At 44.4% G+C, this 71766-nt stretch overlaps 1 protein-coding gene and 2 long non-coding RNA genes across 5 annotated transcripts; 1 reads left to right on the top strand and 2 right to left on the bottom strand.

Annotated features, from left to right (window-relative positions):
* Positions 1-28232: 28232 nt before the first annotated feature.
* NABP1 (nucleic acid binding protein 1) lies at positions 28233-37304 on the bottom strand. 3 transcript variants are annotated; one of them, XM_045086526.1, is made up of 6 exons: positions 36757-37301; positions 36346-36484; positions 33866-33937; positions 32147-32222; positions 31629-31695; positions 28233-30466 (listed from the first exon to the last, which is right to left on the bottom strand). In XM_045086526.1, exons 1-6 carry the CDS (start codon positions 36845-36847, stop codon positions 30297-30299), a joined length of 615 nt encoding a protein of 204 aa, XP_044942461.1. In that variant the 5' UTR covers positions 36848-37301; the 3' UTR covers positions 28233-30296. The 3 variants fall into 3 exon arrangements, with proteins under 3 accessions (XP_044942461.1, XP_044942462.1, XP_044942463.1); XM_045086527.1 differs by lacking the exon at positions 31629-31695 and having other exon boundaries at positions 36757-37304; XM_045086528.1 differs by lacking the exons at positions 36346-36484; positions 36757-37301 and adding an exon at positions 35803-36323.
* A 3766-nt stretch (positions 37305-41070) lies between these two features.
* Positions 41071-47771, bottom strand: LOC123393703. Its single transcript, XR_006608516.1, has 4 exons — positions 47684-47771; positions 46940-47469; positions 46328-46453; positions 41071-42271 (listed from the first exon to the last, which is right to left on the bottom strand). It is a non-coding gene; the product is annotated as an uncharacterized LOC123393703 (long non-coding RNA).
* Positions 44825-49355, top strand: LOC106006916. Its single transcript, XR_006608515.1, has 4 exons — positions 44825-45124; positions 47607-48071; positions 48269-48467; positions 49298-49355. It is a non-coding gene; the product is annotated as an uncharacterized LOC106006916 (long non-coding RNA).
* The last annotated feature ends 22411 nt before the right edge of the window (positions 49356-71766 follow it).

Raw genomic sequence — 71766 nt, 5'->3', positions numbered from 1 at the left:
AAGAGTTTAGGAGTTCACTTAAGGAAGTTCAGCGACACAGTTGAACAAAAGTCTTCTGAGAATAACAGGGCTGAAAAGGAAGGAGGAATAACTTCATTTTCCCTGCATCATCCTGTCCTGCAGGCTGATATTACACAGCAGGAGGGAACATCCCAGCTCAAAAGAGTCCCCTTACCAGGAAAGGAAGAACAGGGTGAGCAAACAACTTCTCCAGCCTTTCAGGCCAGTGAGTTCACCTGCAGCCAGCCCTTCCAGCTGTGCACCTGCATGCCCCTGACCCAGTTCCTCTCACTGGTCTTCACTACCATGTGCAAACCCACGGGGAGACCCTGGGTTTCCCTGTATGGTACACCATACAGGTGCACACCAGCAGCCAGGGCCCTGAGAGCTGTAATATGGCCATAGTTGGTGCCAATGCTTGCTGCGGCTCTGGCCCCCACCACTACATGTGTCTGCATTCAGCCCCTGCCACTATACAAGCACCTAGAGCCAGCCACCATAGCCAAGCATATGCACACCAGCACTAGCCACAACTGCTGCCTTGCTTGGTACCTAGAGGTGCTGCTGAGGACCCCAAAAACCCTTGTATCCACTGCAGTACCCTCACAGTGTTCACTAACGGCCATACAGCTGTCAATGTCACGGACCACAGCAGCTTGAACCAGCAAGACATCATGCTCAATCCCCAGACCTGGAGATAAGCCCAAAATTTGGTGCCCTAGATCACCGGCAGCATTCAACAACATGTGCCCATGATTAGGTTTTTTCCATACAAAAGTCAGTCCATAAAATCTGAAAGAGGTTACTGCTTCTTCAGATGTGCAGATACCTACACAAGTCCATAGGAACCATGAATAATTGGGTAAACAGGACACCACCAAAGGATGGTGGTAAATGATCCCAAAGAAATGGGGATATATTAATTTTCTGAAAAAGAATTCAAAATAATTGTTCTAAAGCTGCTCAGAGTTACAGGAGAACAACAACAACAAAGAAAAACAATTTAATGATATCAGGAAACACAATATAAGATGAAAATGGAAAGTTTAACAATTAGATAGAAAACATAAAAAAGAACCAACAGAAATTTTGGAGCTGAGGAATATAACGACTAAACTGAAGAATTCAATAAAGAGCTTCAACAACTAACTAGATGAAAAGAATCAGTAAGTTCAGGGACAGATCATTTGAAAATATCCCATCAGAGGGGCAAAAAGGAACAATAATGAAAAGGAATGAATAAATCCTAGAGGACCAATGAGACACAAGAAAAGAAACAACCTATGGAATACTGGAGTTCCAGAAGGAGAAAAGTGAGGGTTGTGGTGCCTAGGTGGCTCAGTTGGTTAAGCATCTGCCTTGACTCAGGTCATGATTTGGGGGTCCTGGGATTGATCCCTATGTCAGGCTCCTTCCTGGGAGTCTGCTTCTCCCTCTCCCTCTGTGCTCTCTTGTGCTCTCTCTCAAGTGAATAAATAAAATCTCAGAAAAACAAGGGGGAGAAGGGAAAGGGGGAAATGAGCAGAACACTTGTTTAAAGAAATAATGTCTGATAACTTCCCAAAACTAGGGAGAGATTTAGACAATCAAGTTCATAAAGCTCATAGATTCTCCCTAAATTTAAACCAAAAACGAATTTCTCCAAGACACATTATAATAAAAACTGTCTAAAATCAAAGACAAAGAGAAAACCCTGAAAGCAGCAAAAGAATCTTGTCACTTACCAAAGAACTGCCAGACACTATGAGCAGATTTCTTTGGACAACGTATTCAGAGTGCTGATGGTGGGGAGGAATGTCATTCAAGAATACTTTCCTCAGCAAATATGTCTTTCAGAATGTGAGATAAATACTCCCAAACAAAAGCTGAGGGAGTTCATCATCACTAGACCTACCTTACAAAACATGCTAAGAGTTCTTCAAGCTGTAATAGAAGGATGTTAATTAGTGCTGTGAAAACCTATGAACAAATAAAACACACTGGTAAAGGTAAGTATATAGTTAAATTCAGAATTCTCCAATACTGTAATATAGTAGTATGTTACTCACTGAAATCTAATATAAAGTGCTAAAAATAGCTGTAGCATAAAAAGACCACAATAAAGGAACAAATGAACTAAAACCAGCCAGAAAACAACTAACAAGATGACAACAGTAAGCCCTAACCTATCAATAATTACTTTAAATGTAAATGGATTATATTTTCTAGTCAAGAGGCATAGAGTGGCTAACTGTTTAAAAAGCAAGACTAACTATATGCTGCCTAAAAGAGACTTACTCAGCTTTAAGGATATACATAAACTGAAAGAGAAAGGATGGAAAAAATATTTTATGCAAATAAAAATCAAAAGAGAAAGATTTGCTTTACTTATATCACATAAAAGAGACTTTCAATTAAAAACTTTAATAAGAGAAAAACAGATATTATGTAATGATAGAAAGTAATTTATAATGACTGGGAGATAATTTATCAAAAATGTATAATAGTAAATTGTATAAATATATATGCAACTGACATTAGAAAACCTAAATATATTAAGGAATACCAAAAGACCTTAAGGGAGTAATAGAAAACAATACAATAAGAAGGGAGAATTCACTATCTCACTTTCAACAACAGATACATTACCTAGACAGAAAATCAATAAAAAAAAAATTAGACCTGAGCTATACTTTAAACCAAATGGGCCTAACAGACATATATAGAACACTCTATCCAACAGCAACAGAATACACATTCTTCTCAAATTTGTACCAAACATTCTCCAGCATAGATCAAATGTTAGGTCACAAAATAAGTCTTCACAAACTTTAAAAAAAACTGAAATCCTATCTGTACATTTTTTGACCAGATAGTGTGAAACTAGAAATCAAGAACAAGAGGAAAACTGGAAATTTCCCAAACATGTGGAAACTAAATAACAGATTCCTGAAGCATTAATGAGCCAGAGAAGTACTAGAAAGGGAGATAAAAATATATCTTAAGCAAAAATGGAAACATGATATACAAAAATTTATGGGAATAGCAAAAACAGTTCTGGGTGGGAAGTTAATAGCAGTAAGTGCTTATATTTTAAAAGAAAGAAAGAAATCTGAAATAAATGACCTAATTTTAAATTTCAAGGAACTAGAAAAAGAAGAGGAAGCTAAGCCCAAAATTATCAGAAGGAAGGAGATAATAAAGATCAGAGTAGAAATAAGCAAAAAAGGAGAATAAAAATTATAGAAAAAAATCAACAAAACTAAGAGTTGGTTTTTTGAAAAGATAAATAAAATTAACAAACCTTTAGCTAGACTAACCAAGAAAAAAAGAGAGAGCACTCAAAGTTATAAATGAAAGAAGAGACATTAAAATTGATAGCACAGAAATAAAAATGATTATGAGGGTACTATGAACAATTATATACCAAAAATTAGACAAAGAGAAACAGATAAATTCCTAGAAATGCACAACCTACTATGACTGAATTATGAAGAAACAGAAAATCTGAACAAATCAATAATGATTGAATAAGAAATCAAAAATCTTCCAAAAAAGAAAATCCCTGGACCAGACAGCTTTGCAGGTGAATTCTACCAAATGCAGAACCTACTAAGACTGAATTATGAAGAAACAGAAAATCTGAACAAACCAATAATGATTGAATCAGAAATCAAAAATCTTCCAACAAAAAAAAAAGCCCGGGACCAGACAGCTTTGCAGGTGAATTCTACCAAATATTTAAAAAAGAATTAATACAAATTCTTCTCAAAATTCTTCCCAAAAATTGAAGATAAGGAAACACTCTCAAAATCATTTAATAAGGCCAGCATTTCTCTGATACTAGAGCCAGATAAGGATACTACAGAAAAATATAAGCCAATCTTCTTGATGAAAATAAGTGCCAAAATTTTCAACAAAATACTAGCAAACCAAATTCAACAGCATACTAAAAGGCTCATACAACATAATCAAGTGGGCTTTGTCCCTGGGAGACAAGGATGGTTAAACATATCCAAATTAATAAATGTGATGATGTACCACATTAATAGAATTTAAAATAAAAATCATAATCATCTGAATAGATGCAAAAAAGTGTTTGATAAAATATCAACATCCTTTCATGATAAAAACTCTCAACAAAGTGGTTATAAAAGGAACATACTTCAGCATATAAAAGCCATATATTACAAGTTCATAGCTGCAATCATATTCAACAGTGAAAGTTTGAAAATTTTTATCCTCTAAGATCAAGAATAAGACTAGTATTCCCACTATCACCCCTCCTAGTCAACAGAGTACTAGAAATCCTAGCCAATGCAATTAGGAAAGGAAAAAAATAAAAGGATCCAAAACTGAAAGGAAAAGGTAAAATTGTCTCTGTCTGTTGATGATATAACCCCACCCTCCTCCCCGCCCCTTCTCCTAACCCCCCTCCCCCCAGCAACCCTCAGTTTGTTTTGTGAGATTAAGAGTCACTTATGGTTTGTCTCCTTCCCAATCCCATCTTGTTTCATTGATTCTTCTCCTACCCACTTAAGCCCCCATGTTGCATCACCACTTCCTCATATCAGGGAGATCATATGATAGTTGTCTTTCTCTGACTGACTTATTTCGCTAAGCATGATACCCTCTAGTTCCATCCACGTTAGACCCTTATCTTAATACCTCTCCAAAAATTAACTAGAAAGGATGTAAGGACTTCACTGTAAAACCTGAAACCATAAAACTCCTAGAAGAAAACATAGGGGAAAATCTCCAAGACCTTAATCTTGGCAAATATTGTTTGGACATGACACCAAAAGCACAAGCAACAAAACCAAGTATCAACAGCTACATCAAACTAAAAAGCTCTGCACAGCAAAATAAGCTATCAGTATAATGAAAAGGCAACCAATGGAATGGGAAAATATTTACAAAATATGTATCTAATAAAGGGTTAATATCCAAAATATATATGGAATTCATACAATTCAGTAGGAAAAAAATTAAATAACCCAAATATTTGGAAATAGACAAACGAATGAATAGACATTTAAAAAAAAAAATGCCAACAGAGACATGAAAAGATGCTTATCACTAATCACCAGAGAAAAGAAGATCAAAACCACAGTGAGATATCACCCCACACCTGTTAGAAAGGTTATTATCAAAAACAAAATAAACAAACAAAGAAAAAAAAAAGAGTTGATAAGGTGTTGGTGAGGTCATAGTAAAAAGAAAACACTTGTGCACTATTGGTAGAAATGTAAATTCTATAGCCACTATGGAAAACAGTACGGAAGTCCCTCAGAAAATAAAAATAGATCTGTCGTATGAGCCAGCAATCCCATTTCCAGACATATATCCAGAGGAAATGCAATCGCCATCTCAGAGTCCACTTCACTCCCATGTCCGCTACAGCATTATTTGCCATCGCTAAGGCATGGAAACAAAAAAAATGTCCGCCAATGGAAGAATGGATAAAAAACGTGATATATACACAATAGAGTATTATTCAACCATAAAAAAGAAGGAAATCCTAACATTTACAACAACATGGATGACTCTTAAGAAAATTGTGCTCAAGTAAAATATGTCCGACAAAGACAAATACTGTGTGAGCTCATTCTATGTGTAATCTTAAAAAGCGGGCATAGAGTGTAGAACAGTAATTGCCTGGGGTGGGTGGGGGTGAGCGAAATGAAGAGACGTCGGTCAAAGGGTGCAACTTCCATGGTAAGAAGGATTCATGGTGGAGCTCTAATGGACAATGCGGTGAGTTTAGTTAACAATATAGTTTGAGTATTACATACTTGAAAATGGCTACAAGAGTAGATTTTAAATGTTCTCACAATTACAGCAACAACAAAATGGTAATTATACGAGATGAAGGATGTGTTAACTATGGTAAATAGTCCACAATATGTATGTCTATCAAATCATCACATTAGACAGCTTAAGCCTACACAACGTTATACGTCCGTTATGTCGCAATAAATGTTTCTGTTATGTTTATGACCCGTTATGTCTCCCCTGGGTGAGGGAAAGGATGAGAAGTGCTAGACCAGACAGAGGCTTAGAAGAGCGCCGTGGTTGGCCTTGAAACCATCAGCCTTGGCAGGATCAGAGAGGGCACTCTGGGTCCACATTAGGCAAGCTCTCACAACCCCAGCGGCCCCGAGCAGATTCAGGGATAGACTCTCAGCCGCCTCACTACCACGTCTGCGCCCTCTAGGACCAGGCAGTACTGGGTAGTAAGCCAGTGAGGACAGCAGCAGGAAAGTAGGAAGGCAGTGAAGTCATCAGCTGGTAAAACTGACCCTCGTTGGTGGAGATCAGTGAACACGGCCAGAGGCATTGGTGTTTCGTGCTCCAGCAACAACAGGGAACATCCTCACGCCCACGGCTGGAGGGAACTACCTCTCGGGTCTCATTCTCAGAAGCTGAGATGGGGAACACTGCGCCTGTGTTACTAATCGTTATTATGTCCGCGCCTGACACAGAGTAGGTGTACATTGACTCTCTGTGGTCTGAATAAGTGAGTAATGGATGAATGACTGAATGCATGAAGGAAGAAACTAGAAAACATCCACATCGCGGGATACATGTTCTCATATACAGGAAAAAATTCCAAAGGTTGTCTTTAAAAATGCACGAAGGGAATGTTTGTGAACACTTAAAATTCCAATCAAGGCGACTGAGAATAGTCTGAAGGAGGCAGAACTGGCTTTTGACTGTAAGTGGAATCCTAGTCAAGTGCACTGGACTCCCGTTCTGAAAGAAAAGCCGCATGAGAAGATGGTCAGCCTCGTAAGCAGGCGAAGGAGGATCCCAGAGGAAGAAAATGTTTACAAATAACTATGCGAGCGTTAGCTACAGAAAAAGAAATTCTGCCTGAACACTAGCATTTTGAATTTCTTGGCAACATGATCTCTAGAGTACCTCAATCTGTCTCAGCTGGGGGACGCCTCTTGAATCAAATCACTCCTAATATTTGGATTCCTTGCTTACCAATCTTCTGCCAATCCAGGCATTTTCATCCCTTGACCGTTACAAGGCTCTCTAAAATTCGACAAATTTGTCTGCAGGAGACAAGCCTTTGAGAGCCTGGTTAACGCTGGGCCTAAAGAGAGGGAGCAATCACACTATGCTGGCAACATAAGATTTCTGAGCCCCAGGGTGGAGGACTAGCTTGCCTTGATGGTGGTGGAACTCCCAGGGTGAATGCTAAGAGGGACCGGCCAGTCTCTTAGTCTTCTCTCCATTGCCCTGTGCCTTTGCCAGCATAACCCATCTCCCAGCAAGCTGGAAGAGATGCGGATACCACCCATCAACTAGTGGTTTCTAATCAACACCAGAAACATCCCTGAGTCCTCCAGAAGTGTGTAAGGAATTTTCTATAGAGAAAATAGAAGCAGAACCAGAGAAAATCCATCAGTGTCTGTCACTATGACTCTATACTTTGTTGGCCCAGTGTCCCCAGTAAACTTCATTTACCCTAGATTTATCCCAAATCTAATAAAATTCAAAGTCACTCTTTGTTTTTGGGCATCTCATCAAATCACCCAATCACCAAGTTCATAGCTTACTGATTATCGTGGTGCCTCTGAAACATTGGGCATTGTAGATCGCCAGCTCCTCCTGTAGATTCCTTTCTCATTAGGCACAGTGATGTGAGCGCCTGCTGCCTCTCTCCCTTTCCCTTCAGTGGCTCCTTCACTGTTCCTAATTTCTCTTCCTCATGCTAACTGGAGTTTTGGACTCCAGAGCTCTACTCTCTGTCCTGTCTCCTAGTGAGTCCTGACCCATTTCGACGACTCCAACAACACAAACCAATACGTATTTCCTGAGGAGCTCCCATGCGATCCACTGTCATCTCCTTGCTTGTGGCTCAAGGAATGGTGTCTTGAACTTATGACCCATACCCATAACAAAACTTCTGGATATTTATATATCGATGGCCTAATTTTGCCTCCAACAAAGCATAAGAGAAACATCATTTATATATTCTATCACAAGTAACAGGATACATAAATCCAAGTAGCCTAAATATACATGAAAATTATTGACTTAAGCCCAGGTATAAAATAAATTTCAGGATTCTGGCTTCTCTCTCTCTCTCTCTCTCTGTCTCTTTTTCTCTCTTCCTCTCTTGGGCTCTTGGCCTTAGCATCACCTTGGAAACCTCCCACCATGAGAGCCAAGTGGAGGAAGAAGCAAACACACAGGCAGGGACACAAAGAAGAAAGATGAGGCCGAGAGCTAGGAAACCACTAGCTTCTGTACTGTAAAGGTCATGGAAGCAAAAAATGGAAAGTTGGAGGCCTTGGGTACGGTACAAGTTGTTGACTGCACACTACCTTCTAGAACTTGTTTCAGTGGATCTACAACATCCATCATTCTCCAGTCACCATGTTTACTACTGAGAAACCCATCTTGCTTATACCAAACAAGTCCCTTTCGACATTTTGCTCTGGATCTGTAACATTCTAGACTAGTTGGGCTCTCGGTTGCTACCAAGCATAACACATATACAATAAATCATCTCTTCTGTTTTTAAAAAAAAGAGAAATCCTCAGAGGAGCTTCCTCATGGTAACAAAATGGTTGCAGCAGTTCCAGGACTCAAATGCACATCTCAGATTACAGAAAAAAAGAAAAGCCTGCCTCCCATAGCCATTGAACAGAAGTTAAGGGCTATATTCTGACTAATGAATTGGGGTAAGCACCTACCTCTGTATGGTCCCTGTGGCCAGAAAAATGCTTTGAGCCACTAATTTAGGCCACAGCTCCAGGCTTATTCTTGAATCAGTTACTGGGGCAAGGGGATGTGATCATCACGATCAGCTTGGGTCATGCAGAGCCCTTCTCTGAAGCAAGAGGTAAGGCCAGTCCCACCAAGAGCACGGCTGCTACGTAATGGGACAGGATGGAATGGGTGTCAGAAAGGCAACTGATAGTTTTAGCTACACCTTTTCTATGTATTTGGAACCCAGGGTAAAGGAAGAATTCTGTATAGTTAAATTTGTATGTAGTAAAGGGTTCACTTCACTCCTTAACGTATATTAACCAGTTTAAATGATATAGTTCAGAAGTACATTCTATAGATCTCCAACTTTTAACAGGAGTATACCAAATATAACTGAAGCATTTAGTGATGGTTTGAGATCATCATGATGCAAATTTATTATGGTGCCAATGACAATACAGTGACTGACCCCAGTAGTTACCAAGCTGTGCACGGCTGTGGCCCATAAAATGGCAGCAGAGTGCTATGCACTTTAACACATTTTATCTACTTTTTATGACTTCTTTCTCAGCCCTATCTCTAAATTGCTATTTCTAGTCCACAGTGGAATTAGGAACCACATAATGAAGCGTTCAAAACTGTGTATAAATTAAAAGTAGAAATGAAAGCACTGAGGAAGAAATATGCCGAAATGCAAACTGGTTGTCCCTGAGGGGGTGCATTATCTTGATTTTACTTATGTCTGTTTTCTCATTATTTTTTTTTTTCTATAATGATTAAGAGTAACTTTTATGGTCTCTCTCACACACACACCAACACACATGGAAAACTAACAAAGTAAATCAGATTTGGATGGTGACTTTGCATTCCCCAAGGGGAAAACCGCCCCGTTGTTTCTTCTTACAGTCTCTGACAGTTCCTCTGGCAGACGCCTCTAGTCTTGTTGATCTCCTGTTGCCTGGTGTGTTCTGAGTCAGGAACTACACACACTGGAGGAGAAGAGATCATGGAAAGTCAGAACCTATGCGAGGGGAGGTCTTCTGTCTACCTACTATGAGGTCTTGGCTTGGTAGGTCACCACCAGGCAGAGACTGCCCTCAGCCTTACAGACGAGAAACCCAGTTTTGCCTGTGCCTTGGGGCTGGATGGACAATGAGGATGATGACTCAACACTGGGAAGCTCGTAAGTGACATGTGTGCTTCTTACCCAGAGTACCGATTTAATGACGGATAATGGAAAGAGATCTGCTACTCACAAGGAGTTTTTCTTCTGGCATAGGAGCCATATGGGCAGTCAAATTATAATTAGAAGATTGATTTGGTAAGCATAAAATTAGAACAAACTACAAAGTGGCAAAAAGTTAAAATAGCCTCTTACCTCCATTCATCATCACACTGGGTCGTACCTGCCAACCACACCAGCTGCCTAGGAAGGCCCTAGGCCACTCCAAACACTGTGTTTGGGGCACTTTCCAACTTTGTCTCCATGACTCACCATTTTGTTTAGTTCATTACCACACAACTCCCTTACTAACGAGCCATCCTTTCTTTAGATAACTTCATACATTCATGGGTTATGGATAAAGATCATTGCTCTTAAAATTACTTTACACACTTCTCTTAACAAGTATAGCTCTAGGAAAGCCATTTTCAAGAACTAGGGCCACCTTGTAGGTAGCTCCGTTTTACACACTACATTCTACTTCTAAGGGAGATAAAATCCAAATGGAAAAGTGTTCAAGTAAGTAGAAAGCCAACGTCTGCTATCTCCCCTGCAGCTCTTCCAGCAAGCCAACTAGTTCCCCAATCTAACATCTTTTTTTTTTTTAAGATTTTATTTATTTATTTGACAGAGAGAGATCACAAGCAGGCAGAGAAGCAGGCAGAGAGAGAGAGGAGGAAGCAGGCTCCCCGCTGAGCAAGGAGCCTGATGCGGGGCTCGATCCCAGGACCCTGAGATCATGACCTGAGCCGAAGGCAGTGGCTTAACCCACTGAGCCACCCTCCACTCTTCTCCCTCTGCTGCCCCTTATTCTTGGGGTAACCGTCTCTTGCTTGCTTCTCTTTCTCAATGCCTTTCCCATCCGCTGTTTTCTTTCCACTCCCGTTGCCCCACATTTTTTTTTTTAATATCAACCTGACTTACTGGAATTGTCCAGTCATTTTTTCCCTTGCCTCCTGTCTCTTCCCTTCTACCCTCCTCTGTGTATTATTACCCTATTAATCTTAGAACCTTTCTCAATCAAGATATCTAAGGGCTCCTTACTACACAACCAATGAAGAGCAAAGCCCCGGGCCAGTGCTCAGAGCCCTCCCTAATTTGGCTTTCCTGTTCTCTTTTGTCTTTACCTTCTGTGACTTCTCAGCATGAGCTCTCTATTCCAGGCTTTTATACTCACTGTGGATAAAGGAAAAAAATCAAATACAATGTTTGTGTTTTGTAATGCAAATCTATAGAGAGGAAGTCTTAGAAATTAACACCAGCAGATACAGTTTGCAAACTTTCATTTTAACAGCTCATTTAGTTTTTCTTTTCTAATTTCTTGTATTTACCTTCAGAGACACATACATACACTCACAGAACCATGGCTACTTACTAAGTCATCAGCAGGTACCCACGGTTTCAGTCATGCTTTTAAAGGAGACCTAAACCTGCTTAAGGTAGGTTTGAAGCCAGTGACACAGACATTGCATAACTCATACTGACTTATAATGCACCATCATTCAGAAATATCCTGAAACAAAAATGTTCTTGACATTTAATGTGATGGAGACTCTGCTTCTTTCTTTCTTTCTTTCTTTCTTTTTAATAAAGACTTTATTTATTTATTTGACACAGAGAGATCACAAGCAGGCAGAGAGGCAGTCAAAGAGAGAGGGGGAAGCAGGCTCCCCACTGAGCAGGGAGCCTGATGCGGAGCTCGATCCCAGGACCCTGAGAACATGACTCAAGCTGAAGGCAGAGGCTTAACCCACTGAGCCACCCAGGCGCCCCAGACTCTGCTTATTTCTTATGTAGGATACAACCTTGAGGAACATAATACAAACTGTCAATTTGGTCACCTTTCTTTTTTTTTTTTTTTTAAAGATTTTATTTATTTATTTGTCAGAGAGAGAGAGTGAGTGAGAGCGAGCACAGGCAGACAGAGTGGCAGGCAGAGGCAGAGGGAGAAGCAGGCTCCCTGCAGAGCAAGGAGCCCGATGTGGGACTCGATCCCAGGACGCTGGGATCATGACCTGAGCCGAAGGCAGCTGCTTAACCCACGGAGCCACCCAGGCGTCCCTTGGTCACCTTTCAATAAGAGCCCGGCACAAACTGATCTGAGCAACAAAGGGAGTATATTGAGTCATGAGACTCCACAGTCCAGACATGGCTACATGCATGTGTTTGAACGTGGTCACTGGGACACATCTCCGTATCTCAACTCTGCATTCCTCCACGTAGATTCTTTCTGCGTAGGAGAAAAGACCATCACCAGGAGCTCCCGGCTTAGCGAGCCAGCAAAACGATGGCGTCTTTTCCCATCCTCAGTAAACGTCCTAGAGTGGGTTCGTCTTGGCCCAGCTCAAGTCGTGTGCCCATTCCTGAACCAATCACGATGGCAGGGGAATAGCTTGTTGACTACCAAGGACTATCCCGGTTCCTCTTGGAGGCCAGAGGCTGCAGTCAGCTCCGCGGATCTATAGGAATGGAGAAAATGTGATTTTTCTAAAGGAAAATCAGGGTGTGGCCGTCGGAGGAAAGGGGAACAGGGTGACTGCGGGACGGACTCTGAGACGTGCGAGCACGCCCACTTTCTCTTACTGGAGTGTGCTCCATAGTGAGTCCCAGAACTATACGATCAAAATTTATAGAGGAAGCTGGCAATCTGTAAAAACTTTTTTAAATGTACATATCCTTAACCCAGCGACTCCATTTCTAGGAATAGCAGCTATTGTAGTTAAGTGCTTCCCTGTGTGTCCGCCACTGGCCCCAGCACTGGCGCTCTAGCTAACGGCGCTCTGGGACGGAGGGGTGCAGTATCCTTGTCTGTCCTCAAGAACTTGAGCTTAGAGAAGTTAAGTGATTTAAACAAGGGTGCACAGCTAAGAAGAGGAGAAGCTAGGAGTCAGCCTTCAACGTCTTCAAAGCTGTTAGTTACTTCCCTCTTGAGTCTCGGTGGCATAAATTCTCAGGAATTTATTCTGAGAAAAAATGACAGGTGAGAAGAGATGTCTGGCCCCGGACGTTATCTGCAAGTATTTGTCCATAGAACCCAAGTGTGAAATAGAGAATCAATCAATTATGTCAGCCTACATATGTCCCTTCGTCATCAGTAAATATATACTAAGTTCCTACTTTATAAAATGATAAAAGATTAATGGTTTGTTCTGCTTTGTTTTGTTTTGGTGAGGCTGTGAAATGACAAGTTTGTTTAAACCAGCTGCCCGAGTTGCAAAAGCAGCCACAGTCAAGGTTAATCAAACACAACAAGGCCGTGTGCCTTGTTTTAGACCTCTCCCTGTGTCTGTTCATCATTCAGGAAAAAATTGAGTACTTAATCTGTACAAGCACTCAGAATATATCTTTATGTGCTGTAGCGGTCTGCTGTCAGGCCAAAGGGAGCTTTAGGTAAATCATTTAACCTTGATGTTGCCAACACTAGAACCTTCCATCAGATGGGGAAGTGAGTGTCCCGGGAGCCCGCGAGTTGCTGGGTTTAACCCCGAACCCCAGACTGAGAAGCCTCCTTTAGCAGTTAGTAACCTTCACTCTGCCCCAGTCCCCAAATCGGGGCAAAAGAGGAGGCAGGACAGCCGAAGCCCTGAGCTATGAAACAGTGTAGACCGCTGGGGAGGAAGGCTGGAGAAGGAGCTACGCTGGACTAGGGTGCTGTCGTGCTGCCCGGCTGGGTGGGAGCAGCGGGAGGTCAAGCGATGCGTGTCACTAATGCACTGTGGTTACTTACTTACTTAGATTGCTTTTATTTATTTATTTGAGAAAGAGAGACAGACAAGCAGTCGCTGCCCTGAGCGCGGAGTCCCACACAGGACTGGATCCCACGACCTGAGCTACAACCAAGACTCTGATGTCCAATGGGCTGAGCCACCCACGCACCAGGTGCCGCCGTTGTTACTTTTTTAAATTATTTACTTATTTTTAGATTTTATATATTTATACGAGAAAGAGAGAGAAAATACATGAGCAGAGGGAGAAACAAACTCCCCGCTGAGCCCAGAGCCCGACCCAGGCCTCCATCCCCGGACCCTGAGATCATGACTTGAGCTGAAGTCAGATGCTTAACCCACTGAGTCAAGTTTTTATAGACCTCAGATTTTGCTATTTTTCCTTTTTTTTTTTTTTAAACCTGTTGTGATACCGAGAGAGATCAATGAGTTTATGATCAGTCTCGTTTTCACTATTTCTCCGTTCTCATTATCCCCAGGACTGTCTCCTCAGCAAAGAAAACCCTGAAACACTCCTGAAAAGCACATGAGGGAGAAGCTCATTTGCACGGGAGTAATGATTTAGTCCTGTGAACTTTTAATTTGCATAATCCCCTTGCCTTTCTCCACTTTCTTAAAGTCTTTGATATTTTTTTTCCTCCAAATGACAGGGTTGGGAGGAAGAATTAAGTCAGCATCAAAGTTCTAGCTCTTGTGTTCTCAGCTATTACATTAATCTTTAAGATTTTCTCTCCCATTTATTAAAAATCAGTGATCATCCAACTTTACACAGAAATCCACATCAAAGTTAATTAGAATCTTGGGAATCTAATGTTTGTCTCTTCCTTCATTAATTTCTAGAAGCTTGAAGCAAGCTTCTCTGTGTGATTGTGCAGGAAAGAAAAAGAGGAGCTAGGAGACGTGACCTGCTAGTGACGGGATGCGGAACTGGACCTCAGCTTGCTCAGTGATGAGAAGGACCGCCGCTCTCGGCCGCCCACAGGCTGGTCTGGTCAGCCCCCTGGGGAACGGAGGCAGGCCCTGACCCCAGTCTGAAAGGTGGAGCACGAAGGTAAGCATCGAGCAATGGAGAACAGAGCTGTGCTTGCTAATTTCTTTTCCTCTCCCTCCTCTGTAATCAGGAAAAGCAGCCCATTATTCTTACGAATTGACTTTCTCTCCTTCCTTCCTGTGAAGTTTGACAAACAAAAATATCGTGCAGTTTTGCAAAACTTCTACTGGAAGCAGGGGATGGGGACGGGGCAAAGAGCAGGAGCTAAGAAGGGAGGGAGGGGAAGTGATCGTACAACAAGATGCTTTTCTATTCTGTTCCGAAGTGCAGCTGCACACAAAATGCACGGACAGGCTGTGAGTCCAGCAGGGGATTCGATCTCATACACTGATCAGCGAGTCTCGCCAACGCTGTGTGGGACATCACCAGGTAATGCTTTAGGAGGTTTGTGGGGAAATCATATAAAACAAACTGAGAAAACTAGTTTTCTTCCCAAACTGTTCTTGAAAAGTGTAGAGGAATCTTCCAGGGTATGTTCTTATTTTTCAAGAACTCATTGCATTAACATTCTAAAGTCTAAAAATACAATAGGAAAGCCAAGAAACTCATACGTAGGCCCCACGAGAGGCTTCCATCACCCGCCGATGAGACCAGTTACAGTTTTAAAGCATAATTAATGTATTTCGTACTAGGACATTTGAAAACACTTTTTATGAAGTCCTTTATTTCCATGCTATACGTGAGAAGATCATTTGAAATGGACCAAAAAAGTCAATGGACCCAAAGTTACTGAGTGTGACCCACCTTGGAGGGCTGATGCAGGCCCTCAGCGCCCTGGGAAGAGTTCCCCAGCCGGAGAGCTCAGGCGGCCTCCCCAGTCCAGGGGCCACCACGTCTCTGCCTGTGCACACGCTCCCCCACTGTGCCCCGAACTCAGCAGGGAACACTCTGCCAGCCGGGAAGCCCTTGAACCACCGGGTGAATCCTGAGATGCAGGTAGGTAAAACAAAAAAACAACAACAAAAAAAAAAAAAAAACAAAATCAAAGAACAAACCACCTCCCTGTGCTTGGGCTGGAGCCGTGTTTGACCTGCTGAGTGCCTGGTGCCCCCAGCAGTGTCCTGTGCCGGCTCAGCACCTTCCCCTCATCCCCAGGATCAAGGACACATTCCCAGAAAGGCTGCTGCACTGTATCAGGCCCTCCCGCCTCCCTGATGACTAAGGCTTCGCTCTGGGTCGGGCTCCGGGCCTCACACCCCTGCCTCCAGGACAGCTCCGCCCTCCCGCCGCCTTCCTCTCCCTCTGAGAACCCAAGTGTCCGGCGATCGCACCGGCTCGACGCTCCCCAGGAACCAGCCAGCTCCAGGTCATTTCCCAGGGGCTCTTCTGCCTCCTGTCCACGAGAAATACAGCCAAGCTGAAACCCCAGAAGGACTGATAATTCCGAGGAAGGGACCGGGGGACAAACACTCACAGAAGGTAATGGGACTTTCAGTCATACCGATTGCTTCGGATCAACGTGCGCTTCAAGCCATTAGGCCGCATGGCGGGAATGGAGGGGTAGGAATGGGCACAGATGGTTCGAACCTGACATGCAATTTATAATATTCACGTTTTTCACCTAAGACCAGACAAGACCAAACTGATGCTTCGAAATGTACGTAGCCAAGTTTGTGTTCTTCCGGCGGCTGTATCACATCTCCACGCCGACTCTCTCGTCTCTTTGAAGTGTTAAAAGGGCTGCTCTCCAGCATCCTGTTCCTTCCCCAGACGCTGCCTTAAACTTCACCTCTCTTTGTTTTTTTTTTTTAATTTTTCTTTAAGATTTATTTATTTATTTGATAGAGATCACAAGCAGGCAGAGAGGCAGGCAGAGAGAGAGAGGGAAGCAGGCTCCCCGCTGAGCAGAGAGCCCGATGCGGGGCTCGATCCCAGGACCCTGAGATCATGACCTGAGCCGAAGGCAGAGGCTTAACCCACTGAGCCACCCAGGTGCCCCTAAACTTCACTTTTCAATGCTCAAGCCACCCTGCTTTTAAGGAGCTGTTGTTGTTTTCTAAGAAACAAAATGATGAACACTGAATTTTGACACGCCCTCTGTGCAACACTGATGCAACACATTCAAAGGAGACACTTGTTTGGGTTCAGTATGTACAATAGAAATCATACAGAGGAGTCCTGCTTTATGCATGGATAGGGTCTAAAGTCAACATATAAATAAAACCATACAGCACCCAAGTTTACTGAAAATTCCCTTAAACTAATTTAGAAATCATAGTTTTGCAGCTACAGCCGCATGCACTAATATGCAGCTGACCCCTAACAGCAGGGGTTATGGGCGCTGACTTGCCTGGGCCGTTGAAAATCCACACACAAATTTGATTCCCCAAAACTTAACTACTGATATCTGCAGTTGACCAGAAGCCTTGCCAACAACATGGACAGCCAATGAACACATATTTTGTATGTTTATGTATTATATTCTATATTTTATAATAAAGCAAGAGAAAAGAAAATACATTCACAGCATCATACTGTTTTTGTTGAAAAAAAAATCTATATATGTGGACCCAAAACTAAAATCTGTATTGTTCAGGGATTAACTTTGTATCACTTACGAATGATTCCACTTAATATATAAGAGACATGAAAAATATCATTTTCAAAACTTTTTAATTCCATAAGGAAAGACAGTGAGAAGCTGGTATTCTTCACGGAGTTCTAGACGAGGTAGTGGGTTTGCATTCAAGTGTGTGTTCTATTAAAAAAAAAAAAAAAGAAAAAGAAAAAGAAAAGCAATATTTATGTCTTCAAGAGCTAGAGTCCCACAAAGCAGCAAGAAGCTTCAGTCTGAGAATCGCGCAAGAACTGAGACAAACCCCAGGGGCACCACCACAGAAGGAAAAAATTAGCCGTCAGGTTGATGACCCAGCACTGCTTGCTTATTTATCTATTTAATCTAAATCGGAAGTCTGACTCCTCTTTGCCGGCGGTTGAATGCTCCTGTTGCTGCTGCCGCACACCAACAGATGGCCACACACACATGCACACCCGCACGCTTGTGCCACACACACGCACACACTGTGACCACCAAAGGGACAGTCAATGAAACATCTCCCCGCAAAACCACCTGTCCAGGTTCATCGAGCTTCTTCCCACTGGTTGTTAGACTCCTTGGCACCTGCACCTCCCACCTCCCTGTCTCGGTGGGCCAAGAGCTCATCACCGTCATCACCCAGATGTCTTCCCTGCACCCCTGGCACTGAGCTCCTCTAGGGGCCCCTGTCCCCGAGCATCCTGCCCCCACTCCGTACCCTGCTGCTGTCAGCACTTCTGCGAAGGCCACCCCTTCGCCCCCACCCCCGCCCCAGTACCACCGGTCTGCCTCTGTGATTGCCGGGTTTGCTGACTTGCCAACGCTACCACTGCCTCTCCCCTAGAAAGACAAGAAGCAGAGGAAATCGGGGTATTCTTAGGTACTAGCAGCCTGTCTCCTTTGAGAGTCCAAGGTCTGAATGCCCAGATGACGTGAAACCTTGGTAATTCTCCATCAGGTGGGTGGGAGGGGGCTTCGCCAGCAGTAGGACAGATTTTGGATGATGACAGAGAAGTCATTAACATGAAATAAAACCAGAACACTAGCATAGCACATAGAATATTCTAGGCACTATTTTAGTGCTTTATACCCATTAACACACTTAAGGCCGTTATTTTGGTCCCTTTCAACGTTAAGAATGTTCGTCCTGCTAACCTCAGCCCCAAATTCTTCATAGGAGAAAAATCCTTTTCTCTCTCCTAACCAGTCAGAGGGTCAGTTCCTTTTCCCCAGGCAGACGTGTTTGATCACATTGTATTGATACCTGGCTTCCCCAGATTCTGGACAGTCCTAGATTTCTAGATTATAATGTATAGCTTTAGCTTCCTAGGGACAGATATTATGTCCATTTACATTTTTTAAAGATTTTATTTATTTATTTATTTATTTATTTATTTATTTGACAGACAGAGATCACAAGTAGGCAGAGAAGCAGGCAGAGAGAGAGGAGGAAGCAGGCTCGCCGCTGAGCAGAGATCCTGATGCATGACTCGATCCCAGGACCCTGAGATCATGACCTGAGCCGAAGGCAGAGGCTTAACCCACTGAGCCACCCAGGTGCCCCTCCATTTACATTTTTAAGCTTTTTTATAATAAAAATTAGTAAGAAGTGCTTTAACATTAGTACATACATTATGCATATGCAATTATATGTTTATCTCCTATATAAACATATGTATCTCATAAACCTCTCATATATAAACACGTATCTGTCTCATATATCTCTCATGTATATATAAACAAATATATGACATATACATGAATTAAACATATATAAAAATAGAAGAGTATAATGAACCCTTGTATAACCAGTCCTGTCTTCAACAGTCACCAACATGTGAATAATCTCGTCTCATCTAGACGCCCACCCACAGAATCATTTTGAAGCAAATCACAGACATTCCATTATTTCTTCTATAAATACTTCCGTATATGTGCCAGTTCTCAGTTTAATACTCGTCTGCTGGGAATCCACATGCTTTGTTCCAATATGGATACTGGCGCTGGACCCCATAAACATTCTCTTTTGCCAGCCGGGAGGCAGGATGTTAAGCCTGGTCTGTAGAGGGCACCAGAGGGGCACTGGACGAGAAGGGGCCTCTTGGAGGTTCCACGGTCCTGGCTTGTCCCCACAGCCGAAAGCAGCTACAGCTCCTGGGAGGCACCGCGGCGCTCAGTGAGCTCTGCGGGCATCTTAGCCAGCTTCCCAGGCGGTCTCACAGTGGCCGCCTGGCGTCTTCCCATGGAGCCGGGTGGCCACCCCTCGCCGGAGGCATGCCAGTGAACCTCTTCAAGGAGAGCCGGAGCTCATCGTTAGAGGGTGACTGGGAGAGGGAGCCCCGTTCCTCCCTTGGGTGCTCTGCCTCTTCCCTAGAAGTAGTGGCTGCTCCTTATTTCTCTTCTAAAGGGGTAACCTTTGCAGTTCATCTCCTATTACTAATAATTCCATATATTAAACTCTCCCCGTTCAAACTACTGTGTGGTTTCCATCTTGGCTACATCAACTCCTACAGAACGTAACTCCAAAAAATAAGGACTCTTTTAACACACCCACAAAACCATGTCACGCTTAATCAATATCTAATCACGGCTCAGACTTCCCCAGCTGTCTAATAAATACTTTTTACTTGGTTGTTTCTTTTCCAATCAGAATTCAAACAATTCATTCGATTGATACTTCTTTTAAGTGCCTTTTCCACAACCACATGCCCCCCCCCACCCTTGTTTTTCTTGTAACCGGTTTGCTGAAGAATCAGGGCTGCTGTTCTTGTGATTTCCCACGGCATTCCTCCGCCCCGTACAGCCCACACTCCCGTAGTCAGATCTAGAGACTCGGACAGAATCAGGTCCAATTTTTTTTTAAAGAATATTGGTGATAGTACTTCTAATGGTTCAAACGAGGAGATATATGACGTGTGGCTATCTATTTCTTGGTGATTGATCAGGGAGGTCCTGAATTGTCTTCTAGATCCGTCAAGAAATTTCTCATCAATTATCCCAAAATAATTTTGGAAAAAGTTGCTTTTTATTTTTAAGGAAATGTCTTTGACTTCATAGTGTTATTTCCCATTCAAATTTGTAATTGTTTAGAATTTATAATTTTACTTAGCATCTTTGATACATCTTTTCATGATTCCTGATACCATTAACAAAATTGTGCGTTTTATTTATCTTGACTGTATAAACACATACATATAATAAATTCAGAATAAAAATATTACTAACAATACTTTTTGCTAATTCATTTTAATTTAGGTTATATCCACTAAAAATTCATAGAGAAAGGATGGTCTTTTTGCAATACTTGAAATAATTCTTCTCTGTTGCCATTCTATATAAATGAATAAATTCATTAATTTCATTTTGCTTTAGCTTTAGATATGCATTTTGTTGTGATTTTATACATATGCATGTGTTATATGCATCCATATGCAAACCATTTCTATGATTCTCAAATTATATCTACAAAACAAGAAGTATTTAGTGAAATTCAGTTTCTGTCCGTGTCCCCTTCCTCTTAAGAAATAATTTTTACTTGCCAATTCCTTCATTTTCAACATGTAAAGCAAATAGTCATTCCCCTTTTTTAAAAAAGGCAGCACACTTACTGTTTTATACCTGCTTTTTTCACTTAATATATTCTAAAAATCACTTCAAGAAAGTATGGAGAGAGCTTTCTACCGCAGCTGCTTAGTATTCACGGAGTGAAGACACAGTAATGTGTTCAGCCATCCCTCAACTGGCAGACCGGAGTCCTTTCCGCTCTTTTGCTGTTATAGGCAAGGCTTCCATAAATACGCCTTTTTCTATTTTTGTCACTGTGTCTTCAGCATTGTATCAGTTAGCTTTTGCTACCTACAGCACACCACCTCAAAGCCGAGTGGCATAAAGCAAATCACTATTAGCTCACGATTCTGCAGGTCAGCAGTTTTGGCAGGGTTCGGCCACTCGTGTGACTGAGGTCGGCTGTCACCTCAGCCGACGCTGGATCATCCCAGATAGACTCATCCACGTGTCGGGAGTTCGGCAGCCAATCAGCCAAGGTGCCTGGAACGGTCTCCCATCCTCCAGGAGGTGCGCCAGCGTTCGTTTATGTTCCCGCGCCGTGCTCCGGGTTCCCAGCACATCAGGAGAGAGCAAGCCCCAAAGCTCAGGTACTTCTCAGTTTTTCTCCTTGCGTTAAGTTTGCTCCTGTCCTAGGGCACTGGACAAGTCCTTTGTCCCTGAGGAGACTGCCCAAAGCTGTGCAGCTAGGCAGGGGTATTCCAGCCGCCACTGCAAACAGCTGGCCACAGGGATAGACGCCCCCGAGGCAGGGTGGCTGGGTCACAGGGCACAGTCCAATGTGAAATTGCCAAATCATACCCCTAACCCTGGAGATTAAACAGTTTGCGTTCCCTCCAACTATAAAGGAAAGTGTCTGTTTCTCATAGTGTCACTCACTAAGAGTCTGTTTTCAAACTTTTATATTTTTACCAATAGAAAAGTTGAGGAATGGCATCTCAATGGCATTTAATTTGCATATCTCATTATGAAGTTGAAAACTATATTCCTTTCATATGCTTGGGGGGCATTTGAAGTGTGTGTGTGTGTGTGTGTGTGTGTGTGTGTGAACTGCTTATTTTTTTTGTCCCTTTTTCCAGAGACAGTGGTTGTCTCTACTTTTATAAGTTTATTTATGTATCGGGAATATTAGCCCTTTTTCAGGGATATAAATTACAAATATTTTTCCAAGTTTGTCTTCATACTCTATTTTTTAGCTATATAAAGGTAGTCAAATTTACTAATCTTTAATGTTTCTGGATTTTGACCCATTGTTAGAAAACTCTTCTCTATTACCAAATAACAGGAGACTTCACCCATGGTTTCCTAATATTTGAGGGGGTCAGGGACAGGTCTCCAATTATCCCATTTTCCCTACAAAGATAGGACCTATCATAGTAGACTAAACTTCAATTGGGTCTGTATTCAGTTGACATTTAAAGTACAACCAACCCGGGAGGCCTGAGTGGCTCAGTGGGTTAAGCAGCTGCCTTCGGCTCAGGTCATGATCCCAGTGTCCTGGGATCGAGTCCCACATCGGGCTCCTTGCTTGGCAGGGAGCCTGCTTCTCCCTCTACCTCTGCCTGCCACTCTGTCTGCCTGTGCTTGTGTGCGCTCTCTCTCTCTCTCACAAATAAATAAAATCTTAAAAAAAAACAAATAAAAATGAAGTACGACCAATCCTAGGTAACAACACAGAAATTCTGTATTTCCATTCTCCACCTTCCCCTTTGCTATAGTAGAGCTAAGTCTACACCCCCTTTTAAAACCAAAGCAAACCCCAGCTCCTGCCCAGCACTGCCCAGTGAGGTCAGCAACAACCTCCACGCTTCCACATCCACAAGTAGGTAAAAGTACAGGCTTCGCGGTGTGGCACTCTGTCAGTTCCTGGTAGTGCGCTATCAGGCAAATTACTCAGTCCTTCTAAATCTTAGTCTCTACCTGTAATGTGAAGACAGCAAAACCTCCCCCGACAGGTGTGCTTCATGAGCTCATCGAGGTAAGTCACTAGCACAGTACTGGCACACAGTGGCTACTCAGTAAATTACAGGGAGCCAACTAAAGAAGCAGAGGAGAGAAACCTTAAGCACCAACTAATGAAAAAAAGAAAATATCTAAGGTTAGGAAATGTGGGGTTTAATGCAGAAATAGCTTTGTTGGCAGTGATTCATCTGTGTCATGTTTGGGCCCCACGCAGGAATGCACAGAAGCTGGGGAAACACACTCACAATCGATGTTTCACTCGGGGATGCTTTTCTGTAGCCTGAGCAGTAGGTCTTTGCTTGGCAAGTAATTGATACACTCTTGAGTATGCCAACTCCAGTTTCCTAACTATGAAAAGGCAAACCCTAAGGAACAGAAGGCATTTTTGGAGAGCTCATACCTTAAGAAAATTAGGAGTTTTTAGAATCAAAACCTGAAGAGCTGAGCCCCTGACCTGAAAATACTGAAGTTCCGGTGTTTCCTTTCTACCCCGGCACTCAGGGTACTATCTACACCTGCTACTTCTTATCAGATCCACCCAGAGTTTCCCCACCTCCCTGAGGACTGCTCAGGACAAAGCGGTAAGTCCCAGGTAGCCCACTCCTGCTAGCCCAGTCCAGGCGCTGTTAAGTCCTCCCGCTTAGCTGGTCTCATTCCAGCAGTTTCTGCCTTAAGAGCCTAGGACGCTGAGTGTAAATCTCAACAGGGAAAGAAAAAAAAAGATATTAAGGGCAGAGCTAGAGCTAAATTGAAATGAGACAGGATAAAAAAAAAACAAAAAAAAAAGTACCAAGTCTTAGGATTACATTTTCAAGATGAGTGAAGCTGGGTTTGGAAGTATTCTGGCATCGTTGGGATTTAACAAGAGCTGACCTTGGCATATAGGAAACTTTCCCCTTCAGTTGATCGAGCCCTACATCAGGCTCCCTTCTCAGTGGGGAGCGTGCTTCTCCCTCTCCCACTCCCCCTGCTTGTGTTCCCTCTCTGTGTTGCTGTCAAATAAATTAAAAAAAAAAAATTTTTTTTAAATATCCGCATGGCCCAGTTCACTGCCCCTGGGCCATGCGGAGAGGGGTTCACTTGGGAAAGGGCATGAGAAAAGTTTCTGCGGTCATGGAAATGTTCTGTACATCTCAAGAGGAGTGTGAGTTCCCCAGGCATGGGCATTTATCAACACACAACCAACCTTTGTGCATTCCTTTGTATGTAAATTCTATACTAAAAACGGCAACAAAATACTGAGCTAGTATTCGTGCTGGGCAGGGAATAAGCATGCTGAAATAATACATGTCTGTTTACTTGGATATATTAAAAACGGATGAGGGAGATGGATGTAATGAAACTAGTCAGATGTTAATGATAAAATCTAAGTGGTTGATGCACAAATGTTTACTCTAAAATTGTTCATCATCACTGTAGGTTTGAAATTTTTCATGATAAAATGTTGAGAAGTTAGTGCTGGATCAGAAGCAAACAAACCTGTCTGCATGCTGGGGGGTACAGCAATTCTGAGGACGGTCACTGGGAACACAGAATTCCTTCTGGTGTACCCTCCGCCCGCCCATTGGCCATCGACCTCTCCTCTGGCACAAACCCTGGCCAACATGTCCTCTGCGCTTTCATAACCATGCCCTCACCCTCTGGACAAAGGTGAACAGAAAAACAGCGCAAGACACTCAACTGTCAAGCTGACCTTTGTGAAGACTCAGCCTTACAAGACCGTCGTGATGAACTGTCAGCGTGCGCACCTTCTTGCACGAGCAAAGTGCAAGAGCTTGACTGTTCACAGACACACACATGCACACACATACACACACCAAAAGAAACCCAACCTAACTGCAGTAACTAATATAAGTTGCTTAATATTTCAGATTTAAAATTATGAGATGGCCTTCTCGGGGCATGAAAAAAATGATCTGTATTTGCCTCTCATTTACATTGCTCGTGGAGAAAGAGCTTAACATTGGTTGAGCCCTGGATATGGTTGTGGGGTTTGCATACATTGGTTCATGTAGTCCTCAGAGCCCATTATCCTCATTTTATAACGAGGCTCGCAGTCACGGAGCCAGTAGACAGTAGATCTAAGATTCAAACCAAGATCTCAACTCAAAACTCTTTTTCACCAAAGCACACTGTCATGGACATTTAAAATAGATTTCATCCTGCAAAGCTAACATCACTACGGGAACATCGGCCGTTTGGCTAGGATTATACAAAAAAAAAAAAAAAAAAAAAGGCAGTTTCATGTTCTCCTTCAACTGCTTTTACCCAACCACCACCCACCAAAAGGTATTTCTGAGTTTACACTCCCCACCAGTGTTGTTGACCAATGTAGCAAGAACACAAAAGATGGCGTTTCCATAGCGTCTACAGCTTTGGGGAGCAGCTCAGGGTTTAATAAAGCTGCTTAAGGGAATTCACTTTTGATGTCAGCATTGGTAGTTCATAAACTAGGATTAGATGGCTCCATTTCTGCCTAATGATCTCCTACATCATGCTGAGACCATCAGACAAAAATCCTTACCCAAGGGACTGAGGGAACATTTCCCCCACGGGTTAAGCCACATTCCGAACCACAGAACTATGTAGTCATCACCCAGTAGATGGCACTAGCTGTGTTTTTACTCCGGTGGCAGTCCTGGGACCTAGGTCAGAGGTCATCTTTTACTAGGGTTGTAAATGTTTGAAACAGACTTGTCTCCACGGCAATCAAACAATGCCTTGCATATTATTTGTGGAAAATACTTAGCTGGCTGTGTGCAGACCAAGACTGAGATCTGTAAGGGGGTGGGGGGTTCTATCAGGCGTTCTTAGGAGAGTGTACCACGTCTCCAATCCCACTACTTCTCACTCCGCCAACAGACTGAGGAACGCTCCGGTGGAAGACCGGGCTGCAATAAACATGTATTTGCTGAGATAAGCAGTAATAAAATCTATTTTCAAAAAAGTTTTAACAGAAACCTAGGGTGAAAAAGCTTTTTACTGTGATATAGCCCCAAATGAAGTCAGATCATTATAGATGATCTGATTTTAATAGACATAATTCGAGCCATTCTACGTGAACCTTTTCAAAAGTCAGCAGAGCTCACATCCAGAGGCCATACGTACGGACACCACCTGCTTTACTCAGTTCTGCTCCTTGGAGGCATAGGCTTCCAACTCTGTCTCCCCATTTTGCAAACCAGAACTGTGGCATATTCTAGCCTAACAATGATGAAAGAAACTACATATGCATTTCAAAACAGCTATGTTGGGAGAGAGATCAATGCTCTCTCCCAACTATGCTCTCTCCCAAGCTATGCTGGGCAGGAGACAAAAATCTGTAGGGTCTTACTCCAAGTTCAGCTCTACCACTCCTGCACTTACAAATCCTCCTCCAGATAGAGCAGAGAAGCAACTCGTAGTTCCATCAAGTTCGGGGGGAAAATCTATCACAGGCGTGTAAACTAGCATGTCAATTTTACTCCCATACATTCAATATATGGATAAGAAACTGAACTCTATATTCAAAAGGTTTTGATGGAGTAAAACAGAAAATTCGACTTTTGCTGGGAAACATTTAAAAAAAGTTTCTGAAGACATGCCAAGGACTTCAGCTGAGGCTGTAGGGACACGTGGTGGCAAGGGCTACGGTGTGGGAAGAGGACGGAGACTCCTTGGGCTGGCATAGCCCTCGACCGTGGGAGCCACGCTGCTTGTGGGCTCCCCATCAGGGCCTTTCAGAAGGCTTGAACGCCTACCTGTCAAACATGTTAAATGTTCCTTTTGCTACATCACACCAGTTACCTCATAGTGGAAAAGAGCCCTTAGGAACATCTTTGGGTCTAATGTTCTTAATGAAGAAAGTGCTAAGTTTTATTAGGAACAGTCTATGGACTTTTCTCTAGTCTGCGATCTGTGCTTTGAGAAACATCGTTAGACCCTATTAGCTCAGAAACCTGGAGTGATGTGGTTATAGGACTCAGACACAAACTCTGGTGTATCCCCAGTAAAGCAAAGGAATTGGGAAGAGGTGAACAGGCCTGGGACAGAAGAGGTTTCCCTAAGCTTCTCCCTCAGCCTTACGCACACCACTCACGACTGCTATTTTCCAAAGGTCACACGCATTTCCTCAGAAGCATACCTTAACGGTTAATCATTACAATGACTTTGTGAAATGAGGGGGTGAGTCTTTATCCCAACATTTAATCATTGGCTGAAGCCTGGTTTTCACCACAGCCAAGTACACCTGCCTTTACCCCTCTCTAGCCTGCTTTTCTACCAGAAATGTGAAAACACTCTCATCAGATGGGGAAATTAAACAAAGAAAAAGCAAAAGAGATTTTTGCAAAAGCCATCACAGGGCAAGTAGTCCCAAGCAGCAGCCTAGAGGCGGAGACAGATGCTGGGCAAGTGCTTTCCTGTGGTTTCCAAGGTTTGCTGTTGGGAGAACCTTTCCAAGTACATCAAAGAAAAGGATCGTAGGAGTCACTGGAGCCTAAGGTTTCGTGAAGCAAACAGTACTTAGTTTTGTAACAGAAAAGGGAAGTCATTTTGGTAACTGGAATGCCAGATCTATATAAACTTAAAACTGCCATTGTGTCTCCATGCTGCTGTAGAGACGGCCAGTGTGCACCTCTGAGAACACTTTGTGGGGTCACGTAACCAGCTTCCTAGACTTTAAATGTTCTCATAATTACTGTTGGATTTTTTTTTACTAACTTCCCATCTGTTTGTTCTGCATCATCCCTTTGGCGTTATTACTAAACCCAGCAAATTAAACATTCTTTTAAAATGTTAAATCCTAAAAATACAAATCACAAGGATTCAGTACTACAAATATTCAGGGACTCAAGTTAAACTGTCCTCCCAGAGCAGACTACCCACAGACCCCAGCCTGCGAAAGCAAAGCCAAAAGACACCTCTTTTTATATAGGTCTATAGGTCTATATAGGAAAGGTGTGGTTTTTTGTGTGTGTGTACATATATATAGGTATATATAGGAAAACCTGTGTAAATGCCTTTGGGAAAGCACACCGCAACCTTCACTATTACACATCCTTCTCTGGCCTTGTGAGGTTCACTCTCCCGTCTCTATAGTGCAGCCACCAGCCATAAACCTGTCGCAGAGAGGAGAGGCCGGCTGGCTGATGAGACTTGAAACCACTTCAGAACTGTTTTGTAGAGATGAGATGGGGCCCAATTCTAGTAGGTGTGTATTTCTAAACTACGTGGTTTTGTTTTCGGTAGGTGTTTAGACATTTAAAAATTCACAAGTGAAAGCACCAGGGAAGAGGAAGGTAGAAAACTTTCTTCCTCTTCTTGTTGAGAACCGTCCAAGCAGACTGGTAGGGCAAACATTCGTTATGGGCTGTAATTCACTTGGCTTTGGTTTTGGAGGCTTCCCTTAAGAAAAAAGAGATCTGTTAATAAACAGTAACACAGAACAAGATTAAGTTATTGAGGCAAATGTCAATTACAAAATTAACAGCTTAGATCGTTCTCCATTTAATCGCAACATGTTAGAGGATAACAGTGTTTCCACACCTAACGCGGCATCTTCTTCTGTTCTTGAGGTATGATCAGGTGACACTTTGCCTACTACGTGCCAGAAATCACCCTCATCACTTACGTGGAAAATCTTCTGTAACTCTCTAAAGGGATACTTCTACTTGTTTTTGTATTTGTGGAACTTAAGGCTTATAGAGGTCCTAAGTGTAGTAATTTGTCCAACATCATAGGTGAGGAGACAGTGTATCAGGACTAGAAGCTCAGCTATCTCTCCCGATAGTTTACTTTTCTGAAACTCCAAAATTCTTTTAAAATCATCTTTAACACCATATTCACACAAATAAATTGTGTATTACTGCTCCTCCCCCTATTTAAAGAAAAACTTATATGCTAACTTTTAGTAAATTTTTACTTCCAACATGTTATCTTGTAACTTAAAAAGATATTAGTCACAAAGCCAAATTCACGGAGTTAAGGCTAAAAGAAAACCTTCTAGAATATATAAACCTTAGTTACCAAAGTACTATGAACCACGAATAAGCTCCTTGAGATGACTCGTCACCGACCCCTTAACTCCCCAGTGTCTCACACTCAGTGTGTACAGCAATTTGTTAAGACACACTGAGTTGGAGAAACGAATATTCTGGTACCAATTTTCATATTCAAAGGCTACGGCGTTCTTAGAAAACAGAGTCTACTTAAATTATTTTGTGATTTAAGGCAGGGACAAAAGGCGACAAGTACAGAGCTAAGCAGTCCCCTTGGTTGAAGTGATCATTACAACTACGGTAAATTTACCGGCTCTCCATTGCAAATCACTGAAGAGTGAAAATAAGGGAAGTCCGTTAACATTAATGCAAGTTTTATTGGGGCTAATTTGGAAGAACTGAATTCTAACAAAGGAAAAATTTACCAGTTACCCACTCTACAATAGAAAGTGGGAACTGGGTGTCATTTGTAAGACATAAAGAAATTCTACCTTTACATTTCTAAATAAAGCTGTACGCACTTCTTAGAGAGAGCCGTTTAACTTTGGTTGATAAGGCTTTGTGAATTATGTTCAGAAACTTGGACAATATTCACACACACACTTTTCAAATAAAAGTTAAGTACCTAGGATTTTCACTCCAGGGTGAGTTTCTTCAAGTACCTAAGGACACTAACTTAACTGCGTATTCCCACATGAATTCCATTTGAAGTGCCTTCATCTCTGTGCCACAATTCTTTAAAATAATCAGATCAGTATTTATTATGACTTTTTAACTCCCTCAAATTATACTTTAATATTTGACATAGTAGTTTCAAAAAATAAATATTCAAGGCCTCGGTTTTAAGTTTCCCTTCAGTGTAATGCACACAGTTGACAACAAGTATTAATAGGACTACCCTAAAATAAATGCAGCTTTCTTATAAAAATTCTTGGTTATAATACAATTTCCATTCTACTCCATAATTCTGATAAAGAATATATTCTTTTTTGGTAATAAAACAAGAGTTTAGAAGATTCAGTCCTTGGAAAATCCTCTTGGCAGTCACTCAAATGAAGAAGTCAATCATTCCTGGAGTCACAAACACTCAAAAACTGCTATTACCACTGAGTTTTTGGGGGCGGTTTTGGTGGTTATTGCTTCAGTTGGCAATACCTGAATTTAAGACAAAAGAACATCTCCCACTAAGCCTTACTTTAAATATTACAAAATGTATATGGAAGATAGACTCATAGAGGCTATAATGCTGATGTCCTAAGGAACTCACCCACAGAATGGGGCGTGTTTTTAAAGCATACCACTGATCTTTCTGCCCTAAAAATAAATGCCCCTACTTTTCAGAGTCTTCCCATTCTTCAAATTCTTCAACAGGAGACTTGAGCAGCTTAACACTTTTGCTATAAGAACAATCCACTCTTGTTAACAAACCCGAAACATAACAGGAAACCGATAAAGGACACAGTTTTCACAGTTGACGATAAATAAAAGTGCAGTAAGTGTTCAAGTAGGGTGTGTAGTTTAAAAACTACATGTGAGTATTGGGCATAGGTCATCTTTTAAAGGCTCTCCGAGGGTCCCTGCCATTACTTATTGTGGTCATGACTGTTTGATTATTAGCTGTTCCTTGTGGCTGTGAATGTGTAGGTCCCCGGCCATTGCTTCTACCAGCATATGAAAACTGGCATCCCCGTGATTCTGGGCCAGCTTGAACCCCGTTTCCTAAAAAAAATATAAAAACTCATCACCATTTCAGACACTGATATATAGTAACACACCTATTTGAAGTTCTGAACGTTTTTATAAGTAGTAGTAGAGAAAACAAATGCCCTTGTTTTTAAACTACTAGAAAAGACTCAATGTGCGTTGAGTTTTCCAAACATGTAATTACTGTAAATGTATTCGCTTGATGCTGTATTAATATGGAGAAAGAAATAGAACAGTTTGGGGAACAAAATGAGAAATTAGTCAAGAAAAACATAGTAGCGTCCTGCGCCAAAATTGTAAGGGAAAAAGAAAAAAAGGTAAAACAGTGTATGAACACTGGCATTAGGTTCAAATATGGTTAATAATTCAGAATGAACAATGGAATTCTCATTTTTCAAAGGACAAGACAGCAAAGTTTCCCACAATGTGATCGCTACCAGCTGTGCCAAAACATGCACCCACCGGGTCAAACAGACTTCAGCCACCCGACTGAACTCCCAATCCCAAAGCTTTTCCTCCCGAATAAAAACTTCAAAAGACACAGCTGAGAGACCCATTAACGTGGCATCTGAGAGTATTTGAGGGGTAAAGGCCAATCTTTTGAAGAGGCAGCTACCTGCACGTGTAAAAACTTAAGGTGAGCTATTAAAGGTAAAAGGCTTTTGGTGTGCCCAAATAATCAGTAATTTTCCATCTATTATAAATAATCATCAGATTATAGAAATTTTGTTTAAAAAAAAATCAATGGAAAACCTATTACGCGTCACTAAAACAGATTTCTTATTATCAGCCACCGTTTAAATACAGAACGTGCTCTGGGAGGTGGGTGGGCGAGGGCGAAGCAGGTGAAGGGGCTTAAGAGCACACGTACCCACCCCGCGGAGTGCTGAACCACTGCTCTGCGTGTGCGAAACTCATAAAACACTGTGTTAACCACAAGGAATTTAAACAGATAAATAAAATACATGTGTACAAAATGTTTTTTTAAAAATAAAAAGATGCTCAGTACGTTAGCTTAAGAGAGCTCATCTGCTCTTTAGGAAATCACTTACTGGGGACTAGCAGCTCCCTTTTAGTGTCAATGCACACCTAATGACAGTTTTCTTCTAATCTTTCGTAAGATACATTCGCTTAACTTCTTAACACCTGATCACAAATATGAAAAAAAAAATCTTACCCACTGGTCCAAATGTACCTGTACCCATATTATTATTCATGGAATTATTCTTCTGCTCATTGTGTGCCTAAAAAATATGTTTTTAATTTAACCGATTAAAGATTTATTAAAAAAATTATTATAATAACAAGTTATATCCATTCTTTAGTTTTGTTTTTTTTTTTTAAACACATTTTTAAAAGATTTATCCGAGTCCATTCAATGTTACTACTCAGGAATGTTTCCCAAAGCTTTCATAGCTTCTGCTGTATCTTACTGCGTTCTCCTGATATTCCTCCCTACTGCTCCAAGTGCTCAATGGCACATATATTTATTTTGTAAGTATATATACATATATCTTTAGTGTTAAATATATATGTCACAAAACATACAGAATGACAATGACTTTATATTCTTTTTTAAAACTGTCCTCATTATTTCTGGGTAGGACAGGGTTGAACACCTAGCCAGAGAATTAGAGTACCCTGTCAAAATTAGTCTAATCATATGAACAGACTATATACATTTGGATTAATTACCCCTCTGCTCTGTTGTCCTCGATAATCTGGGTTGGGTTCACTGAAATTTGGCACTTCTGAATAAACCATACAAAATCTGAAAGAAAATAAAGCACAAGTTAAACGATTCCTAAAATAATCAACCTTTCTTTGCGTAACATGCATAACTTATAGGAATGAAGAATTTAGGTGTTAAATGAATTAACTAAAAAGCAACATGCTAACTATTTATACAACGAAAACTTCCTAAACGCCATGTTCCATAAAAATCAAAGCATTCTAAAACACTCAATGGTCCACAATACTTAAAATATTCTTTTTTATTTTAGTTCTTCTGTACTGCAAAAACTAAATCATGTCAAAGATCAAGGACACAGAAACACATCTCTGTGCTATGGCTCCGCAGAGGCTGCTGTCCCTGAACCAGGTTTAGGGTTCCAGAGTGGTTTTTCCAGCAGTGGTGATGGATTTGCACTGATCCATTCACACACTCCCATCCAGTCCCTCTTTTGACCAATCACTGTGAATCTGCAAAGATAATCATTCAAGGTTAAGAGCGGACACTGCAGGTATGACAAAGACATGTGGCTATTAGGACAACAGTTTATTCAAATGCTTCTTGTAAGTTGACTATGGCATATATGAAGATTACACATAAGCATTTACTTAGCTCCTTACCCCATAAATAAATTAAAATCGGTTGTGGTATATCCTAGACTGACCCTAACAAAGTCAAGTCAAGGAAGAATGAGTGACCTCCACTGGTTCTTCACATAACTGACCTCTTTCTCCGTATACATGAAGGTCAGGAAAAACCCCACGTCTTTGGATGATATTGGCGCTAAGAGCTTTCATAACAAGTTGCTCTAATACTGCTCTAAAAACAAACATAAACAGTTTTTCTCCTAGCGAAAGCAAAGTGTTACCAATTTCTGATCTTGAAAAGCTAGCAAGATTATCTTTTCCCGACAATTTTATCCCTACAGTGTAGAACCTTTCTTTTGTGTGTGTGTGTGTGTGTGTGTGTGTGTGTGCCATGTGTGACTTCTGTAGGTCTTCAAATCTCCTACAAACAGAATGAACTAATGATTTGGCTCACTGCCAACACAATACTTTATGAACACATCCCAAATGTCTAAGCTAATATGGAGGCTAAATTACCTTTACACCCCTAGAGAGGATGGTTCCTCCAAGTCAGGGTGGAGATTACCAGGGTAGGAGTATACGGAAGCTCGCACTGTAGCTGCCTGTACGGTACCTAGACTGTGGATAAATACAGGACTTCAATGGTCATCGCTGGCAAGTCCTTCTACCGTGAGTACATATTCACCCATAAATGAAAAAAGAAAATTTAAACTGTTGGCCTGAAACCTAACTTCTTTCCTAGCTTCTTCTTTGGCATTTCACCAGAAGACAGAACCTATTTAAAACTGCACTGTGACACCTAAAAGACGCGTGTTCCCAAACTCTACAGAAATGGCCCCATTGGGGCTCATCTCAAGTGCAACTTCATGCTCTTTGCCAGGAAAACTACTATTCTCAACCACAGGAAACAATATGGATGGCTGTTAAGCTGGTACATACATGCAAAGTTGTTTTTACAGCGAAGCTATTGAAGGCATTCAGTTTACCAATACAGAAAAGCCAAGAAGTTTATCCTTTATAGTTTATACCTACCAGTTACTCTGTAGACACTACGTGTAATTTATTCACTTACAGGAAATGCATTTGAATACTTACTCCCCAATTTTTTGAAGTTCTCCACCCCTTCCAGTGTACAGCGTCAAACAGCCTTTCCACATGGATGCATACCTAGAAAGGAAAGAAACGTCTGTTCTGTAAAAATACATGTATTTCCTTCTACTGAAGTGAAACTTTATACTGTATTTTTTTGTATCGGGACGGAGGTGTAGATCAAACTCTGTCTACGGTAGTAAATCAATTAGTCTAATTTATTAACTTGTTACTTATAATCAAACAGTACAAAGAGAAGTCTACTGCCAAATTTTGACATACTTATCTAAACTATAACTAACCCTAGAAAACAGGAAGTCTTTTTGAAAAGCAAGCATTGTTATACTCCAAAGATCACATCTTCAATTAACAAAAGAACGTTCAATTGAAGAGATTCAAGCAGAAATTATTTCTCAATCATAGCATATATAATATCAACACCAAGTATGTGCTTTTATACACATTAACTTGGTCTCCTCAGATTATTCAATAAAAACAGTTTTTCCTTTTTCTCTATAAAACACATAGGAGGATTCATGAGCTACTGAAAATTTGTTAAAATTTAATCAAGGGCCTAAAAAACAATCACAAATCTCACCTATCTGCCTTTCCAAACCTGCAATCCTTACCATCAATTTAGCTGAACAGATTATTTACTCTGATCAACTCTGAGAGCACAGACAGCATCACTAAATATTCCCGCACAAAAATCTAATAAAAATGTAAATTAAACATTGTAAAATCAGTCTAAAATTTGGTTTTCAGTGGTTCTCTATAAACTACAATGGTAACTTTAAGACCTAGAATGTTAAATTATAGGGGAGCCTAGGTGGTTTAGTGGGTTTAGCATCTGCCTTTGGCTCCGGTCAAGATCCCAGAGTTCCAGGATGGAGTCCCCAGGTCTGCACAGGGCTGCTTGCTCAGCAGGGAGCCCACTTCTCCCCCTGCCTGCCACTCCCCCTGCTTGTGAGCTCTCTCCCTCTGACAAATAAATAAAACCTTAAAAAAAAATGACAAAGTATAATTAAATATTGTTAACTAAGTCGTTGTATTTCATTTTTTAACATAGATTAATAAATACTAGTTAGTTCCACATTATACATTCGTCTTTAGTAAGGGTAATCCACTAAAGACTCTTATGCTATACAAAAAGCAACTTAGAAGAAAGAGAGTGCACTAATATTTCACCTTAGTAATGTGAAAGTTAACGCATGCTGAGAAAAAATTTGAAGTTTCAACAAGTAAACATTTAACTTGCATTTGTTTTGGGAATGAGGTCAACGACAGATACAACTAGAACTGAAGGGCCTTACAACAGGCCAGACTCAGCCACACATGTGATTTTTTAAGTAAGGTGTAATTATTCCCATCTTACAGATGAGGAAATTACCCAAGTGTAAAAACCTCAAGGTCACACTGAAGTTACAAAACAGTGGAGTTTCTTTAGTTTTGAATTTTCCTTTAAATTATACTCCTTGAAACTCTATAAATACTATATGGAACTTGATTTTAGTCTTTCCACAAATTCTTTGAGGGACATACCTATGTATTTCCCACGGACTACAAAATAAGGAGGTATCTGAAATGAGATGCTGTTTACACTACTTGAGATAGATGCGAAACATTCTGGCAGCCAGAAAAACTTCAATTATGCTAATCCGCGCCACACCCTCCTAGGCAGGAATTCTCTTTTGTGTCAGCTACAGATGTGGACGTTTAAAGACACAATTAGTGTCCTGAGTCACTGCAGGAGGATAAAATGTCTATGCTCTGACTCTCACTTCCTTCTTTGAGGACACTCTGCCTCACTTCCTGAAGCTGCTCTGAGGCCTGCACGAATTACCAAAGGGCCTACCCAACCTCCAGCGTTCAGGGTGATCTGACACTTTTCTTCCTGCCGAACATTTTTCTGCCTATCGTTCTGGTTTGTGTACTCCACTGACCTGACGGCAGCAGGCACCGGAAGTCATCTTCCAGAATGTGCCTTCCAGATACTGTGAACTTCCCTTAACTTTTCCATTCCGGTACAAATTGGACATACCGCAGACCTGCTGAACTGTCCAACTACAATCTGATGTCCTGTCTGAACAAAATAGGGCAGGATTTCAAAAGCCACTAAAAAGGGGGAAAAGCTAGAAAAGCGCTGACAACTGTATTAAATAATTTAGGAAACAAAAAAGTAAGTAGGATGAATTTATGCTAATTTTGCCAATCTACAGAAAACACTCAGTGATCCCCAAAACGTATTTAACCATCTGCTTGACCTGTACAGAGGGGAAGTGGGCTAGATTCCGGGGTCAAACTGACCGCTTTCCTGGGAGGGTGTTCCATCCCGAAGCTGTCCACTCCCCAAAATGACCATCCAAGGGGCCCCAAACTGCGCGGGGGGCCACCGAGCAGACAGGAGCTGCAGCACCTGTCAGGTCCCCAGCGGGTGACTGCAGGCTGTCACCTCGGAAGCCTCCCCCGTCCCTCCGCACACCTACCCTCGGGTCAACCGAATGATGTCCCCCGGCTGGATGAGACCTCCGATTTCGTCCCACACGGAGATAGTGATGCTGCCCGTTTTGTCGGCCACTTTGCATGATCTCACCTCATGGCCGTCTTTGGTTTTGGTCACGCGTCCTGCGGGGGTTCAATCGCAAGGGGGAGGGGTGCGTCAGGTAACGAGGACTCGAGAGGCTCGAACTCCTCCTCCGCGGACGGGGGGCAAGAGGTCGAGCCCCGCGATTTCGCCGCAGGTCGGACCCGAGCCCGGGGCTGGGGGGCACCGGGGCCACGTGGACGGGGGGAGGGGCGGGGGCCTCGCCGAGGCGGCGGCGGGGAGCCCCGCTCCGGCCCAGCCCGCGCGGGGCGGCGGGGCGGCGGGGCGGCGGGGCGGCGGCGGACCCACTTACCTATCTCCAGCACAATAAAGACGACATTTAAGTTTTTCAGTCCGGGCTTAATGTCTTTTATGAAAAGAGGAGGGTCGCTGCCCCCGTTCATACCGAGGCAGGTGCGGCTACGGCTGCGGAGGCGCGGGGGGCGGGGGGGCGAGGCCTCCCACCTCCCGGGCCGGGGCGAGGGCGCGGGGGCGACCCTGGGCGGGGGCGGCCGGTCGGGGACCAGGGACACCAGCCAGACGGCGCTGGGCGCCCAGCACGGAGGCGGAAAGGGGGAAAGGCTCCCGGGTTCCACAGCAAACAGGCGGCGGCCGGACCCGAGCGCGCTGCGGCGGGGCGGCCGCGACCCCGGGCCGGGCGGCCCCCCTCGGACAAAAGGAAGGTCAAAAAAGGCAGCGAGGGGCGGCCTCCGCGCGGAGTCCCCTCACACTCGCAACACACACGCGCGAGCGCGCGGCCCGGGCGTCCCAAGCTTCGGGCAGGGACGGACTGTGACAGCGACCCGCGCCGAGACCCGGCGACCACGCACGCCCCGGCCCGAACCGCGACTGCCGCACGCGCCCGCGCGCCGGCCGGACCCCTACCCCGGCAGCCCCGCCCCTTGTGACGTCACGGGCGTCGGCACGCCCGTCGCCGGGCTCGCCCCGCCCGCAGGAAGGGAAGCGAGGGGTCCGGAACCGGCCGGCGTCGCACGCGCAGCCTCCCTCGCTCCTCGCGGGCGGTCCTCTCGAGCCCCGCCCCCCGAAGCCGTCCAATGAGCGCTCGGCCCCGCCCCTCCAGCCCCGCCCACCCCGCTGCCGCCGTCGCTGAGCCGCGTCCGGGTGTCCGGAGGCTTTTTGCCGGCTCCGGGCGGTCACCGCGCGGCGCGGGGTGTCCTTGCTCCTTTCTGGCTGGGAGTTCGGCCCTCCCCGGGCGCTTTAGCCCCTGGTCCCCGCGGGTACCCGGGGCAGCGCCTGTGTTTAGGGCCCGTGGGTCGTTCAGAGAGGGGCGCCGAGGCGCAGGCCGGGCGGCTGTGGGCGGAGGGACTCGCCGGCCGACGGGCGGGTCCCCGCTCCGCGGCCAGGACTCGGCTGGGGCGGGGCCTCGGCGGGGCGGGGCCGGTGCCTTTGCTCTGCCACGTCTGCTCGGTCCCAGGGACGGTGCGGGGTTCCCGGAGGTCCCCGGGACGTTGTGACCCGCGGGCCTGGCCGAGCCCTCCCCGTACTCGGCCGGGCCCCTCCTCACGCCCGTCCTCCCCTCCCTCCCGGCGCGCTCGTCCCCTCCGCGCAGTCTCTTCAGTGGGCGAAGTTTTAGGGCGGCGTTAGGTTCCCAGCGGAGCCCCGGGGGCGCGGACGCTCCCCGACACCCCGCCCCGCGCGTCCCCGGCCCGGAGGGTCCGCCGGTCGCGGCTGCTGAAGCGACGCCGGCACGTCGCTGGCTCTTGCGTGTCCGTGAGCTGGGACAGGTGTGTGGTGACTTGTGTCCACCCTACGGTGTCGCAGAGCTTCAGGGCCCGGAAAGGCCGTGTCACCGCGTGTCCTTCCCGCCCTCCTGGTCCCGGCGCCCCCTCGTCCGTCTCCGCAGTTGTGACCGCAGAACGGGCACCGCCGGCCCTTCAGACGGTCCCTGCACTGCTGTGCGCTGTGCGTCCCGTCGGCGCCCCTCCGCGGGCTCGGTCTGTCCTTGCACAACCGCACGGTCCCGCACAACCGCACAATCGTGCACAACCGCACGGTCCCGCACAACCGCATCGTGCACAACCGCGCGGTCCCGCAACAGCAACGGGAAACCCGAAACGACAACCCAGAAAAATAGGTTTTTTTCATCTCTTTACGTCGCGTCGTGAGGAACGGGCACTTGACAAGCAAATCTGGGCTCAGACGGTCCTGTGGGACCTTCCGGACACCGATGGAGCTTCGTAGTCCTGATCCATCGTCTGGGAAGAGGCCGCCGGCCTGGGAGCTGCGACCGCAGACGTCGTCTGGCCAGTGCAAACAGTACGCTCCCTCGCTTCGTTGTTACCCTGAAGGACGAGGAGAGCAGCAGTAGCTTGCGCTGCGGTTCCCCAGGCCCCGCACGCGTCCTCGGCGGTGGCCGCTGGCTGTTAGCCCATGGCACAGCTGGTGAGACTCGCCGGGACGCAGAGCCAGAGCGCGGCCGACCTCGGGTTCCAATCCAGGCCGTCTTGACGCCACCATCCCCCACCCCCAGAGCCCTGCAGCTTAAAAGTAGTTTTTCAGACTTAAATTGCAGTGGTAGAGTTACATGCTTTAGCAATAAAACGTATCTGTAGAGCATTAAAGAATCATTAACTTTGTGATGGTGACAGAGATGGGAGAAGAGTCAGAGAACTTGCATGGCAGAAGCCTTGTGTTTTTCTTGATTCTTGCTGCATGTTTTTAGATGCACCACCTCGGCCCAAGCATCTGCGAAGAAGTGGCATCATCTTACACAGCCCGAGAAGGGCTTCGGAGAGAATCACATGACCAGGACAGCCCAGACATGCCGAAGGAAGCAAAAGCTTCCATTTCAGGACCAGTAAGGCCCAGAGAGCCAAAGACACTGACGTAATGAGGGAAAGTGATGTAAAATAATGTAAGCATGATTTCAACATCAAATAAATGAGGAAACGTGGCAGTTCCTGGCAGAACCACATCCAACCTCAGGGCTCCCAAAGTCTCCCCCTTCAGATCAGAAGCTCTGATTCCACCAAGAGTATCCAGCAGGACTTGTTGCTTCATTTAGATGTTCCTCAAAGCAATTTTCTTCAACACAGGCAAGAACATTCTCACAGAAACAATATTTAACCAACTGAGCCCCCTCTGCGTCCCTCAGAGAAGGAATATTTAAATCAGACCTTTATTTATTTAAAGGTTTGACAAGCTCTCTAAAAGATTAACAACAGATAGGAGATCAATTAAGAACGTGGAGCACAATCGCGGCCAAGAGTTTGGACAAAGCGAGCTGGCCCCTCCTCGCACCCTCCGTCCTCTGTTCCCAGAAAGGGGATTAGATGGGGCTCAGACTTATTTTACCGACACTGCCGAAGAGGAACCAGTCAGGAGCCCAAGCCCCACAAAAGCAGAAGCTGAAGTTAGCAGCCCCGCCCTGCCCTAACCCCACAGGAGAGAACTCGCCAAACCTCTACTTCCTCCCGGACTCACTCAGCTGTTCTCAAGCAGGAAATGGCCACCAAGTGCTTTCGTGTTCACTGAAACTGGAGACAGCCTTGAGGGAACAAAATGGTGTGAACAGGGCAGGAACTCTTCAATCCAGATCAGTTGGTTTCAACCAACTCCAGTTACCACTCAAGGGTGATGTTAATGAAAAGAGAAAGGGGGTGGCTGTCGAGAAAAACAACTGTTGCTGCTCAGATAATCATTCCTAATACGTAATTCAGCAAAATAAACAAAGGCCCAGCCGGTCAGGTGATGAGGATCCTACTGCTGACTCGACGACAACCACAGGATCGCCTCAGGGTCTTCTTCCTTCCAAGACTCTGTTCTTCAGGCCTTCCTCCTGTTCAGAGCTCAAACATCAGCCTCTGAGGAAACCAGAGGATTGTGGCCAGAACCTCACCAACACTCCCTTGTGTTTAAAAATTTAAAAAAAAAAAAAAAAAAAGGTTGTGTGGCGAGATCCAGTACAATCAGGGTCTGCGTATCTGGGTGCTCCCTGGTAAGGGTTTTCCTGTAAATTTTACCACCACCCACTACCTACGCTCACTGCCACGTTCTGGTTTCTGGGAGCAAAAAAATCATTTTCTCTTTTGCTGCACTACCCATCTACTCACCACTGTGACAACCTCCGTCGAGTAGCTGACCAAGTTCTGTTTGAAAGGAGATGTCTTGTGTGGTGAAATGAACAATAAAAAATTAACAAGAACTACAGTGTTCTCACATTACAAAGGTAATCTACTTTGTAACATAATTGGCAAGGTCAAAAAGAAATAGCCTTTTCTTAATCTCCTTAAAAAGATTTAACCAAAAGGGGCGCCTGGGGCCTCAGTGGGTTAAGCCGCTGCCTTCCGCTAGGGTCATGATCCTGGTGTCCTGGGATCGAGTTCCGCATTGGGCTCTCTGCTCATTGGGGAGCCTGTTTCCTCCTCTCTCGCTCTCTGCCTGCCTCTCTGCCTGTTTGTTATCTCTGTCAAATAAATAAATAAAATCTTAAAAAAAAAAAAAAGATTTAACCAAAAGACTTATAAGTAATGTTTAGAAAGATTTACAACATAGCCACACAAATCATCCCTATAATGATACAGGCTTACACACACTACTGAGCCTTTGCTATGTGCCAGGCATTTTATACATATTGTTAATATATTATTTAATAATATTTTGGGAGTAGGTTTTCTTATTTTACGAAAGTTACAGAGCTGGAATTTAAAACCAAGCCTTACATGAAATAACTTCTTCTATGAAACAGGTTATTTGCCCTTAAAAGTGCACTTCTTTAGTTACCGAAGTGGGTAATTGGATTTTTTTGAAGGCTTTGTAGTTCAGTGATAAGTGCAACACCAGGTTATTTAATCCCTAATGTCTCATTGTGGTGGGGGCAGTGAAGTCCGCTGGTGAGGAATAAGTTTGTAGTTTCTCTTGGGAAGAAATGCATCCCGAAGTAGGTTAATTCAGCTCAGCTACATTATCTTTTTAATGATAGTGTGAACACCTTCGGTTTCTGTTCTAAAGAAGTTCCTTTCAGGTGCACCATACATCTAAGTAGCCGCCTGAATTCATTGTTTGTTCAGCTGAGAAAACAAAACATTAGTGGCAACTGAACAACTCAGAATTCATAAAACAAAATTATTTATTGGCAGATTAATCTCATTATGTATCCTAATCCTCATACTTAAAAGGATATTGTAGAAAAGGCTACAAGTCACAAGTCCAGCTGGCTGACCACATTGCATAGGATCAGAAGTCCTTTCCGAACTGTGTGTCTAGAGGACGTGCTGTTTGCTGAGGTTTCTTGTTGTCCAACGTGGCTGTGGAGGGAGTGTTCACGGGCCACCGCAAATTCCTGTGTTGAAATCTGATCCCCAACGTAAAGTGGAATTTGGAGGTGGGGCCTTTGAGAAATGATTAGATAAGAAGGCGGAGCCCTCAGGCATGGGATTGGTGCCCTTGGGAAAGACTCCAGGGAGCTCCCTCACCCCTTGTGCCCTGGGAGGTCACAAAGGAAAGAGGCATGTCCGTGAACTAGGAAGCGGGCCCTCACCAGACACCCCAATCTGCCAGTGCCTGGACCTTTGACTTCCCAGTCTCCAAAGCCGTGAGAAATAAATTTCTGCTGCTGATAAGCCACCCAATCTATGGTATTCTGTCCAAAGAGTCCAAATAGGCTAACACATATGTAAAAATAAATAACTCAGTTATAATTTTAAAAACCACCTCTCCTGCTTTCGGAATCTTGGTCCTCGATGTGCTCTAGCTGGCCCAAGAAGAAGCAGGTAGCAGGTTCTGCTAACGTCATTCGTGCCTGATCTGTGTTGCAGTGGAGGGCTTGGTGACCCTTTATGGAAGTTTTCCTTATATTCTTGGCTTATCTATAGTAAAAATAAATATTTCTTCTTATTTTATAGCATTATACAGCTTACACACTTTCTCTCCTTTCACACACAGGCAAGCACACACATACACCAATAAATCACCTAGAAGAAACAGTCACTGCTTCTGTACAAACCCCTAATTCAGATCATTTTCCATGTGAACATAGAGAGTCCCAGTTGGAAGAATATTTACAGATAATGGACCCTAAGTCCTTCTTTTTTGTTAAAAAATATTTTTTTTCGCATTTCTGGATATATATGCCCAAAATTGTGAATAAGAGTAACACTACAGCCTCTAATGAATTAAGGCTCTCAGTAATTTCAGTAATTATCATTATAGGCTGCTAATATCATGACAAGGCGGACAACAGTCAAAACAATGAAATCAGAATCTCTAAAGGTGGGACTTAGACATCAGTGTATGCTAAAACCTCTCGGTGTACCACCAAATCAGAGCCATAGCAGGTTAGAAGAGACATTTTTTTTTCCCCCAGAATATTTTCTTTATTTTCCACATACCTGTTCTGGAACAATATTTCCCTCATTCTAGCTTGGGAAATCCTGCACTGAGATAAGCTTCTAGAAGTGGAATTACTGAATGAATGCATAGTTAAGAACTCTGACAGGTATTGTCAGTTGACATTTTAGGAATTTTGAAGAGACTTATAATCCTGTTTGCCCTTTGTATGCTCATTAAACATAACATATTAATTCACTCAACAAGCCTTTACTGAACAACTACAATGTGCCAGCCCTGAGACTGCATCAGTAAAATAATTATAATAATAATACAAAGTCCCTAACTTCACGGAGCTTGCATCCTGGATACATAAAGTTACAGAGTCTATCAGAGGGTGGTGAATAGTGTGCTGGAAAATGAAGCCAGGGACAGGGTAGGGATTCAACAGGAGTGACTACCGAGAGTGGGCAGGGAAGTGACATTCGCGCCAAGACGAAATGAGAGGAAGGAGCCATGGAAGAGCTCGGGCCGCCTGCCCTCTCCCGGGAGCAGTGAGCAGACGACGGTGACTGAAGCAGGCGGACAAGCGGAGCGGGTGAAGGGTGAGAATGGGGACGGGGCGTCACAGAGGAGGACGCTGAGTTGGCCTCCGGGACGGGGGTCTGCTGGAAGGTTCTGAGCAAAGACCCAACACGCTTATCAGACTAACAGGATCGCTCCGGCCGCCGGGTGCAGACCAGAAGGAGCTAGAGTGGAAACAGTCAAAGATGATCGTAGGAATCCACTTGAGACGCTGTGGCTTGCCCGAGAGTGGGCGCGGGGACAGTCGCGAGAGGAGGTCAGGTTTCTACATCCATTTGGAAGAGACAGCCAACAGGTTATAAGCAGAGTTTGGGAAAATGAGAGGAATCGAGTAGACTTCTAGACTTTCAGTCTGAGCAGCTGGAAAGAAGGTTGTCGTTCACGGAAAGGGTGAGACTCCCGGGGGGGACCGCTGGGCAAACGTGGGAAGATCCGAGGGCCACCTCAGACACGCAAGGCCACGAGGCAGGACGAGCACAGGAAGGAAAGACGTGCCCGGGCAGCCGGCGAACCGAATGTTTCCAGGAAGACGGGGTGATGTTTGTGTCGAATGCTGCCGATAGACCAGCGAGATAAAACCAAGGGTTGGTTATTCGGTTTAGAAAAAAGGCAAGTAATGGCTGACTTTGACTAGAGCAGTTGCCTGGAGTCGGTGGACCTGAGAGCCTGAATGGACTGAGTCAGGGGATGGTGGAAGTCGAGGAACTGGTGAAAGTGTGCCCAGCGCTTTCTAGCTGCGGAGTGGAGCAGAGCAGAGGCAGTACTTAAGAGGACAGTGGGACAAAAGAGGGTTGTTTTCTTTTTTAATTTTTAAAATTTATTTGACAGAGAGAGAGCACAAGCAGGGGGAGCAGCAGCAGAGGGAGACGCAGGCCCCCCACTGAGCAAGGAGCCCAACGTGGGACTAGATCCAAGAACCCTGGGATCACGACCTGAGTTGAAGACACTTAACTGACTGAGCCACCCAGGTGACCCGAGAGAGACTTTTTTTTAAGGTGTGAAAAATCGGATCATGACTGTGGGCTGAAGAGAATGTTCAGTAGGTAGAGGGAACTTCTGGAGACACAGCCTTGTCCTTGAGAAGGTGAGGGGGGAGGGGGTGAGAGAGCCTGTGGAAGGGCTGTTGGGAGCCCACAGGATTCCTCTGGAGCAGCCCAAGGGAGACGCTGGTGGTGGGGCGACATGACGGCCTGCGTGTGTGGACGTCCCCTTCTGGTTGTTACTGCTTGCTTGCTTGCTTTCTATTTAGTTATTTAGATTCGTGCTCGCTTCGGCAGCACATATACTAAAATAGTTATTTGGATTCAATTATTCAATATAAAGCACATCATTAGGGGGCGCCTGGGTGGCTCAGTGGGTTAAAGCCTCTGCCTTCGGCTCAGGTCATGATCCCAGAGTCCTGGGATCGAGCCCCACATCGGGCTCTCTGCTCAGCAGGGAGCCTGCTTCCCACCCCACCCCCCTACCCCCGCCTGCCTCTCTGCCTGCTTGTGATCTCTGTCTGTCAGATAAATAAATTAAAAAAAAAAAAAAACACATCATTAGTTTTCATGGAGTGTTCGATGATTCATTAGATGCATATAACACCCACCGCCCATCACATCACGGGCCCTCCCTAATGCTACTACTTTCTGAGTGAAATAAGCAAGATCATCCATTTTGGGTGAAGATGCAGACAAGACGCTAGAAGACTGACGTGTGGAAGAGGGTATGAAAGAGTTGTCGGGGAGCGTGGGAGAGTGAGTGAAGCAGGGAAATGGATGACAGCTTTACAGCAGGACTAATCGCTCACGTGAAGGCAGTCCATAGTAAGTTTAGAGTTAGACCACTGCACATAGTGCTTTTCTTTTCTTAAGACACATTCATCTATGAAGATCTGGGCACAGACTAGGCTGAGATTTGGATCTAACTAGTATTGGAGTTTTGCCAAGTGACAGTAACCCTGTTTTCTTTAGTGTGTGTTGTATAAATCTTTCCTGGTTTGTGATTTGCCTTCTCCTTTTGTCTCTCTATATTTCTTTGAACTATAGTAACTTTTTATATGGTCAAATCTGTTGTCTTTTTCCTATGGCTTCTTCCATTGTTTTTTTTTTTCCTTGAGGGAGCCTTTCCTCAAGAAGGGATGATATAATCTTTCTTTTATACCTTCTCCAATTTTTTATGATTGAATTTTGAACTCTTTAATCTATCTGTATATATGCCGTGATGCAAAGTTCTAATAAAATTGTCATCAAAATGTCCTTCCTCTCCACATTAATTATTAAAGAAGCAATTCCTTATCCTTAAGTTTATAATTTCTTTAAAATATGTTACCTTATTATCTTTCTATATTTTGTAAGTTCTCATTCCAGGTTATCACATTTTTTTTTAAGATTTTATTTATTTTTTAATAGAAAGAGACACAGAGAGGGAACACAAGCAGGGGCAGAGGCAGAGGGAGAAGCAGGGAGCCCAATGCGGGGCTGGATCCCAGGCCCCTGGGGTCATGACCAGAGCTGAAACTGAGCCACCCCGGTGCCTCGGGTTAGCACTTCGGAGTCACCAATTCACCTGTATAAAGTTGTAACAATGGTCTATTTATGATTCTTCAGCATCTGATAAGGCAAGTAACAGCCTCCAGCCTCTTTTTTGTAAGTAGTCTTTAACCCTTCTTACTTATTTTTCTAGAGAATTTTGTCATGATTCAAAAACAGACTCCTCTTAGGGTTTGTTTGGAATCAAAAGAAGCCCGAAATCTTAATTTGGGAAATACCACTTTCTTTATGATATTTAAGTTCCCCATTCAGGAACCATGCTCCGATCATCTATTCTGGTCTTTTAAATTGTACTGGGTTGATTACTCATTCATGTTTTTATACACTTCAAATCTCCCTGAAATATAGTTTTACTTTGATTTTGATTTTGCTAGAGTAATTTTTCAAGTAATTCCTCAAGTAAATTCCCCAAAAAGAAAAGCAGAAGATAACTTTCTGATAGTTTACACAACCAAAGAATTTCTTTTTCTCACATACATATGACATTTGGGGCAGGTATAGAATCTTCAGATTGTAATTTTTCCTCTTAATATTTATCGCCGGGTCCAATGGATAGAATATTCCTTGAAACAGTACTATTGAAGGAAAAAAGTGGAAAACGACCTAAAGGTCAAAAAAGAAGAGATTTATTAAATAAGTTAGGACGAATTAGTAGGAAAATCTATCACCTATTTTTTAAAATGAGGTAAATATATGCACGTGATAAAAAAAGATTATGTGGGGAAAATGGGAGACTGCATAACTATGTACACTATGATTAGATTTTTGAGAATAAAACCCTAGCTGGATATATATTGGTGTATCTATTTTCATGTCTATTTATCTGGAAGAACGCGCATCAGGTATTAACAAATCACAATGGATATTAAAATTAATGTGTGTGGGAAGAACCTCCACTTTTTATTTTATATACCCAGTTATTTGAAGTTTTAAAATTATATATCATTCTTAACCAACAGGTGTACAATTTTGTCCGGCCAATATGCACACTTCACCTTTTTCCACCCCTAAACTGCCAGCCACACTCCCTCCTACCAATGCTGGGTTAGGTGCCTCTTCCAGGTGTTCCCAATGACACACGACACTTACTTGAATTATAATACTTTTCACTTCTTTTATAATCGCCAATGTATTTATCTCTTCTTTCCAGGTAGACTGAAGAGTCGGGTACTTTCCCTATTTCATCATTTTTGGTGATAGATACCTTATGAAGTAATTGTTTAATAAGTGTTTGTTCAAAGTGTCTATGATTCAAAGGAGAAGGTGTTATTACCTAGTTATTACCTAGTTCTCTGGAAACTAGAAGGGCAGCATTGGGAAGGTAGAAAAGGGAAGCGATAGAGGAGGTGAAGAGTCCTGGGGAAAAGCAGCCAGTCCCCTGTGCGAGTGATTCCCGTCACGGCCACCTAAGCCGCCAGAGCGAACGAGGTGGAGACTTAGGGGAAAAGCCATGCAAGAGCGCCGAGAAGGCGACCAGCCTCCTTCACTGGGGGATTCCACACCTCGATAGGAGCAGGTGATGTCAATGTCTTTCTCCGGCGACCCAGTGGTCACATACCCCATGCGGGCAGGATACAGAGGAGCAGCAGGAAACCTCTGAAGAGAACGTTCAAACGCAACTAAGATAAAAGCAAGAGAAAGCAGCGTTTGCATAACAGGGAGAAGACTAAGCTGTCCCAAAAATGAAACCAAAGAGTATGCATCTACCTGCAGAGGCTTAAGTAACAGCGAAGTCCATATCCTTCTCATGTTACAGGAAGGTGTGCAACCCCTCTTGGCAGGAAAGCCACCCCAGGATCACCTCCCTTCCATGTGTTATTGCTCCGCTATTACCTGAGGTGACCGCTCCATCGTCGTGGTCAGAGTTGGACTGTGGGCACACTCAGTCTTCCGACCTATGCAAAAGGAAGAGAGGAACTCGAGGCAAGTGGCTTATCTTTTAAGAGAGAAGTGACCCAGAAATAACACAGTACTTCAGCTTGCATCCCATCAGCTAAAATGTAGCCACATAATCATATCTAGCTGTGGAAAGAGGATAAGGATGTGGTCTCTGGCCAAGTAGCTGTGGATTCAGTGTCATCGGTTTCTACAGAAGACAGAAAATACAGACTTTAGAGAAAAATTAGGAGTTTTGCCGCATAAATCAAATATGGTGCTCATAACCGACCCGAGACAAGTGAAACGCCATCAAATGCTGGTTTAAGACAACTAATGAACTAATGTACGTGCAGTGCAAAAAGCAAGATCTTTGCGGGTAATTTAAAGCTAAAGGGATTGTTTTTAATGATGAGATTATGTCCTTTCTATTTTTGACGTTAAAATCTAATGATACAGTGGGGATGGTAGATAGCATTTTAATTATCTTTTTTTCCTTCTTTTCTTTCTTTCTTTCTTTTTTTTTTTTTTTGTAAAATAAAGGTTGACAGTACTACATCAGTATTCTCATTCTCCAGTTCATGTATGTGTGCTTGTTGAGATTTTACTGATTCTTGCCATTCTGACGTGGGACCAGAGCTCCATCAGACCACCAAGCACAGAGGCTCCGCAGAGAGGCCAGGATAGGATTGTTCTTATAGCCTGTTTTTCCTTCAACAGGAAGAGGACAGCTCGTCCACAGGTGAGGTTTTCCGAACTCTCCCCATTGGGAGCCACCATCATCTCCCTCTCCATGGCCAGATAGGGTCCCCTCCTCTGGGCTCCCAGAGTAATCTTTACATGGTTCTGCCGTAGCATTTATCATCTTGTGTTGTATCCCAACAGCCTCATTTTTACTTAAGCACTTCTTCAAGGGCTCCATCTTTAAAAACAGACAGTTTGGACTTCACCATATCAGTGGTGGGTACACAGTTTCACCCACAACAACATCTTTATGACCCTTGCTGATTAGAAACCAACCCAGGTTCTTATTTTTAGTCAACTTGAACAGAAATGTAGAAGTGGGAAGTCAAATTTCCTTTCACACTACTCTTCGTGATAGTAGCGCTCGGTAGTCAGACATACTCGATGATTCGGGAATAAACGAGGGAGTGACTGAGCAACAAGGTGGTCCCCATATTACACCTGAGGAAAATGACACACACCAGAAGACCAGGCAACTTTTTTTTTTTATATTTTTATTTATTTAGTTAAAGAGAGTGAAAGCTCTTGCTGGGGGTGGGGCAGAGGGGGAGGGAAAGAGAGCATCTCAGGCGGACTTGATGCTGAAGCACAGAGCTCAACACAGGGCTTGATCTCACCATTCTGCAAACATGACCTGAGCAAAAATCAAGGCTAAGATGCTTAACCGACTGAGCCATCCACATGCCCCAAGGCTACTATCGTAAGGTCATAAAACCAATTTACCATGGGAGAACCCTAACCCAGCTCTACCAGTTTCTCATCTAATATTCCTTCTACTATCCTTTGCTACTTTTTTTTTTTTTAAGATTTTATTTATTTATTTGTCAGAGAGAGAAAGAGCACAAGCAGCGGGAGCAGCAGGCAGAGTGGCAGCCAGAGGCAAAGGGAGAAGCAGGCTCCCCGCCAAGCAAGGAGCCCGACGTGGGACTCGATCCCAGGACCCTGGGATCATGACCTGAGCAGAAGGCAGTGGCCTAACCCACTGAGCCACCCAGACATCCCCCTTCGCTACTTTTTACATTTATTGTAATTATTGAATAAAGACTTGTGGTCCTCATTTTTAATGTCAACGTGGGTAAGCTGAAGATTTTATATTTCTCTAAAAGTGACCAAACTCAATACTTTAAATGATTTTAACTTACATTTAGCCTTGTCTGAGGATCTTTTTGTAGCAAGAAACAGATATGCACTCAGACTAATTTTCAGGTATCTGTTGCTGCTAACAAATCTTGTCAAAATTTAGTGGCTTAGAGGCACCTAGTAACTCAGTTGGTTAAGCATCTGACTCTTGATTTCAGCTCAGGTCATGATCTCAGCGTCCTAAGATCAAGTCGTGCATCAGGCTCCCTGCTCAATGGAGAGTCTGCTTGTCTCCCTCTATCTCTGCCCCTGTCCTTGTCCTCTCTCTTTGTCTCTGTCCCTCTCAAATAAATAAATCTTTTTAAAAAACAGTGGTTTAAAATAGCAACTACTTTATTTGTATGATTCTGTAAGCTGGTCATCTGAGAGGGATTTCTGATGACCTCGCCTGCAATCAGTCAAGGTCTTTTACAGCTTAGACTCTGGAACTCAGGGTTGCTTTTGTCACATTCTGTTGGTCAAGGTCAGTCACGAGGCCAACCAGGATGCAAGGGGGTGGGGATAGAGCCTCAGCCTCTCGACAGAAGGAGTGGCAGCTTCATATTGCGAAGATGCATGTGGATACAGGAAAGTGTGACTCACTGGGGGCCTTATTACAATGTTTTCCCACAGCTGACATTTCCCACAGGATAGCATTCGGCTTGCCAGCCTTCCTGTGATGCCCACGGCTTCCTTTAAACAAACTGAACAGTTCTCATGGTTCCACGTTGCACTGTGTGACTCTGCCAACCGGCTTCAAGAAGTCAGACCGGAAATTAGTACTTACATTAGTTAAGTTTACGACTAACTTCAAGTGAGATAGAATCCCACATGGTCGGGTTTAAAAGAAGAAATTTATTTCTGGCTTTCAGAAAGTCCAGAGGTAGGTTCTTCAGGATTGGCCTTGGCCTTGAATTATCTGGCCTCTTCAATCTTCTCCTTCCATTCCCAAGGTTGCCTCATGATCCAAAGCTGCCAGAGCTCCGGCTATCACAACTAATCCCACCCAACAGGGTGGGGAAAGGGGAGGAAACATAGAACCCACTCCAATTAAGGATACTTCTGGAATTTGAAAACCCAGTTTCCTCCTATATCCCATTGGCCTGCACTTAGTCAGAGAGCCATGCCTGTCAACACAGGGGTTGGGAAATGTGTGCTATTTCTGGTGGCCTATACCCCGCCAGAAATCAGGGATTCTCCTGCTACAAAATAAGGAGCAAGCAGATACTGACCGATGATCACAGCCTGTGCCACAGGGCTTGACCCAAGGTAGATATCTTCACACTGTCTGTGGGCATATAATACAGCCCGGTAAGAGATGCATTATTTATTACCTCACTCCTTCTGCGAACATAGTACACATTGTGTCCTTGCATGTGCTAACCACTGTTCTAGTGACTAAAAATAGGCAGTAAACAAAGCCAAGTCGCTGCCTTCATTTAGCTATTCTGTAGCTGGAAAGATACGCAATAAACAAATACACAATATAATGCAAAAGAGTGGTAAGTGCTGTGAGTAACTCATCAAGATAAAGGGATAGGTAGTTAAGGCATGTGGTTAGTAGGGACAGTTCTTTTAGATAGGTGACATGTGAGCAGGGACCCAGATGAGGTGAGCAACAGCCCTGCAGATCTAGGGAAAAAAGGCCAGAGGCCGAGGGAAGGCCCTGAAGCAGGAGCTCGTTGGAAAGTCTGAGGAACAGCGAGGAGCGGGCGGAAGGAGAGCGGGGGAGGGGAACGGCAGGACAGGAGGACAGAGACAGCCAGAGGTCAGTTCTAGTAAGTCCTGCGGACTAGACTGTGAATCAGATACCCCTTCTTCAGGAGTCGGAAAGCGAAGAGGCGTCACGGGTTCTCAAGATCACACCGTCAAGATCTCAAGACGAAGAGTCTCCAGGACGCCTCAGGACCCGCGCGGTCCCACTTGTGGCTGAGATACCAACGGACACAGAGCAAACCCACTAAGGGGGGGGAAGCTCACAAGGCAAAGTCTGGAGAAACAATGTACGAGCTTCCAAGAGTCTCGTCCCAGGGAAGTCCCACAAAGGGAGCTTATTTCCTCCAGAAACCAGCTGTGACCACAGCTATGACATTCTGTCTCTCAGGGAGGCTTATGCCCAGGGGTTTTTTCTGAGGGTCGGTCACACGGGTGTCCTCGTCCTGGCATGTACCAGCTTCCTGGCTGCCAGAGGCGGGCACGTGTCCAGCACGAGCCATGCTGTTGTACAAACAGCTCGGGCAGAGCAAGCTACTGCACCATTGAACGAACGGTCGGAACCTTCCGGAAACCCAGGCTTTCAGATGCTGGGCAAGGGCCAACCTCGCTAGCAGGGCTTTCTAAGAAGCGAAGTCCCGGGCCGGTTATTAACTCTGTTCTGCACCGAAGCACACAGAGATGCTCTAAGGCCCCTGGAGTAGGAGCCGCGAGACCACAGCGAGACGACGCCGGCAGCATGAGCTCCTAGAGGCAAAGAGTAAACAAAATTCCTGAGACAAACTGTCCCGTCTGTGGAATGTGGAGTTTTAGTTTTAGACAAACTGAGAAGTAGCCAGCGGGCAGCAATACAGGAGGAAGAAGCAGAAAGGAGAGAAACTGGGTCACGGGACTGGAAGAGTAACTCGTGCGGGAAGAGCAGGTGCCCGCCTGGGTGACCACAGCCGCACAGCGCTCTGGGGACGCTGGAAGGGCTCTGTGATCCGGAGGCCCGTGGACGGGGCTCTGCGCCTTCCTGACGCCTGATCGTTCTGCCGAAATGGTTTCCCATTCTTGCCTCCTGATGTCCGTTTGGATCTTTGTAGTAAATTCCAGTCGCCAGGATCAGAGACGTTTCCTCCAGAAACCAGCTGTGCCGACAGGACCCCAGCTGGGCTGGGCTCCTCGAAGTTCAGACACCTGGGTTTTCAGCCACTGGCAGCGCAGACTTAAGGAGGGAAACCCCTATGGTGGCCGAGGGCTCAGCGGCCAGCTGGGTGAGGGACCAAGGCCCGCAGCACGGCGTGAAGGCCTCACCTTCCTCCGGGAGGCCTGTTCTCGTCAGAGCGAACCACACACAGCCATACTCACACGCAAAGTGGACTTTTAAACTTTTTAAATGTTGATCCTGCTTTTCACTCTGTTTAGAATTTCAGGGCTTTTCATCCTCAAAAAATACCTAACCACGAATGCTGTTTGCATTATCCCCGAGGTCTCCCCAACGCCTCCCTGACCGCACTGTCCCCCGGCCCGCCGCAGTCACTGCTTCCCTCTGCGCGGCTCTCTCAGCGACGGGACACATGTCTGCTGTAACAATCGTAAAACATTTTATAATCGACTGTTTAGGCATTTGTTCTGAAACAAATTATGTTCCTAGCATAGTGCTTGACAAAGGGTAGTTCTTAAATAAATGTATATTTGGAGAATGAATGAATGAACGAACCAACCAAGAAACAAATGCAGGGAGGCACATTGTGAAGTGCCTGATCCAGGATCCGGGGCCAGAGCTCCTGAGCCAGGACACCCAGTTCTTAATTCTCATGCTTGAAACAATAATCTCTCTTATTCACTGGGGTGCTTATTATTTTCTAAAATTGTATTGGTTTTATGTTATTTCTCTGAAGATATTATGACTTTACAGATGTTAAATAACCATCTTCGCATTGATTCTAATGATTTTCCTAGTGAAAATAAAATTCTTTTTTATTTTCTAATTATGGGAGGACTTAAATATACCCCATCCATAAAAGGATATGCTAGATATACTCAATTTTGTAGACTCCAAGGATGTTTATACAAGAGTAAACACACATACTTGCTCTCCTGATATGAAAGTGTTTCCTATCACTAATGCCTTATGGATATATGCATATTTTTAATTAATTTTTCAAAGGGAAATAATTTCAAGTAGTATTGTTTTCACAATCCACTACTTACAGCACTGAAAGTTGAACTGCCTAAGAGATTTTACGTAAAACTAATTCTAAAAGCATAACCAGGATTGTTGCAAACATTAAATTGAATCTCAGGTTGTTACTCTTTCTGCAAGATCTCTTCTGACTAATGGCCTTTTACAGTCTGATAGTATATTTTATAGCTTTCCTTTACTTCCTTGAGAATTATTAGAATCAAGACCTTTTTAAAAATGCTTCGATGACTGCTGTAGCTAGCTGTTATTAACACACAAGGGGTTTCAAGAACTAAACAAAATATATTACCAGAAATTGAGGACAGATTTTTTTTTTCAGTAGCATCATCTGCAATTGAAGCTAATTAGAATTAATTTCCAGTTTCCAAGATTAGCCATTGAAAAGAGGGTTTACAAATACGTGTGGGGGCGTTGCCTGTTTCTTGTGTGTATATGCGGAGAGGGGTTATTGCTGTGGCACTGGAGAAGCAAAGTTATGTTTGAGGAGCATTTTCTTTGATTCAGGCACTTAACACACACTTTCATTTTATCATCGCAACACTCCACTGAAGCCGGACTCTTCTCCGCATCGCATGGAGGGGACAATGTGGATAGGAGCGCGGCTCCGGCTACACCACTGCTATTCAAGTGGCAGAGACCCAAACTTCGGAGTCAGACAAACTTGGTTGTTTGTGTCTCTACCACCCAATACACAAGGCCAAGTTATCACGTCACAGGATACAAATAGCTCCGTATCAATGTAACCTAGTCCGGATATCATCCCTAAAATGGAGTGACCTGCTTAGGGATTGAAGTTAAAACAACAAAAAAAAAAAAGAATTGAAGAAGGGTCAGCAAATTACGGCCCCAATCCTGTTTTGTAAATAAAAACTTATGGGACAGGTGCTGAAGCCATGTTTGTCTTGTTGCTGACGGCTGCTGGTGGCCACAAGGACAGAGCTGAGTAGTTGTGACAGAAATCATATGGCCCACAGAGCCCAAAATATTTACTATCGGACCTGTTACAGAAAAACTGCGCTGACCTCTGGAGTAGAAGCAATGTCCAGTGCTGTCCCAGGAAGATGGATTCAACGCCAGGGGACCGTGAAGAGCTGTACTCCTGCAGAGGTGTGGGGGGTCTGCCTCCTCTGCCTTCACCCGGAGGACGTATTTTATAAAATGAGTCAATTCTTCTTGCCCTAACCTATTGCCATCGAGGAATCTCATCACAAATACTATTCTCTAAGTTCCACAATAACTGAAAACATGGACGGAGAAAACCCACATAATATCGTTGCTGTGAAAACAGAAACGAACGGTGAATTAGAACAGAAATAGAAAACTAACAGATATGCAAAACTCTCCTAGACTGGTACAGGCTGTCCACCCCCGAACCAATCAAACCTTCGTAAGGGAGATGGAATTCAGCGATTGGCTTAAATTAGTCGTGACCACTTGCAACTCAACAATGTGATGGCTCGTACTAAAGATGGGGTTAACAGGTCCGCCACTATATTCAAGACAATGAATGTGATTTTCTGATGAAGGGTCTACTAAGACACCACATGAAAAAATACAATCTTAATTAAAACGATACAGCTTGTCCTTATTATTTTCCCATTTGGCACTCACTGAGCCAACTGAACATAAACATAAATTTTTTGTTCATCACAAAAAATTGTTTAAAATTTCAAAAGGGTCATTCTGGAAACTTTTGAAATTTCCAAAATTGAGAAAAACAAAAAAAAAATGTACATAGTTTTTTGGCTTTCTTCTTATGCCATTGACAGACATGTCATTTCCTATGCATAAACACACACCCTGCAAAGTACCATATGCCTTTTCTTTATTTTCCTCTTAAATAAAAAAATTAATCCAGCTTATTTATGAGAAGATAACACATTGACACAATTAGTCATTCTAAAGGTGCTAAAGGGTGTCTCAGGAGTCATCCCTTTTTTTTTTTCTTTTCCCCTAAATATTTTATTTATTTGTCAGAGAGAAAGCATAAGCTGGGGGAGCAGCAGGCAGAGCGAAAGGGAGAAGCAGGCTCCCCGCTGAGCAGGGAGCCTGATGCAGGGCTCCATCCCAGGACCCCGGGAAGATGATGTCAGCTGAAGGCAGATGCTTAACCAACTGAGCCACCCAGGTGCCCCAAGTCATCCCTTTCTTATCTCTGTTCCCTCGTCACCCATTCTAATGGCCTTGAAGTTACTATTTTCTTGTGGACCATCTCATAGATAATCTGCCTTTATAAGCAAATATGTAAAACTAGTCTTTCATTCCACCTCTTTTCACAGCACCTGTGCCTTGCTTTTCTGCAGTGAAAATCACTACATCTTAGTGATCTTCCCATAGTGGTACACAGCTCACTCGTTCTTTTATAGGTCTTCCTGATATCCCATTGAAGGGATCAATCCACTATTGATCAATCCACTATTTGATCAATCCACTATTGATGGACATTTGGACGGTTGCCGCCCTTTGATATTACAAATGCTGCATTATATAAGCTGCTACATGTCATTTCACACATTTTGGAGCATATCTGTAGCATAAATTACTGCCTTTTCTTCTCGCACCGAAATTTCATTTCCACTAGAACAATGTTCGTATTGGATGGGAAAACTCACTAAAACACTCTCTTTTTTTTTTTTTTAATTTTATTTATTTATTTTAGAGAGAAGAAGGGCATGCATGAGCAAGCATGGTGGGGAGGGGCAGAGGGACAGGGAGAATCTCAAGCAGACTCCCCGCGGCACCAGGAGCCCTACATGGGGCTCGATCTCACAGCCCTGAGATCATGACTTGAGCTGAAATCAAGCATTAGAAGCTTAACCGACTGGGCCACCCGGGTGCTCTGCACTGAAACACTTTAACCTTCTGTGTGTTTTATATAAAAGAATCACTCACGTCGTAGACTGAAACTATCTCTAAATCATGCGGTCTGCACACGAACTCGCACTAAGCCTCCGCTGCCCGGCTGAGAACAGTCACTTCCCTAGAGCCTCACCTGTAGGTCAGAACTACCGGCAGGGACACCCCCGGGACAGGACAGCACTGACGGCCCAGGACACAAGCCGAGAACAACACCGGGAAGACAAGAGACGCGGAGCCAGGAGGGCCCGGCCGAGCTCACCAGCAGATGCAGCCGCTTACTCACAGGTCACAGAAGCCTTTCATCCCAGCTGACGTGTCGGTAAAGTCTCCGGTTCAGGGCCCTTCTGGGGAAGCCTGTGTGTATCCGAAACTTTGTAAACATTTCCAGTTAGAGTTCTCCAGGTTGTAATCCCCAGGATAGTCCACGGGTTCCCATTAGCAAGGGCCAGGAGAGGCGAATGCTTTGTTTTCTAGTTGTTTTCTAGTTCAGGGCAGCAGGGCAGAAGCCAGTAGACCCTGAGCCAGTTCCAAACAGTTCACTTAGTGTGCACGACACGGCCCCTCCGGCCTTATCAGGGGATGCTCAGACATGGCCCTCAGAACTAAGTGATGGAATCCATACCTCTTAGCTCCCACAGGACTCCCTCTTCCAAAGCAAACCCGGATTCTGGATTCTCCTCTGTCCTAAGAGCTACTGAAAGGAAAATAACCTTGCACAAGGGAACACTGTAAACTCAACCAGTCTTTACACACCATTTTGATGGATTTTATCATATTGTTTACAGGATGACCTTTCCATGGGGGTGGGGCAGGGAGAAAGAGCTCTGTGCACGGGGCAGGATGGGACAGAGCGCTGCTGAGAAGGGGCCACAGGCCGGACAGACGCATAGCAAAAGCTCGGTCTGCCTCCGAGTAGCCCCTGAAACATAATCACTGCCCCTTCCCCCTGTTAAATCTCCCTTACAAATGTTTGAGAACACAGACATCAGGATGGATGGTGTGACTCCGCAGCGTTGTAACAATTAACTTTATTTAATGGCTCCCTTAATGTTGGCATGCTCAAGGACCAGTGACTTCCAATCGTTGCATTAGACAATCTTCCCAGGTTGCTTACGGGTGCTCCTGAAGGGGGTTTACGATGTTCTTTTAAACACAACCAGCTCAGGGCACGTGGGTGGCTCAGTGGGTTAAGGATTCTGTGTTCAGCTCAGGTAATGGTCCCGGGGTCCTGGGATCGGACCCTGAGTTGGGCTCTCTGCTCCGCGGGGAGCCTGCTTCCTCCTCTCTCTCTGCCTACTGGTGATCTCTGTCTGTCAAGTAAATAAATAAAATGTTAAAAAAAAAATACCCACACACACATACAACCAGCTCTTAGAGTTTCATAGCGATTTTGTTTTTCAAAAGAATTTTCTCAAGAGTTGATCCTGGTCCTTTAAGCATAGACTAAAGGCTATCTGTCACAGAGGCATCATTTACCAGGGCCTAAAATCACTCAGACTGAAGAAGACCTCTTTCTCGTTGCTTTGAGGAGTCAGCCGGGGGGAGCACATGGCACAGCTAATTACACACGGTGCAGCCGAGAGCTGAGCAGAAGGCAATCTCACTCTGCCTCTTTGATTCGTATCCAGTTTGAAACTCTGTCACTGGCAGCAATTTGGTTTTTGTGTCTTTGGAGCCCTGGCGGGGACAGAGCGAGGCCATCTTGTTTTCAGCCTTTCCTGGCGGCTCGGTGCAGTTTGCGGAGTGAGCGTCTGGGACAGAAGGAAAAGAAAATCCTACGGGTGTCCCACTGGACATAAGCCTGAACCGGGAGCCTGCAGCTGGGCTGCGAGTCCCATGCCCTCTCCATTATTTCCAGAGAATTACCCGGGAACATTACTGGAAGTGAGCTGTCTTGGCCCATCAGCTCCCATTCTCTTGGGGAGGTTAGAGCCCTGTGAATTTCACAACCTTTGCAGCTTCTTGGGAAATGCACTATGAGTTTCCAAATCTCTTGCTCAGCCTTCGTAAGGCTCCCAAGTGATTGCAAAAGTGAAAATAAAACCCAAAGCTATTTTTGTGCCTCCGTATTTACGAATAAGGCAGGAAGTGAAAACTTGCATGACAGCAAATTAACTTCATGATCATGTGGACTTCAGGGTCCTAGTGGAATCTACAGCCCCGATGTGGGGGAAATAAATATTGTTAACGACACAGACTGACTCTTCTCATGCACCTAAGTAATTCATGCAGTGTTAGGGCTGATAGGAATTCAAAGATCATACCACACCTTCATACCATAAATTTGAGATCAGAGAGATTGTCCACTTACTGATAGGCACTTGTTCATATGGTAGAAAGAACACTGAGCTCAGAATGCAAAAGAAAAAGTTGAATTTGGATTTTAACTTGCCCCTTTCTGGTTGTACCTACCAGACAAACCAGTGAATCTCAATTTCTATATTGGAAATTGGAGAAATTTATGCTCCAAAGAGGTTGTGAATGTTGCTTTGTTGGGCAGGGACAGGGAGATGCCTTTAGGAACTTGGAAATACATTGGCTCTTAAAGAGTAAAACCAGTGAAGTCACATATAATAGATGAAAAAGTTACCTTTAGGAAGAAATTATGAAATTATAAATCTATGAGAAAAGAGTTGTTTTTTAAGTAAGTCTATTTTCTGATTTTATAGAGTACTGTGTACCCATTGTGAAGGAAAAAAAAAAAAAAAAAGGCTGGAGCACCTGGGTGGCTCAGTGGGTTAAAGCCTCTGCCTTCGCCTCAGGTCATGATCTCAGGGTCCTGGGATCGAGCCCCGCATCAGGATCCCTGCTCAGTGGGGACCCTGCTTCTCTCTCTCTGCTGCCTCTCTGCCTGCTTGTGATCTCTCTCTGTCAAATAATTAAAAAAAAAAAAAAAAAAAGCAGTGAAGAAGAAGGTGAGAATTGCTCACAATCCCGGGTGTGTGTTTCCAAGTCGGTTCTGGCGGAGGTCCGCGCCCCCTGGACGGGACCAGGCTCCGCGCCCCTTTCTGACACTTGACCAAGTGCCGCGGTCGGGTCTTTCCCGCATTCCGGAGCCTCAATTCTAACCCGGACGATCTGGGCCTCAGACCCGGGAGGCTCCGCTGGTCCGAACCGCGACGGCAGCGCGAGAGCCGCGGGAAGGGCCGGGCAGACGGCGAGAGGTCGCAGGGGCCAGAGCGAAGGCCGGGCCGTGGGTCCCGCGCGGGGCTGTGGGGCTGCGGGGCTGCGGGGCTGCGGGGCTGCGGGGCTGCGGGTTTCCCGCGTCGGGTCCCTCGCGACCCCCCGACGGCGCCGTCGCTACCCGCACTCGTCACGCGGAGAACCGGACGACCGAGGAGACCGAGCGGCTCCCCACGCCGCAGCTGGGGCCGTCGGGGCTGTAGCTGGGGCCGTTGGGGCCGTCGGGGCCGTCGGGGCTGGAGCGCGGGGGCGCCCGGAGCCGATCCTCTGCGACTGACGGGTTCACGCGAGTCACACACGCAGAGAATGGAAGGAACGGCTCCCCAAGGTCTGCTTTGAAGACCAGGCCGCTTGCCCCGGAGTCCCCCAGGGCTCCCAGCCCGGACCGCCCTCCGACGGCGGAACCTGGCGCTCCGGGCTTGGCGTCCCCGCCGTGCTCCCCGTGGGCGCGCTCCGTCGTGTCGCCGCCAGCTGGGGTGGCTGCGGCTGCCCCGCCCCGCACGCCCCACTCCCGCCCCACTAGTGGCTGGTTCCCGCGGTGTAGACGGCTGTGCTGCGAATGATCCTTCCCCTCCCCCAATATCTTTTATGCAACCTGATCCCCAGCGCGGGGTATCGGAGGCGGGATCGATAGGAGATAATTAGGCCACGAGGGTGCAGTCCTCATGAATGGGATTGCTGCCCTTATGGAGGGACCCCAGAGAGGTCCCGCGCCCCTGCTGCCATGTGAGCTGACAGCGGGAAGGCCCGTCAGGAACCTGGAGACCGGCTTCCAGCGACACCGAGTCCGCAGGGCCAGGATCGGGACGTCCCAGCTCCAGAACGGTGACTCGGAGACCCGTCCGACTCACAAGCCACCTAGTCTGCAGGATTCTGTCCCGCAGCCCGGTACACTGAGACAGCCACACACTGTGGCTTCCGTTTCAGCTCCTATTCTTGTTCTGTTCTCACCGACAGGCAAAGCCTGTTTGACGTGCTCATGCTCTGGGCCACCGTGACGCCTTCCCTTCAAGACCCAACCTCCTGTGGCCCCTGGAATCATTGGCACGATTGCTTTAGTGTGGCTTGTTTCGTGTTCTTTATGCTTGATACAAATTCCAACTCCTCCTCAGTTGTATAAATCTCCTTTTAATACATTCACCTGCACTGGAAACTCGAACCATTTCTTCTGAGGAAATCAGACTTGCTGGCTCCGATCTGGGTCAGAAGCTAACCGAGTTCCACATAGAACGCTGATTCCCATCTGTCCTCATTCTGGAGAATTTTTCACCACTCTCTCGTCTTACGTCCAATTTCCTGCTTTCTACGTCTTTCACTTTCTTGGTTTGTTCCCTTGTTTTAATAAAGGACACAGCTCAGGAGCTTCCTGAGAAAGAACACAAAGAGGCAACATTGTTGAGACCTTATGTATCTGAAAATATTTCCAATCTACACTTAATACTTTTTCTGAACATAGAAATCTATTCTTCCTCTGAATTCTGAGAGCATTTTCTCCATTGTCTTCTAGATTTAGGTGTTGCTACTGAGAAGACAGATGGCATTCTAACGCTTGATTTGTTATATTAAAACATTACCCCCCGCCCCGGAAATTGGAGATCCTATTTCTTTGTCCTTATTGTTCTGGATATTTTGTTTATTCTTTAGTACAAATTTTTTGAATGCCTACTATGTGCCAGGCACTATTTTAAGTGCTGCAAATATATCACGGAAGATTTCATTATGATGTTCTCAGGTAGGCATCTATTTTTAGTTCTTATTCTGCGTAGCTGGTAGGCCCAAGAATCTGGAAACTGAGACACAGGATTCATTCAGTAATTTTTTTTTTCCTTGGATGATTTCCTATCCTCTGTTCCCTTCTTTTCATAATCCTATGTCGAGATGTTGGACATCCTGCCCTGGTCCTCTAATATTCAAACCTTTTCTCTCCTGTATCTGTATACTATTATCTTTTTGAAATTCTACTTTCTGGGAGATTGCCTTAATTTTACCTTGCAACACTTGTTAACATTTTACCTTGTAACACTAATGTCCTATTTTTAATAGGACATTAGGTTCCTTTTGAACATGCTGAATATTCCTTTTGTATAAAGTGTTGTTTCATACTTTCTCTATCTCTCTGAGCACAAGATTGCTGTTTTTTCTCTTTCTATTGGCAAAGTTTGTTTCCTTCAAGTTGCTACCTTCTGTTGGGTTTGATCACTACATTTCATTAATAGCCTTTCCTCAACTATCTGGTGGCTGCTAGCTGTCTAGTTTTATTTTAAGCCTGGAGCATCGGAGAGAGGACGCTCTGTGCATACAGAGACCCTTCACTGAGCCCACTGCATGGGTCTACTTGCGGAGCCCGTATCAGTACCTTTACTCTTGGGCTGGTCAGGTAAGCCAGAGAATCCCTCCAGCCCTCTGCCAAGAAAACACAAGCTTCCGGCTAACAGAAGTCACGTGGAGGAAGAAGACAGAGGCAGTTTCGACTCACACTTTGTGGATCTACATATATACCCTGTGTGCAGGAGCTCTTCTCCTATCCCCGACACTCTCATCCAGAGTCCTCTGTTCTCGTCGGAGAGGCCTTCGATTTCATTCTGCAGGAAGGAAAGGCATCTCCTACCTGGAGGAAATAGGGTGGGGGACTGGGGCTCTATCAGCTTCTTACAAAGACTCCCCAGTGAAACCCCATGTTACCCCACCTTCATTCCCTCTTCCTAAGGTACCGTTGCTCCAATATTTTAGGACTCTATGTTGTAAATTGGGTTGGTTAACAAGTATAAGATTTAGCTATTGTTTTGTTTGCTTTTTATTTTAATCCCAGTATAATTAACATACAGCATCCTATTAGTTTCAGAAGCACAATATAGTGATTCAGCAGCTGGGTACGGCGCTCAGGGGTTACCGCAATGACGTACTCTTAATCCCATCACCTCGTTCACCTACCCTCCCCCAGCCGCCTCCCCTCTGGTAACGGTAGGTTTGTTCTCTAGACTTAAGAGCCCACTTCTTGGTTTCTCTCTCTTTTCTTTGGGAAACACATTTTATTTGAATCTCTTTCTTTTTTTAAAAAGATTTTATTTATTTGTTCAGCAGAGAGAGACCCAGTCAGAGGGAACCCAGCAGGGGGAGTGGGAGAGGGAGAAGCAGGCTTCCCGCCAACGAGTGAGACCGATGCGGTCCTGGATCCTGGGATCCTGGGACTCCCACGCCACAGCATAGTCACCTTTGAAAAGGCAAGTCGGATCTCCTTCTACACAATCTGTGTAAAATCTTCAATGACTTCCCACTACTCCTGAGCTAGGGCGGACTATCCCTCCCAGGCCTGTGAGGGTCTGCGGGGACTGACTTGGTTTCTCCTCTGGCCTTACCCGGTGGTGCCCATGCCCTCACTCTCAGCTCCCAGCCTTGCTGCCTTTCTTCCTGATGGTTTTTCCTGGTGCTCTGCCCCTCCCCCCGCCCCAGTCCCTTTGAAGCAGACCAGCCCCCTCCCACCACTGCTCCCAATAGGCCAGCTGCCCCCTTCACTCTGCCCTGGAGACCTAAAGAATGAGTAGATGCTATTACCTCCTTATTCTTTAGGTCTCCAGTTCTAGTATCACTTCCCCGGGGAGATCTGGTGTGGTCAGGCTTCTTTATAATATACTCACACAGAAGCGAGCTTCATTTCCTTCTAGCACTTATCTCACTTGGCCCTGCTTTTTATGACTGTTTTATGGATGTCTGCCTCCCCCATCAGATTGTAAGCACCATGAGAGCAAAGAGCATATCTACTATTCATCACTCTGTTCTCAGGACCCCGCTAATTTCTGACTGTCTCTTTAAGGACTGATTTTAAAAGAAAAAGTAATATTTTTCTTGGCTAACATCTTCCTCAAATTCAGAAGAATTTCAGTGTAATAAATATCATGCAATCTTGCCTTTAAAGGTGCAAGGTCATTGCTATAAAAAACATGGTGGTATACAGTAAACTTCTAGACCTTGAGGCTATAGGGATATCAACCAGTATGTTAAGAAGCTTCAGACTAATTATCCAGAAAAAAAGTGAGACAATTTTGAAGTTTTCAAAAGAAAATTTGAATTTTATTAATGCTCAGTAGAAGGCTAAGAGGTTGGTTCAATTACCACCTTTCAAGATAGGAAGCATTAAAAATAACAATATTATTATTATTATCATTATTGAATACTTACTGTGTACCAACAGTAAGCAAGAGGTTTAAGTACTTTATCCCACTTAATCCTCACAGCTGCCTTCTGAGAGAGCTAACTGGTAGAACCGCCATGTTACCAGTCAGGAAACTCAGGCAGGTTAAGAAAGATGTTAAGAGACTGTGGGTCTGGATGGTTGAGTTAGTGTTCACACCCTAGGCAATCTGGCCATACAGCCTGCATTTTTTAATGCTTTTAATGAGAAAGATGATGAGCAATTCTTTCCAAAAAGCCAGAAATTTGGCCAAGGAAAACTGATCTTAAATTTGGGAGAACCTTCATTGGGTGGCAAAGAAAAACCATTTAGAAGCAATGAAACACTAGAATAAGCTGGGGTTTTATTTGTTAAGTTTTATTTAAATTTCTTACAGAATAATATTAGTCACAGAGTAATATTAGTTTCGGGCAAACAATATAGTGATTGAACACTTCCAAATGGAATAAGCTGTTTAAAAAAAAAATAAGTTGCGTGTCTATTCTGATTAACTTTGAGAACAGATGGACAGGCTTATAGTCCAGAAGGGTCAGTTAATGGTGTGTTCAAGAGCTGGGCTTGGACCCGCTGACTCTTGGGGTCCTCTCCATTTCTTCAGCTCCGAAAGGTTGCTTAGTGCCAAGTTATCTTTGTCCTCAACCTTTTCCCTGGATGAAAATTTGCCTAATGTCGTCAACTTTCTGTTATCCCAGGGTAACTTATCCAGGGCAAGTCTTGCTTTATCGAGTTTAGTAGTCACTTTGCTTAATGACTTGCTGTGTTAACAACTTGGCAAAGGCTTCATCCAGTCAGCACCTCCTCCTCAGTTTAATTACTTGCTTTGTTGACATTATACTGCCTTCAGGGAAACACTCTGAAATCCAGAACTTAACCAACCCCTACAGTACCCACCCCGCCAAAAGACGATGAGGTCACAAATTGTATTTCTAAGGAAGAAAAAGGAGAATTTTAAGAAATTGATGTGATTCTCATGAGGATTTTGATGAACTCAAAGAGCATTAAAAAAAAAAAGGTGAAAGAAAACAGTTTGATTGCTGAATCAGAATGGCAGGTTCCTATATGAATACAGTGTTAAAAGAAATCTTTCTTATCTTGAAACCTACTGAAAATATGCTAAGGATGCTTTAAAGAAACATTATATTTTAAACACAAAGAGACCAGTTTCCCAGGGAAAATGGCTTCTGTGTTGACAGCTGCTGTACAGAGGAGAGTGGGCTGGGGTGGGGGTCCCCACATCTCTTCCCGAGACTGTTCATGGAGATGCCCTGTTCCAAGGAGGCTGTTCCTCTCCAAGCCCACGCGCAGGTGAATCCCACTGCCGTCACCATGCGCTCAGCGGCAGCTCTCAGACAAATGACTCACACTTGCTTTGGGGCCTTAAAATCTTAAAATCTGGATACTTATCTTCACCAAACACCACATATCCACCTGTCCTACCTAAAACAAAACAAAACAAAGAAAGAAACAAAGAAACAAAAATTTTCCCCAGTCCTTTACTGCATCATTAGAAGAATATGGAAATAAAAGCTGAGTTCTGCATCTGTCTGGACTCCAGGCAAATTCTCTGCAGGATTATCTTTTGCTTAGATAATTATAAAAAGTCCACACTACGGAGTTCAATCTGGTTTGTGGAATTTGAGATCCAAAGGTCATAGGCATCTTTGTACAACGACCTATCCATTTGTTTATGCAGTGTTTGAATAAAAGAGAACACTTTTTTATATATAACCGGTTAGCAGTTTTGACTGTCTTGAGAATAAGACAGTGGCAGTAGCCCAAAATGACCAGAGACTCTCCTGTATGTGAAGATGATTGACATTATCATTCCCCAGATACAATAAAACTCCAGTTTTACAAGGTATATCACATTTGGAACTATTAGCTCAGTATCTTAGCTCATTTCCAAGGTCATTGCAGGCTTTGTCTGCCCAACAACGCTGAATGGTGCCCTAGGAACTATGGACACAGCACCCTGATCGTTTCCCTTTTATGAGACCATGGAGATTAAGACGCTCTTGTCTGTGCTGTATTCCCAGCATTTAGCAGAATCCTTGTCACAAAGTAAATGCTCAAGAAATAAGTAGGTGGGTGAATGAAAAAAATTAATGGTTTGGGTCTATTTTCTTTCTTTCCTCAGGACCCTGGGAGGATCACTTAATTCCTTTGTTTCCAAATCCAACTGTACTTCCTGATCACCTTTGGAGTTTTTTAAAAAACAGGGACTGGACCCGCTTCCAGGCAGTCCAAGCAGTATTTTACAAAAATGCCACAATGGCCGATGCCGTGTGGGGAAGACTGAGAAGCAGATTTAATGCATCTGGCCTCACTTTCTCATCTGGGAAACAGCTGGCCCCGCGGTCTCACCGGATGCCCTGAAGATGCAGCTCAGTCCGTGCAGAGGACCCCGCAGAGAAAGGACTGCCTGTGACCGTGCAGGGCTGGATGAGGCCTGAAGGCGACCAAACACACATTCTACAACCCAGGTGCTTGCTTCTCTTCGGCACGTACATGACACATCAAACTCCAAGATGTGAACAGGATCGGAATGTTTTCTGGACAAATGAGTTCGCCCTTCTTTGTCCGCACGCTCCCACTTCCCTTCTGCAACCTTGACCACAGCGCACCTACTTTAGATGCAAGTACAGGAAGGGCATGGGAAGAACAGGTCGTTTGGGGAATGACCATTCGTTCCTCCCTGGCTTTATTTCTTCACTCCCTCAGCTGGTCACAACCGGTCATTTCAGTCTCGGGCATAATGCTACCTCTGACAACTGACCCCTCCCACCTGCCAGTTGGGGCAGACACCACAGACGCTCCCCCTCCACTTCCCAGAATCCTTTTACTGTCTCTGCATGCCCAGCCCCCCAACGTAAGCTCTCTTCGTCCTAACAGCACCCACTGGTGACCTTCTTCAGAGGACGAGTCCTGGGCTGCAGGAGCCACTGTGGTGTGGGACAGTGATGGAGCTTGTACATGTGCTGGGACTTGTAGAGGAAGCCAAAGCCCAGCTCGCCTGCCTAGAGCTGGAAGAAACGATGCGGCGTCACTGACATTCCAGAGCTCCCGTGGGACCAGGCTGAGACCGACGCCTTACCGAAATGACAGCTTTGCCGGGCCTCTTCCCCTTCCTACCCTACTTACCGGTATCCCCCATAAGAACTTCCTCGGTGATCATTTGCCCACAAACCTTCATCTCGGAGTCTTCCTCCTAACCTCCTCATCTGGCTCAGCTATGGGTTTTATAATCTAGAAATACCTTTTTGTTTGTGCGTGTAGGGTCACCGAGATGGAACACGCGCCTGGTGTCGTAAGAGTTCAGTCTGTTCCTCTCTTCTTTTGTGACCCCAAGTCCTGTGTTCATCTTATTAATTCATATTGAATTTTTTGAGGTATTATTCACATACAGGAAAGTAAACCAATCTGAAGTGCATAGTTCAACAAATTTTTACATATGTACACCCCCCCCATCACCACCACCCGGTCAAGGTATAGAACATGTCCAGCCCCGGGGGGTGCCCCCACGTCCCCCCCGGTCAGCAGTCAACACTTCAAGCAGCCACGGTGCTAACTTCCGGCATCACAGATGAGTTTCCCCTGTTTTCGCCTCTTAAGGATGGAAACCGTCCATGTGCTCTTCCGTGTCCGGCCGTCTTGGTTCAGCGTGGTGTCGGAGGGTCTCGCCCATGTTGCATGTCCTGTTCGCTCGTTTTCATTTCTGTCCTCCATCGCATGCAAATAACCACAAGTTATTTACTCATTCTCTCGCTGACGGCAATTTGGGCTGTTTGCCGTTTGGAGCTGTTATGAATAAGGCTACCCTGAGCATTCTCTACGTGCGTCTGGCAGACATAAGCACTTATTTCTATGTGTGTACCCAGAACTGGAATTGGGGTTGTAGGTTCCATGATGAACTGGCTCTGGTTGGTGCTGTAGCAAACATATTACCGCTTTGCCATATTGGGGTACATTCCCCACTGGTTGAGTGCTTGCCTTTTAATTATAGTTCTTTTCCCCCTCCAAATTTTTTTATAGTATAATTTTCACCCACAAAATTCATTACTTTTGTTTGTTGCTGTTTATTATTTTTTAAAAAATTAACCCTTTTAAGTATGAAGTTTAAAACATTTTGGCTAGGATTATAGTTGTGTAACTAGCACCACAATCAAGATTGAGAACATTTCCATCACTCTTATTATCTTCTGTTTTAACATAGAAATGTTTACATTTCTGATACAACCATATATGACTTATCTCCCATTATTTCTCTACCTTTAAAATACTTGACCTGCTAATTCTTTCAGAGGAATCCTAGAATGACTCCCCTAAGTATCTGAGCAAGAGCCATTTCCTTCTTATCTAGAAACACAAACAGGTAATAAATTTAGATCTTAGCTGTCGAGTCGGACAGGGCAGCATGGGGATCCCAGTCACTTCCTTGCTGGATGTCGTTAGGAAGGCCACTAGCCATCATGGTATCATTTTCTTCTTCTGTAACGTGATTCCAGTAATGGTACCTATGGTGCTGTTTGCCAGGCCCTGTTCTCAGCACTCTATTTGTAATGTCTTATTAAATCTTAGAACAATCCTGTGAGGCACGGATTGATCCTCTCCTGATTTTATAACCGAAACCCAGAGAAATTAAGTAAACTGAGTCAGGCTCAAGGGCAGTGTGCTGGCTACAGCAGAGCTTCTCTGCTTCACAGATAAGGAGGTGATGCAGGGAAAGAAAAAGCACAGCACCGAGCATGAACAATGCAGAAATGCTGACTTTTATTATTATTATTCATCTTCTTTACATATTTAATAAGGTTATATAATTGTCTTCATGTAGGTCATGCACATTTCTTGTTAAAGCTTCTCGTAAATATTTTATGCCCTTTCATACTTTTGTGCATGGGGTATCTCTTTTTCCCGTATGTTTTCTCATTGGTTCTTCTGGAATGTAGTGAAAGCTATTGACTCCTATCTCCTAGCTAAAAGAGCTCCAGCAGCACATCAGGACCTTCTAAAACATACCTCCAAAAAGAAATTTTAATTATGTGTAGTGTTCTTTTAACATCAAATGGAGTTAGTAGATAGGTAATGAAAAAAATTAGAGATTAGAAATAACATTTTAGGTTCTTTTTCCTTTGGTTAAAGAGAAAAAAAGAGGGGAAATGGAGAGAAAAACACTACACGCCGGTGAGAAGAGCACACAGGAAGCCGCAGCACATTCCCGCCGCCCCGCCCCAAACCCACTTTATTCTCAAGCTCCTTTTGATGTAATGCTTCAAAACAATATTTACAGTTTAAATTCACTAAGAAGATCTTTGTTCAGTTTTATTGAGATATAATTGACATAGAGTGTTATGGCATACAGCAAAATGATAGTAAACTGTTTGATGTCTTCTTGCCGTTGAGGAGATTCTAAGAAGCGCAAACACTCTGCCTACCTACATGTTGACATTGTACGGTTCTTGTTCATCCGGTCAGAAAAAGAGGGGAGGGGCCATTTCTTCTGAAAAATGGATTTGTCTTGAATATATAGCCGAAAATTGTACTCGTTGGGGGAGGGTGTGGGACGATTTCCTCTTGGGTAAAACACTGAAAAGTTTTGACTTTTGTAAATATATTTACAAGTGACTGTATCAGCTCCCTTGGGGACACCGTGTGCCGGTGAAGGTGTCCCCGTGTCAGCCTAACAGGGCTGATTGGCTGCGGGTCAGGAGGCCGATGGGTAAAGACACTACAAAGAAGAACAAAAAGGATATTAACCAAGGGACTTTTTGCAAAAGGTGTGAGTGGGGAGAGAACCTGATAAAAAGACAGGTAGTTTATTGACCACTGTGGGGAACTCAGGAGTGCCGGTGTTCAAACGCAGCCGGTCCACTCACACAATGGCCGGTCCCTCCAGATGTGCAAACATGAGAGGAACCCTCGCATCCGTCTCCTCAGTTATTCTTCCCAACGTTAGAGGGGATCTGGGTTTGCAGGTCGAAGGGGACAGGTGGAGGTTAAAATCTAGCAGAAACTCACGTCGCCAAACCAGGAGCCCTGGCTGGGGAAGGGGGAAGAGGCTCTGGCGTGTGGGCTGGTGCAGCTGCACTGGTGTCCTTCGTTTTGTCTGACCAGGTTATGTGTCTTCCGTCTGCTCTCCTACCTCGTGCTGAGCGGGGACAGCAGTGAGCAAAGTCGAAGGTTCCAGCCATGCCAGTGACGGGTTGTAAATCAAACTTACTACGGAGTAGAGTGTTAGAAAGTTCTATTGGGAGGGAAGGCAAAGACCTGGGCTCAGTCGGCTTCTCAGTAATGAAGCTTTTTCTTCTCCATTTATCTGACCTCTACATCTATTTCTCAATTCATTCTCAATTTGGGCAAAGGGGCGTATGATATTTTGGACCCCTAAAAATTCCATCGGAGAGTTACCAGGATAGTCTCTGTTTCCATCTCTCAGCAGCGCTTTCCTCTGTATGCTTCACTCTCAGGCAGACTTGCTTCCTTTTGGAGTAAAGAGCAAAGTTCAAGGTTGCCAGTGATCTTGCAGGTCACAGTAGCTGTGAAAAGAGAGTGACTCTTTCATGGTAACTCTAGCAAACGTCATGGGGGAATTTTCCATGGTTCAGCTTGGGTCATGCATGTATCTCTTGCTGGGAATGGAGCCCCCTGATTGGCCACATCCGTGTGCCTGGACGACTCCCATTGCTAGGACGTGGGTCAGCCTCACCTAGACCAGACAGGGCCAGAGTGTGACACGGCCCTTGTAGCAGACTGAAAGGAGACTGCCCTCGGTAGCGGACTGAACAGACAGTAACTGGTTTATTCTCAGTAAATTGCTAAGGGCTTTGAAATGCTTTAAAACATCCTTCTTTTCTTCTTATTACTGGTTGTCAACTTTGGCTATTCACTGGAACCACCAAGGGAACACACAATCCCAGACCAATTAAAGCAGAGCTTCTTGGGGTTAGGACCCTGGCATCAGCATTTCTATAGCTCTTGCCAAGGTTGACAAACACATGGTATGCAGAGCTTTCTTTCTTCCTTCATCTGTGGCCGAGGAAGAAAGGCATTGATCTTATTCTGCAGCTAGCTTTACCTTCGATTCAAAATGGGAAGCCTGCAGGTAGAGGGAGGTTCTGGGAAGATGGATGTAACAGTGACACTGTTTTAAATCTTTCTGTATTTGTACATGGAAACAGACAGAACAACTAAATAGAAAAACCAAAAACCCATGAATGATGGATGCAACCCAACTGGGTACCAGCTATTCCCACAGACCATGAAGTAAGAACAGGTGATGCAAACCACAGACAGCGTCTGCATGAAAAGATCCGGAGAAGAAGCGGCTGGGGACCTGGAAGAGTGAGACCGGGAGATCCGCGACACCGTGGGTCTGAGGCCACAGCTCCGTGGGATGGGCCCCATCCAGAGGAGAAGTTCCTAGAAGCGGAATCAAAGTGAACAGGGCAGGGTCGATAAAAACAAAGGAAAGGTGGGGCCTGGGTGGCTCAGCTGATAAGCGTCTGCCTTCGGCTCAGGTCATGATCCCAGGGTCCTGGGATAGAGCCTGGCCTGGGGCTCCTGCTCAGTGAGGAGTCTGCCTCTCCTGCTACTCCTCCTGCTGCTCATGATCCATCTCCCTACTCTCTCTCTCTCCCAAATAAGTAAATTGTTAAAATTTAAAAAAAAAAAAAATGAAGGAAAGAGTAAGTCCCCCAATGTGGAGGAGACAGAGTCAGGAACTCTTCCAAACAAAATAGTCAACTCCAAAACACTGAAGGCAAAACACTAGACTTTAAAAAAAGCAATTATCTTTCATGGTCTTCAGCCTCTTGTGCTTCTTGTTACTCTTTTTAAAGATTTATTGATTTTCATTTTATTTTTATTTGGGAGTGAGAGGGATGCAGAGGTGGAGGGGCACAGAGCCCGATGTGGGGCTTGATCTCAAGACTCTGAGATCAGGATCTGAGCCGAAACCAGGAGTCTGATGTTTAACCAACGGTACCACCAGGTGCCCTCATGCTTCTTGCTATATAAAACTTTTCTTCTCCTGAGCTTGCACTGCTGGAG

Source organism: Mustela putorius, unplaced genomic scaffold (assembly GCF_011764305.1).
Source record: "Mustela putorius furo isolate JIRA1106 unplaced genomic scaffold, ASM1176430v1.1 tig00000992_pilon_pilon_pilon, whole genome shotgun sequence".
Lineage (NCBI taxonomy): Eukaryota > Metazoa > Chordata > Mammalia > Carnivora > Mustelidae > Mustela > Mustela putorius.
This window is presented reverse-complemented; position numbering and strand designations above follow the sequence as displayed.

Excerpts from the sequence above, each read along its gene's own strand:
- NABP1 (XM_045086526.1), bottom strand. The coding sequence starts at position 36,847 with ATGAACGGGGGCAGCGACCCTCCTCTTTTCATAAAAGACATTAAGCCC. Across the intron at positions 33,938-36,345 it reads ATCATTCGGTTGACCCGAGG|GTATGCATCCATGTGGAAAG; the intron begins GTAGGTGTGCGG and ends TTTCCTTTCTAG. Across the intron at positions 32,223-33,865 it reads GAACTTCAAAAAATTGGGGA|ATTTTGTATGGTTTATTCAG; the intron begins GTAAGTATTCAA and ends ATTTTCTTTCAG.